At 39.0% G+C, this 72089-nt stretch overlaps 1 protein-coding gene across 1 annotated transcript; it reads left to right on the top strand.

Annotated features, from left to right (window-relative positions):
• Positions 1-38978: 38978 nt before the first annotated feature.
• Positions 38979-72044, top strand: LOC113996700 (cytoplasmic polyadenylation element-binding protein 3-like). Its single transcript, XM_039388489.1, has 7 exons — positions 38979-39026; positions 41509-41630; positions 42443-43502; positions 46189-46467; positions 56425-56515; positions 65306-65356; positions 71882-72044. Exons 1-7 carry the CDS (start codon positions 38979-38981, stop codon positions 71953-71955), a joined length of 1725 nt encoding a protein of 574 aa, XP_039244423.1. The 3' UTR covers positions 71956-72044.
• Positions 72045-72089: the final 45 nt, after the last annotated feature.

Raw genomic sequence — 72089 nt, 5'->3', positions numbered from 1 at the left:
GAGATCAGGTTGGTCCAGCAGGACCTGCCCGTCATAAGTGCATGCTGGCTGGGCCTGATGCCCTGGTTGTCCGGATCTTTGATGCTGGAAAGGCATTGTGCAACCTTAATTTAGCCCTCTTCTAATCTTCAGTTACAAAATCACGTACTGTATTTTCCACAGGACCCTGCCTCATTCAGTTCACGGAATAGCTGGTGTTCACTTAATGAGCAACTATTCAATATTTTATTTTCTTCTCACTCAGTGTGTTGCCCTAGGCATGATTTACTAGATGTAATTCAAACCTAGCTGTGCAGCCAAAGTTATTAATTTCAGCACAGCTTTTTTTCCTTTGGTACTTATCCTCACAGCACTCCCGAGTGCTACACAAACAGTAAATACTGTATTTTCATAATACCACAGTGAGGGTGTTTTCACAGTACCCCAGTGTGATTAAATGGGGAGGAGGGATGGAATTATCCCCTGTGTTTCACAGGTGCATATAAAAGGCATAGAAATGCAGAGGAGATATCGCAGTCCAAATAATCAAAATTTGTGACACTCTCTTGACAGTTTGAGTCCTGACTTTTGAAAATTGTTCTTATAATTCCCATTGAGTCAGCTTGTATCCATCAGTGCTCAGAGACAGAGGGGACCTTCTAAGCCATAGACTAGTTCCCTCCTAACACAGGCAGCTTTTTAATAGTCTTATCATATTGGACTGAATAGGAATTGGGTTTCTTGAGTTCCTATTAAAAAGCTGAGAACTCACTCCTCTGATAGTTAAAAACCATTTTCTAATTTTCAGCCTAAATTTATTCATAGCCAGATTGCACTCATTTGTTCTTAGGCCAACATTGTCCTTCACCTTAAATAGTTCCTCTCCCTCTCTGGCATTTGCTTCTGCTGATAAATTTAGAGTGAGCAATCACATCTTTTTCTCTCTCAGCATTTGTCTTGAGGAGCTAAATGAGCTAACTCTCTAAGCTGTCTCTCTCAAATTAAGCTGCCAGGTCCCCTGCTCATCCAAGGAACCACTTTCCTCACCTGCTCCAGCTTGTGCTTATCTGCTCTAGGAATGGCTGACCAGGCTTGTAGGCAGCACCAGCCTGCCTGTATTCACCCAGAGGAGGGTCAAGAGGCAAAAGGGTAACTGGCAGTAACCACAGGAGTTAAAAATACTTCTCTCTCTGCCCTGGAAATGGTGTGTCTTAGAATCAGCCTGGGATTTCCACAGCTACAGCACATCAGCAGCACCCCGATGACTGCAGTCTACCAGCACATCCCAATTTTGCTCCTTTTCAGTTTCCAACAGAAATTCTCAGCGTCAGTTGAAAACATGCAGTATTTTGTACCACTGAATTTCGCCTTGCTCCTCTCCTCCCAGTCCTCTGGATCATCACTGCATACCTCTGTTTCCAACCCGTGATGGTAATGATGCCCACACAATGTCAGTGTCTGTCTTCACTGACAGACTTGAAAATGTATATATGCACACACGGCGTACATGAAGTTGCTTTTTGAATGTGTCTGCTCCTGAGAACAATTTTAAAGGAGCCACCAGACAAAAAAAAAAATCAGAGCAACTGAAAAGCACACAGGTCAGATACAAAAGCTCAGAACATTAGACACCCTTTTGAAAAATTCCTGTACTCAGTGGCTGTCAAATGTTGGTCCCCTATTTGACATGAAATAAATTATATTTTGATTTCTGAGAAGATTACACTCATCATTAAATGTAAGGCTGCTTCAGTTATGACTTATATATGCACCTTTTGGGGATTCATGTGTTTTTATTTAAGGTGTGATTTGATGTATGCAAGGCCATTTGTAGTCATCTTTTTTCAGTCAAACATCTATCTTACAATCATGTACTAAAATATCTGGTAAATAATGACCAGATAAATTGAATGCAACTGGAGAAACATAATACAAATCTGACAGCAAAAGAGAATGGCTAGGCAAGAAATCCAAGGAGAATAAAAGAAAGGTAGTAAGCGTGTGACACCATGACTTAGCTGAAATAAATCACCTCCGGTTGCACAGACTGCTTGTTTTTCTGGCTAAAAAATCTGCCTATTTCAGTCAGAATACAGCAATGAGGAGGATGCTCCCTGCCCAGTGGTTGATGGCAGAACCACACAAGGGAGACCACAGTTTGGGACCAACCCAACAACCATCACTGCCACCCAGCCACAACCCAAACCTTGGAGAGTGGCCCTAGCAGGTCATGGTGGAACTCAGTGAGCAGCTGATGGCAGTAGACCAACAATCCTCTGACCATGTCAGACTTTTTATCAACATGCTATCTGCAGATAGACCTGGGCAAGCTGAGAAGGCATAGAGGCATATACTGTCAGATTTAAGCCACTTTATGCATGCTCTTGGGTGTGTATTACCTGCAAAATAACCCAGAGACTGTTGTAAGCAAGAAGAACTTTCCAAGCCAACAAATTATGGTGATATCAGTATAATTTAGATAACCTCCAAGGTGTAGGAGGGATCAGATTTGAGCTGGAATGATCCAACAAGGCAGTGAATAAACACTATGTCTCTGACCTCAGGAGGGCTCAACCCAGATACACAGAAAAAGTTGCAAAATACCCTTTGGTAACACATGAAGCTTTCTGTGAAAGGGCTGCACTGTCACATGTACTTGGGAAAAGAGAGAAGGCTCTTTCTAGAATGCAGGGAAGAAAAGCAACACCCTTAAGAGAGGCTTGGGCAGAGCAGCGGGCAGGTACAAGCGTGTAGGAGTTGGTGAGAGAAGAGAGTTTGTGCAGGCACTGCAGGTAGGAGGAGGCAAGACACGCACTGGAGCAGGGTATTGGAGAAGGGGGACCCTCTGCTTATGGCTTCTGCACTGCTCCCTGAGAACAGCCTGGTCCTCAGTTATCCAGTGGAGTTAATTTTGGTACCTGTGCAAACACAAACCGAACAGATCCAACTAGTTCCTTTAAAGGAGACACTTTTGTTTGCACTCTGCACAGAGGCTTGCACCAATTTCACTAGATCGGTTTTCCCATTTTAGTTAAACTGCTGCTGCTTGGCTAACAAGGTCTGGGGAGGTAAGGAGGGAAAACCTTTGGTCCTGTGTTACTCCAGTGTGTCTGACAGAAGCGTATTTAGTCTCTTCCCAGTGAATAACACCTATTTTGGGGGCAGAAAAAAACAACTGTCTGACAAAGTCACACTTCTTGTGCTCCTTATTTTTCCTTGAGAAGTATCTTCAGCTGTGAATATGTATATATACTCTAATGACAGTCAGCTGTCACGTCTGTAAACACACATTTACCTCCCATTAAGGGTTATTTGCCCCTTCTTATGACCTTTCACCAGCTTTCCATACCCTGGCCATGTGGCACAGATGGTATAATCCTGTCAGGCTAAGGCAGGTGACAGTGCTGCTCAGTGTTTAGTAATCAGTGACTGTAATTAGCCAGACTGGACGCAGGCTCAGATAATAGGGCAGTCAAACAGCTGCCAGTCATGAGGCTTTTCCTGTGGACTGCAAGAGATGGAAGAGAGGATGATATAAAGAGGCCATGCATTTTCTAGCACACTTTATACAGAATCAGTGATAATGCTATATATGGTGGTTTTTAATTAAAAAAAAACTCCTCCCAGAGTGACTGATAAAGCGTGTTTCATATCACCAGGGCATACAGGAACTTTTAGTTATTTTTTAAATCTGATGGAGGTGTCTGGAGAGTGTTTAGCAGTACCAGAGCTTTTTTCCTATTTGGAGACTACTTTGTCATGCTTTCCTTTCACAGATATATTCACATACACACACAGTATGGATGGATGGACAAAGCGCTTCAGGTTTGTGATTCCTAAACCAACTCCTTTAACACAGGAAAGTGCTGTCACTAAACTACTCCTTCTTTGCATTCAGAGAGCAGGATTTAGACAAATAAAATTAAACTTACTTGTAGTGAAAGTAAAGAAAAACATAATTTTAATTAGAGATTATTAAAAAATAAGGGAGGTATTGAAAATACAGACTATAGGAAGTTATCAGAAGAAACTTTTACTGATTTTAGTTCTTTTTACTTTTACTGATTTTAGTTCTTTTTAGAGAGTTCATTTCTCATCTTGTGTTACACTACACATTTAGATGATATGTAAGCTGCACGTGCAGTACTTAAGAGAAGTAAGCAGTGTGCTGATCCAACTGTATTTTCGTGTGAGAGATGACTCATGGTCTCCTGGATGGTAGAAAATTCTCCATCCTGAGCAGATGCTAATGCTTACAGTTTGTGAAGGTGAAAGGGGCTTTATTACCAAAGAGGCAACCAGTCTTCTCTTATAGAGGAAAGACTAGCATTCATTGCCAGGAGACCTTTTTTTTCTTACTTCAACATTTCTTTCCTATTTTTAAATATGTGCCTATTATTACAAAAACACTAATAATGAAATGTATTTAATTTTTTTCAAAAATGCACACATCGCAATTAATCAATTCCTTGTTCTTTATTGCATATATTTCAACAGCTTTTCTCCCTCTTCCCCGCCAAAATTACACTATTTATCTGTATGGAACAGATACCTTAATCTTTTGGGGGAAAGGCAGAGAATAATTTCAATTTCCATGCATTTATGGAAAGACATCCTTAAATAGGCCAGTGAAAGAGATATTGCATCTATAAATAAATTATTCCAAGGCGGGCAGTGGGATGGGGTTACACATCGCCATTGTGCTGGGAGGCTGCAAAGCCTGACCTGGGAGTGCAGCTGTTGTCTTTGTGCCGGGCACTCTGCCTCTGCTATTGTTCCCTTGATTACAACAGGCACGTCGGGGGCGCGGGGAGGGCAGGCGGGGGTGAAAGGATGGCTGTGCATTGATAACGCCTGGCACTAGCACGGAGGGCGAGGATGGGCTGCTCAGCTGCGGCGCTATCGGGGTGCGGGGCTTTTAAGCGTGTTCATGGGTGTGTGCCCCCCTCCCGCCTACCCTCCCTGAATCAGCAATTTCAGGAGATGTGAATGTGTTCACATCCTGCGTGTGCCAGCTGGATCTTACCCAGACACATACACGGGATTGTGTCAACAGATGGTGTAAAAGGGGACAAAAAGGACAGTATTTCCAAACTGAATATGTAATATCAAACAGGTGTGGAGGTAAGGAGATGGTAATGAATAAGGAACACCGAGAAGTATGTCTGTGCTGCTCACAGCAGAGCAGTAGGGAGGGAACTCATAGCTCTTACCATGTGCTCTACTCAACAGGAGGGGAAAACAACCATGATCTCTCTGCCACAGCCATTGTCCCCCATAACACAGGAACAGCTCAGCTGCTGGACGGTCTGGCCCCAAGGAGCCAGCAGGGGTGGTGTCCCTGCTGTCCTTTCATCCCTTGCATTGCTGCCTTGTTTCCACCAGCACCTCCCAAAGCCCTACAGAAAGATGCTTGGCCTGTCGGCATCCTAAAAGCCATGCTCACCCACTCCTCCAGCTGGGGCAGAGGCAGGCCAAGAGGGCATCAAGACCAGTGTATTCCCAGCTCCTGTTATCAGCCTGCCTGGGTTGGAGGGGAGAAATACCCCAGGAGAGAAAAAAACCAAACCAACTGTGCTAATCTAGGATTGTGCTGTCATCACAGATGCACTGGGGACATATGAGTTGGGGTTACTGAGCATCAGAATGAAAGGCATCCATGTAACAGGAGGTGTTGTGTGGCCCATACCTTGCTACAACAGTGCGATGGATTTCCCTTTCCCTCTGTGGCCCTGCTGGTATGTGGGACTGTCACTCACACCACCATTAACCTTTAGGGCTGCATAGCACATGTGGTGCCATGAGCCTGACCATGGGGATGGATGCACCTTCCCTGCACCCTCCAGGAGAAGCCTGCCTGGCACACAAACCCAACGGGGCTATTAACCCCCAAAAGATGACAAAGCAGCCATGCCCGACTCCAACCATGGAGTCCATCATGGCCAGGTTGCCTGTCCATTTGTGCCCCAAGATGCACACCCAAGTTCATAAGACAATGAGGGGGGAAAAAAGCCATGCTGTGCTTTCTCTGACACAACGGCTCACCATTGCTTTGTAGATTTCCCTCTTCCTCAAACCCAGAGGAAATCCTCCCATTTCTCAGCAAACTGCTGTCTGGTCACTCTGAGCTCCCTCAAGTGCTGAAAAGAAGTATACATCTTAAACCTACTTTAACTTAATTTTTATATCTCTGTCTGGTTTTTCCATTTATTTCCAATTACTGTAGGTCTCACTGTCAGGGATAGGATCACACATCTATCTCACTGTTAAAACTGCTAACAGAGACCAGGAATAAGGGATTTCTGATGTGAAAGTGATGATCACCCAGCACAAGCAGGAGTAGAAACTAAGATGCCTGTCAGTGTAGGACTGGGTCTGATTCACCTGATTCTGCTTTGATGCTTTTAGTTGCTGTCAGACAGTGTATGGTTACTTTGTAAACTTGTTTTCAGATTGTGTTGTTGTAGATACCTAACTTGTATATTCTAAATTCTTTCTTTGGCTTATCCCAAAGTTTTAGTGCATTGTGTACAAATCCACCTTATAGATATTCATATATTTTACTTGCAATCTGGTACACATCTGTTACGTGTAGATGAGCTTCCTGCTCTCATGCCTTTCAAATTATTCTCTCCAGAACAGTGTTCAGACAAAACTGAGTATTGCTATTTCTCCATCCTCTGTGATCCATTAGCTGCATTCAACACAATTAACTCTCTTGTTCATCATGCAATCCTGCCCTCACTTACCTGGCTTGGTCATTTCCTCCTTCCTCTCCCCTAACCGGGCCAGCAAGAGGATCTTCTTCGTTCCTCCTCCAGTTTTTCATGGAGGTACCAGCAGGGCCTCACCAGGTCCCCATTCTTTTTCCAGATTCATGATACCAGCCTCCATCACAGGCACCTATATTTCAATCAGCTATCTCCCAACAGACTCTTGTTTAACACCTCTCTGTAATTCAGTAATCAAATATAAGTTACTGGAGAACCCACCTTAATCCTCTTTTCTTCTAATGTGGCTCCGAAAGATGTAAGAAGATACTAATATACACAAGCTACCACCCAGTACACTGATCAATACTGTATCAGTTTTAACTTGTATTCTCTCACACATCCCTCTCTTGTCTAACATATGAAAGTCTCTGTTTGTATATCACAGCTGGGGCCTCTGTCCCCCATTGTCTTAATTATGGACTCAATGTGCTGCAGATATATAAATCATGGAAATTTAATCAGGCTTATTGTGTTCTTCATCTGGCAGCACAGACTGAAATGAAAACCATGGTGAAATAAAGGCTATTCCAAATGAGAGGGAGCAGCAATGCTACATTTTGCTTTTGAGCATTTTCTCAAGATATAGAATCTCTGGGGACCCTCTTCCCCAACATACACACAGGTGCAAACCCCAACTCATGCTAAGTCATTTATTTAAAAGTTACAGTCAACATATAAGACACAACAAGTATCCAGCTTGACAAGCACCATGGTTTGTTTCCATGGAAGACAGGAAGAGAGGAAAGCTCATGAGATGGTCCTGGGATGTTCACAGGGTCTTTCAAAGGTGGAAAAAACCCCAACCAAACAAGGTGAGAACATCGGTCAGGTGAGCACAGGATGGTGCATGGAGCAAGCAGGCTGGATTTCTGTCCTGCCCAACTCCCCATGCCCCTTCCTTTCCAGGCTGCTGGGATCCCTGGCTCCTTACCAGTCCCTACATAGTGCTCCTTTTCACATCCTTTGCTCGCCCACTCCTTGCTGGTGGCACAAAGAGAAGAGTGAGTCTCTCTGCATTCAAACCCATCTCAATAAAAGACCAACCAGGAAACAGCAAACTGCCACCTCCACAGCCAGATCTACCAGTCAGGGCACGTTAAATATTACCATGGAGTAAGTGTTTAAGCAGACATGTGGGACAACTTGTCAGGTCATTTCCATTTGCTTAATCAGATCCTGTAATAGGTGTTAAACTGTAACATCTCCTTACAGTGCTGAGAACCTGACTTATCCATAGGCTATTCCCTAGTAGGAAATTGAGGCTGACAAAATGGGACACAGCTATAGGAAAACCAAACACTTATTCAAACTGGAACTGGGGAAAAATCTCATCTTGATAGGAGAATTTGGGTGAAGTGCAATACACATTTGCTGTCAAAGGGGCAGGGCATGCTGAAGTTTTTCATCAATGTGCATTGCCAGAGCCTGCATGATTAGCACCTATCCAAATCAATTAGTTTAATCACAGTAATATCCTCCGGGTCTGGATGGTTTTGTAAGACGAGCCCCAAAACCTTGTCTCTACTGCGAAAATTACCCACTACTGAAATTGGCTACACCCTAACAGATGCAGATGAATAAGTAAACACATTAAGCTGCTGAGGTAGACTGGGACAAACAGCACTTGGCACTGCTTAGTAACCACTCCGTGTTACTCATCTGCCAATGTGTTGACTGCTGTTTAACTTGTTATGTCCTGATTGACACTTGGAGCTAAGCAGGGTTCAGCCTTTGTTCCTTTGTGAGCAAGGTATGAAGCCTGAGTATCTGTGGTTTTCAAAATAGCATTTAAAAACAAAGATGAAAGAGTTATGATAATATTGCAGAGAAAAAAATCGATGCTGGAAAATTATTTTAACTTCAAAATGCTCCTATGAGCATTGCTGTATGGGATGGAATATAACACAGACTCTAGCCAGTATTAATAAGTAAGGATGAAAGCAGATATTGTGCAAAAATTTGAGGGATAAAAAAAAACAGAGTTAAGTACTAAATCAGACCAGCAGAACTGTCAAATGTGTTAGACTATATTCACAAGCACTCATGTGTGACATGCAGGCACAAAACATAAACATTTGTTTAGTTTGAATAATTTTGCTTTTTAGAGTACAAGGGTTTTTTTGGTTTTTTGGGGTTTTTTTTTAGGAGGAGGGCTTTTATCTACAGTCTGGAATTTTAAAAGTCTTATATCTTTGCAAGGACTGTTTGAAGCAGTTCCAGAAGAACTGCTTTTCATTAGCAAATGCTGACTCAACGATCTGTAGAAGTGTATTGAGTTCATCAAAAAAATTAAAGAAAATTATTTGGGTTTACTTCTAAAAGGTTACATAATTTCATTTGGACCTCATCACTTAAATCACTATATACTGTGTTTCAAATGTGTTATCACTTGAAAATTGGAATCATAAAGGCAAAACAAACTGGTTTGATTTCAGTGAAGCCTTTGATAAAGAGTTCTTTTGATGACTTCAAGTAAAGCAACTCCCAAATGTAATTTCTCTGTAAATTTTGAAATTTCAAGGTTTTGTTTAAATTTGAGAAAAAGCAAAAATTAAGTGATAGCATTTCTTAAGGAACGTAAATGTTGAACTTGGGCAAATGCTGATATAATTGTGCTCAGCAGTCCAGGGATTTATTTCAAGTGAGCAAGTGCTTGCATAGTTATACATGATATAAGCTTGGACATATGTGGTCTAAGTTTCGACATGAAGTCTAGAGGGCTGCCAGGGCAGAGCAGCTTTTCAAGCTGCTCTAATGTAAACCAGAATCACAGTTATTACTTTTCTGCGAAATAAGCAAGTCCACACTTACACTCTTTCCCACTCTTGCCAGTTGGGTAAAACACTAAAGAGACACTAAAAAGGCACTCTGGCTATACCTACACTGATAAATAGCAGGCTCAGGCACATTAACTGGCCTCGAGGCTCTCCAGTATGGCTATCTTCCATGCTCTTGGCCTTTCTCACCCATCTAAAGGGGATGGTGTGAGAAACAGGCATTGATTTGTGTCAGATGGCAAGTAAAAGGTAGCATTTTTACATTTCATAGCAAGTCACTGTGGTGTAGACATCAGTTTTTATGCACTCTTTCAAAACACGTGATTATCAAGTTACGAGCAGGGAGTTAAAATCACGTCCATTTACCACAAGCTAAGAGAGAGTTTGAAGCCAGCAGTTATCTCTTTCAGAGAAGTTTATCCACATCATTTTCTTGCCCATGCCCCAGTTCTGTTCAGCGAGCCTGCAGCAATATCCCTCAGAAGCACATTTCATCCCATGTTCATCCTCAGTTCTTTAGATTTAGTTCATATCAAGCATCAACATCTGAAAGTGTAAGCTTATCCTACCCTCACAAACTCTTCTAACTCAAGAAGTGTCATCTGCTCTCAGTAAAACAACCTGAACAGCCCAGCTCCTTCACTGATAAATTCTTCCAGAGCTGCTACACATCATAGGAGTGGTCATACTCAGACCAAAGGCCTACCTGGCCCAGGAGCCTGTCTCCAACAGTGATCAACAGCAGACGCCTAGGGAAGGGTATGAAAACACACAGTGACGGCTTTCTCAGAAGATGTGTTTGCGATCTCCTGTGCCAGCACTGATGTCTTTGTATTCAGTTTTTCACAACGGGATTGATCTTCTTCCATGGATTTTTTTGCATAGTTTAGCTTGTGCTAACTCACAGCATTCATAACACACAACAAGTTCTACACCTAAATACACACTACATAAGGAAAAACATAAGTAGTTCTGAACTGCTTACATGCCGGGCTCATAAACACCTAGATCTTGTTGGAAAGAGGTAAGGAACCAGAAGTCTCTACATTCTTTTTCTTCAAAAGTGAAAAAAACATATAAGTCCCAATTTGGTGAAGCATTCCCATACGTTTCTTATTTCCTTTCTCTGAACTTTCTCCAGTCCTCTACTACAGTTTTTTAAGAAGAGGGGACACGAACTCTCTAGGGATTTATGCAGTATCTTTTGTTCTCTATTTCTTTTCTAATAATTCCTAACATTCAATTTACATTTTTATTGCTACTGAGCATTAAATTGGTGGTTTCGTAAAAACTATTCATTATAATTCCAAGATCTCATTCCTAAGTGGTAACGTTCAATTCAGAGCCCATCACTCGATGGAGAGTTAAGATTGCTTTTTTCTAGGGTATCACTTATATTTATCTACATTGAACTGGTGATACCAAAATTTGCAACCCAGTCAAAACTTCAAGTTCAGCAATAAAATAAATATTTTCAAAAATATTAAAATCAGCTTTTATTATGAATTACTCATTTGAATCTAATTCACTGAAGAATTTTCCAACAATGACATCATGACAGCATAGCATAAAGAGACCTCTATGCTTCATTTGGTACCACTTTCTTTTGAGCAATATCGCTATCTCTCTTGATATTCTAATGAGTCATCATGCTATCTTAGAGCCACAATTCCTAGAGATAAGGGAATAGAAGAAAATCCCACCTTTCATTAACTAAAATCAAGTACATTTCAAGCTATCCTGGGTGTAAAAGTTAAAGCTTTAAAATGTGATACAATTGCACTGTCAAGAACAAGAGTAAACAGACAAAAAGAATTTATCTTTTTTCATTTTTACATCCATTTTAAACCTATTTCACACTTTGTGAAGCACAGTTTTTAACTGGATAACAGAATTACGATGGTGAACAAGAGACATATATATGTACAGTTGATCAAATTTATTTACAATGGCAATGTGTGATATGTTACTGAACTAGCCTAAAGATAATCCAGTTGGTTTGGGGTTTTTTTTTAAGAAATCTGGAAATGTTGTCAAATTAATCATATCATCAAGACCATACTAGTTCTTGAGGACAAAAAGATTTAATGCATTCAGGAAAACACCAAACAGATCACAACAATTTAATAGCAAGGAATGTGATGGTGAAGACTCTGATGTTGGAGGCTTCTATTTAAGACCTGATGGTGATATTATTTTATTATCCAAATGAGTGTTCTGCCCCACAAGCTCTCAACTAGTCTAGGAAGGGTTGCTCACAATCTCTGTTCATGGAGCTGTTCCACAATCAGATACTGAGATTCTGATCTGAAGCACTCTGAGTTAGAAAAATAAAGCATAAAAAATACAAGCATTAGGGGAAAAAAACATTTTCCATGTTTCTATATTATGGTATATATCTACAGATATCCATAATAATTTGTGAATTATTTGTTGTCTTTTGTGGGTTTTGGTTTTAATATAGTCAGAGGTGTGAGCAAATATATACAGATCAGAAATGTAAATACTATGATTTATAGTAGAAAGTAATTACCTGTTAGAAAGTAATTACCTTGCAATATGTATATTAGTATTAACAATTTTTAGGGCAAATCCTAGTCTCATCTAAGTATGCACAACTAGCTAAAAAAGAAACCCCCAAAAAATTGTTTGTTGTTTTAGAAACTCCTAATTTTCTAAGTTAAGTTCTTTGGAAGTACAACTTTATTAAAGAGCATTCAAAACAATTAATATTTTAAAGTCATCTTAAGAATAAACAGTTCATCTTCTACATCCTCATAGGTGGTAAGCATTATAAAATAATATATAGGCAGTGTTGACAATATCCTTTATTTCCATATTTTCCCTGACATGATAAGATCTGTTTTTAAATCACGACAAAGGAAAGATTTCTTAGAGGTCATTACATTATGTGGCATACATTAAATGTAAATCATCTTATATGCCTTCAACATTTACATATGACATCATCAGCATTGGATAGGATCTTATTCAGTACAAACACAAGAATTCATGTTTCAGGTCTTTTATTTCTAGTAAAAGGCAGATTACCTCTTACCATGCTGTACTCTTCATTTTCATTTTATAAAAGCAACCCTTCTTTAATCTTGCTGTCAATTTAATGATGAAGTGTGAATTGTCACATTTCTAGTACATGTTATGGTCCCTGCTCTGATAGCTTCGTGATTTGCACTTTTAATCGTGTATCACTGGAGAGAGGTTGGCATGAAGACCAGTAAACCCTGGCAAAGCATGCATTCACTCCTTAGTTTGGGACCAAGTGCTGGGTAATATCTGAGCTTGATAACCAGACAAATTAGTGAAGGCAAACACTTCCCATCCCTTTCACACAGTGAGATCTGCCTGCTGGACACCTGTCTGTCACCCGAAAGAGGAGACACATGGCTTGCTGCATAGGGGTAAGGAATAAGGACAACAATCCTGTCCATATTGTCAGGCTAAAATCTTATGTTGGTGAAGCTCTTTTCAATTCTCTCTTATAATTGTCCCACCCCATGAGTCCTGTATGCTTCTGTTTGAATACCAGTGTGTGGAGATATATTAAATGACTTCTGCAAATACCTTGTTTGACAGAAGTCTCTTTAGCAAGTCAACCTGAAACTCTCTGTTGTAATATTTTCATTAACTGTTTTGTTTCTAGGAGTTTAGTTAGGTTGGTTAAGTGGGTAAATGTGAGAAACTTCTTGACTTTGATTTGCCCCAGCTACTTCATCTGTTCTTAGGTGGCTCCTGGTTCACCCAGCTGACAACAGCTTCTGTGGTGGGCTCACGAAGCTCTATCACCAGTCAGGCACATATAATGTACATTATTTATACAACTCTTCTCTTATCAGTCGGTACCTCCTGTTCTCCTGTGTTACTTAAGCTATCCTCCAAATTACAGTGCCATCACTAGAGTATATTTAAACTTATAACAAGTTCTCAGCTATTTCCTCTCAGGATGAGAGGATGCTTTGAGATCAGTTGAGGTTGTTTTGAGATTTCTAGTGTTAGGCAGATGATTACTGAAATTTAAATGGCCCCATGGATTTTAGATTTTGGACTTTCTGACCCTTCCAATTACGCTAAGTACCCAAAACTGAGAAACAGGGGAAGCTTGGAAGTGTAAAACCTCAAATATTCATTTCCACTTTGTATTTTGACAGAAGCTTCAGTCATTTTGTATTTCGCCTGAATCACTGTGTGTATACAGTACAGATGGTCAATGAGTAAAATAAAGTTCTTTATTTGAAGTCCCAGCCTTATACTGAAGGCGCAAAAGCAACACTAGCAAGAAAACTGGGATGATAATGCCTCAGATAGAGAGATAACACCCTGCAGTTCTTTAGATGTAAAGAGGATTCTGCTATAACATCATCAATATTTGTCAGTAAATATGAACGCCAGCACTGCTAGCTGGTGAGATGGATGGGAAGGGTCGCCACCATTGCCTATCCCTCCCATTTCAAGAATCCTAAGAATTTTCACAGTGGCACATGCCAAGTGGCAGAAAGAAAAGGCTCCGTTGAAAGTGAATAATCAGCTCCTACAAAATAAAGATATGTTTATCTTCAGATTTTAGAGAGAATCTTCACAGAGTCATACAGCTCTGAGATCTAAGTGATACCAATGCTAGGGTGTTCAAAAAGCAAGCTACCTTCTTTCAGAAGATCCTGACCTTACCTGTGGAGGTGAACCTTGTGTTTCTGTGAAGTGAAAGTTTACTGTATTGTCAGCTTGAAATTACCTGCCATACAGCTGTTGGAGTTTTCCACAAGTGAATTCCACATGTGGCTGTGGGAAGGTTTTACACAGGATAGGAAACAACTTGTAAAGTATTTTGACAGAGATTCCAGATTTGGGAATGTGTCAAGTTCTGCATGACACTATATAGAATAGGCAGAAAAATAAAGTACTTTTTTCTATAATATATGCAAATGTACAATTAAGGAATGACAAAAACTACCTTTGCCTTTTGGGATGAAGTAAGAGAATTAATCTTTTACTTACCACAAGATAGTGTTACAGAGCTGAAAGGCACAGAAGTATTAAATGTGTTAGGCAATAATTACAAGCTAGAAATTGTGTAGAATATGCATCCAGACATGATTGTCTGTTTTAAAACTTACCTTGGTGCAAGCTACACCTTACTAATACAAACGCATAAGATCTTCAAGTCTACACTTAATTAATGGAGTGCTTAGGTTTTACCTGTTTGGATTTATACACAACCGAAGTGCAACAATCTGGTGCTCTTGGCACCTGTGCCATAAACATACAGTTCTTAGAACAAGTTGCCCCCAATTCATTGTTTCCATATTACGTGGCCAAGTTTAAACTAATGAAATAAACCTGCCCCGTTTTCAAATGGAGTACACAAATGGAGCTCATCTCCTAGAATGCATGATAACAGACAGTGATCTAACTTTGTCCTGGCAATCAACTAACTCAAATTGTTTCAGCCTTGGTGAAGGAAATTAAAGCTTCAAAACTGTGGTGCCTCTACATATCAAAGTAAAAGACCTGTGGTTGAACAGACTTCATATAGAGTGGGAAAAACAGCTTCTGCAGCCAGCTGCTAGCAAGCTAGGGTGATAGAGCTCAAAGCAGCTGATGGTCAATGCCAAAACATAGAACCAGTTTCTACTAAACAGCAGTGGGGTAGGAGGTAGCATCTTGAGGAGCAGTGAGGTCAAAAGCAATCCTGCCACAAGCAACATGATGCCCTGAGCTTGCCCTCATTGTTCAGCCACATGAGTCGGAACCAGGGAGCAGAAGGAAGGAGGGCTGCATCTGCACTATGAAATCACTGGGATGTCTGTTTCCTTCCCTGATTTTGACCCCATTTGCAGTTTGATTAGAGAACAGCCAAGTTGCAATCTCATAGCACTGTATCTGTATCAATCAAGAGGAAAAAAATTGCCCAAAACTAATTCCTAAAATAAGTCAGCAGGAAAACAAAGGCCATGTAGAAGCAGCACCTAATGTCACAAGTGTATATTTTTGAAGTCTTTGTTTAGAGTTTGTGACTTTGGTCTTATTAAAACAAAATGCACTCTCCCTTTTTTCCAGTCATTGCAATTTCTAGATGAGATGAAGCATAAGCAAACAAAAAGTCTATGGGGGAGCGATTTGTCAGCTCAGTCTGTGCTCCAGGAGCACTCCTGCATTCCTCAGAGCTAGGAAGCTCTTGCACAGCAACATCCATGGGCAAGGCTCTCTCCTGACTCAGGTGGCACAGAAGACTCCCTGCCAGGCCAATAATCAATGACTGACTGTGGTTATTCATGTCAGCACTATCCTTGACCCCAGCTACAAGACATACCCTGGGCAAGAGACCTTGCTTCCCTTGGCAGGTCCAGTGCAACAGGGGCGCAACAGAGCACTTCCTCTGCATGAGCAGCTATCATAAGCAAATCCTCTGGTTTCTGGATTTCTAGCCCAGCTCCCTACAGAATGATGAATGCTTCAATCTCACTCTGTAAGACATTTCGTGGCCAGGGACCAAGGTTTATAAATTTCCAGAGAAAGCACCATGGTCAACAGTCACATAATGAAGGCTACACAGTAAAATTAAAACTCACTGGGGGGAGAAGAGTTTTGGGGCTTTCCTGAGGACCAGTCCTGATGATCTAATAAAAATTAGGAAAGTGCTTGACCACTTTTTATCTCCAATGCAAAGCATATTTCTTCATTTACATACACATTTGCATATCACAATAGATGTCATCATGGGAAACAAATCAGCAAAACAATCCCACATTATTCTAATATGTACATTTATTTCTCTGCTGAGTGGATAATTAAAAAAATAAAAGACAGATGAGAAGTCACGCTTTGCTTATTACCTTCACGATAAGGTTTTCAGATACTGTGGTAGTAAACCTATTTTGAATAGCGAGCATTTACCAGATCCTATTATTCTACAATTTCTGTGGGAGATTTCTTGTCACCTTGGAAATTATATGTTTGGTTCTAGGAAGAAAAATTAGCTTTACTCAGAGGCCTAAGTAATTCAGATATATGGCACACAGCATGTAAAACAAAAGTCTAATATCAACGTACCCAAAAGTAGATTTTATGACTGTTAAATATACATGTTGCAAAAGATTAGATTTACTGGTTTGCTCATATTGTGTTAGTCATTTATAACATTTGGGCACTGAGCAACATAAACTTATTTTATGGTTCTTTTATCCTTTCAAAAGCATTGCAGGCTCCTAGATAGGCAAATTCCACACAAGGGTTTCTGGGATATAGCACTGCATACAGTGATAAATATACAAAGGTATTATTTCTGATGGATAACGTTCTTCTGAGGTCTTTTCATGATCCATTAATTTATGAATTACACAGCAGAGTAGACATTGCAAAGGGCTTAATTTTAGTTATATGTTGATCTTTGTCCCTTGAAGCAGCTTTTATCCAAAAAGTAAGTAGGACTAAAAATAACATGTTCTCTCGGATTGACTCTGACAGGTTTGATCATAGAATTTCACTATTTTATTCTTTATTTATCAAAAGGTGGGCAGTTGGGCCTATCCTTATTTATAAACAGGAATATGCACCCCCCAAAAAAATCAAAACAGAAAAGAATAATTCTATGGCTCACTTCATTCACAGCACAGTCATAAAAAGCAATGAAATTGCCATGGAATAAAATTTATAGTAAGGAATGAAGTATGCAAATAAATGCTGCACAGAGATTAAGACAAAAAACCAACTCAATAAAACTTTCTGACAATGTACTGGCAAACTGACTTCATGGGAGCCAGATTTCCATCAAAGCATCCTATCTCCACCTTGCCAGACCTAATCCATTTCAGGTAAACCAGAAGTAAGTTACTTCAGACAAGTTATTTATAGGTCAATGAGAAATTAGTCTTAAGATCCCTCTTACTTGAAAAGAACATTTGGGCTTTTGCTCATGGCTCAAAAAAGAGACCAAAAAGTGATGGGCATAATTATGGAAGTATCCTTACCCCCTATATGCTGCTCCCCCCCAGGACTGAAGTACAGGGAAATTTCATAAGCCATCATAAATCAGTTTTATAGATAATACCTCAACATTTAGAGCTGTTACTTATCTCTCTTTTTTCTCTCTTTTTCTTACAGCAATAATAATAATTAAAAAAAAAAAAACCTCAAAACTGACAGGGAGAATCTGTTAGTAAGCTAAAGAAGTGATGATAAAATTCTGATCTCAGGAGTTTTCGATCCAAGCAGCAACCGTGAACATTGCTGCTAAACAGAATTTGGCCATGTGCTTGCAGTACAGTATTTCAAGCAATCCAGATTAGCTGCAGTTAAGAGATCTGTTTATTACTGACAGGGTGTGGCAACATGTAAGAAACTCATGGTATCCTGAGAGGGAGTTTCTTAACTTCCTTTTCATTATATTCAATGGTTTCTGTTTCACAATGAAAAAGTGTGAAAAAATGCTGACAATATTTACATTCAGATTTCTCTTGCAAATAATTATGGTCCTCAGTATCACCTAAAATGAAGTTAACACAAACCTTAATATGAACACAATCTTTTTTAATTTTGAACAAGCAGAACCCTCTTTTTCTTCCATATGCTACCCTAGAGGCATTACCTGATGATGTGTAGTCAGATCTTAGTTTCCTGAAGTTCCCACAACCTTTTCAGGCATTACAATTGATGGTAATGTTCTTACCATAAACTTATTTGCCATCAAGAGATGAGATATCCATTGAACCATTAATTTAAGTATAGTAATTCTTTTATCTCTTTTAATAAAACTTACAAAACAAAGAGTAAGGTTTTGTTCAGAATTAAACCCAAGCATAGTTGTTTTGTTCCATAGTGTTTTGGTTTGGCTCTCCAAAGAAGCTTCTTTACAAGTCAGTAAATCTGTGACAGGCTGAAAAAATAAGAAAGAATATTCATTATGAAGGTAAAATTGTCTGAAGTCCAAAAAATCACGCAATTTTCTTGAAACAAGCACAAACATGAAATTCTAGGGATAAATGGGAAAAGGCTGTCTAAGCACACCTGGAAACATTTCAAATGGAAATCATGGATTCTAAGTTACCTCTAAAAATATCCAGTCACCAGCATACAAGTGCACCAATGCAGTCACTAAAGGTCTTACTTAACAGTATATAGGACAGACTCATTTCTTATATACATTTCCAGTCCCCAATCACCAAATAAAAGCTGATCTAGTTAAATTATTTCAAAATTCTAATTTGTTGATCAGTCACAAGATCAACTTACTGCTGCTTAATATCATCTTGGTCTTCAGCTGAGCATAGTAGTAGACTGTGTGTGTGTTTTTAGGCTACAAGCACACATGAGAAAAAAATAAAATCTTTAGAACCTCTGCAAAATGGAGTTGTTTGATCTAATGATTTGTCTTGTGTTGGTGATGGGCTACTGGCTTGCACACAAATTCGTCTCCACTGACATGTGGTAGCCCATTAAGCCACTGTAACTCAATTTCATGTCTGACTACATAGGAAGAATTGAACTGATAGAGTTGGAGCAAAGTTTCACATTATTAAGGTGACTGCTTCCTAAGGTAATAAATACTTTTTCAAAATGGAGAACAGACCGAGCATTTCTCTGCTTTAAGGCTTTATATACACATAAATGTTAAACTGCCCATTTAACAATACAAAGACAGTTAGAATGGTACATCTGGTACTGTGTGTCGCAGTAATGCTGATATGAGCACAGCCATTCTGGCATAGTTACTTCTATACAGATGAAGAACTACTTCATTATTAGGGATCTTCAGCCCTGTGTAATTATATCCAACTTTACAAGCTATAGCACTTGTCAAATAGTTCGACCAGGACAAAAAAAAAAACCCTATCTGTTAATTTAGGAAGGTCATTTTAAATCAATCAATGATAATTTTCAGGTAGCATGTAATGTAGCTTTCTCAGCCAAAGCCCAAGACACTTAGAAGCCTCTTTATGTAAGGAAGGTGTAGGTGAGAAGCTGTTTCACTTGCAGACAGCAGGCAGAATCATGCTGTTACAAATGCAGGAAAAACATGTGGAAGGTAACAGAGAAAAGTCAGCTAACAGGCTTTGTCTGAACTCCAGAATGCACAGATGAGTCACCTCCACGGAGCACACCATGATGACATGAACTAACACTGCAAGAAAGTGCTGACCTAGCGTGGGAAACAAGAATTGCTTTGTACTTGATTGCTTAAATTCTAGTTGTTTCAAGAATTGCATATTGACAGCTTACTTTTTGCCTGCACTGAAAGAGTCATCATGTTTTTGCTGTTCTCAAATTAAGTCCAAATACTTATTTTGAACAAAGACCTAAAACAGTCAACAATTTGCTGAAAACATGGGAAAAGCACATTGACATTGCTGCTCTTTTCTTCCAGAATAACACCTAGTCTTTGCGTTGTTTGAAGGCATGTATCTATTTGAAGACCTGCATGTTGCTGACGTAACAAGTAGGATTTTTAAAGCAGTGCAGTAGTTATCACCTGGCTCTAGTGCCACTGCTAATTGCTTTTGAAATAATCCAGTGCATCAGACACTGAGGCCATCAATGTTCTTCCCATTACCACAGTGTAGAGGCCATTTGGATAATGACCACTGCCCCAGAAAAGCAATGACAGATTTCTGTGCCATCACACTTTGACTAGAAGCATCATGTGCGTTGTACATCGTTTGGTGCTCTGAACTGCAGCAGGATCAGGACTGCCCTCTGTTCAACTAGCAACCATTGGCAAGCAGTGAGGTTGAAGGACTGGGTATTTTTTAAATGTTAAGCCTTCCTCTTCTGTACAAGGAGCAGAGACAAAATTCAGATGGAGGTAACAACAGAAAATCCAGTAGATGCTTTGGGGAAAAGAGAGGAACTAGCTGAGATTTCAGAATCAAGCAAAGAGAAAGGGTTAGGATGGTCACCACCAGCCATCAACTTCACACGTCAGTGCTAAGCTACATCCAATTTTTCTCTAAATAAAGTGTACTTTTCATTCCCCTCCCAGGATATCTATTAGTCCATGATGTCTAGTGAGGGAAGACTAGCAGAAATTACCTGGTATTACCTACAGGTCTGAAGAATTTCTTGCAGCAAAACAGTGAACAGGCAGCAGAAACACCATAAGAGTCATGATAAGCAAAGGTCAACCTAAATTAACTATATTCTCTTGAGCAGAGGTGTGAAGTTTACATTGGAGGTTGAAGAAGTAGAAGCACCTCTTTGAACATCACGAGGATTTCCACTGAAGTTCTTCACACCTCCAAAGAGGGCAGGAAGGAATTGCCCAAGAGTAATTAAGACACATAACAGACTAAGACACAGTTTCATTCAATTGACACTCAGGAGCTGTCTTCAACAGGGTTTTATACTTCAAATTTCAAATAGGATGCAACATGAGACCTGGACGTATCAGCCACCTACAACTTAATCTTTGTAATTTCTGCTAATGGCACAAAAAGGGACGGCTGGGGGGAGCAGGCCATTCTTCTAGGCTGGGTGGATCATCTAAGAGAATAATTTAGTCTCTGTGATATCTAAATCACGGCCTATTTATTTTAAATTCCAGTAAAGGGCTAATTAGTGTTAATTACAGTAGCAGGGCTAGTGATGTGGCTATTCACACACAAAGAACTTGGCAGAGACTAAACTCCACTTACACATAGGTCAGCAAAAAGAAAAGAGCGCGCTGCACTTTGTCACATCTCATTTGGATTGCCTTCAAAATGCTGAGCTAGAGGCAAAAGATACCACGGTTCATTTCCAATTCCCTGTCTAATCCTCTCACCTTTAATTTATTTTAAAAGTTTAATCAGAAGTTCATAAAGCTCAGATATCAATTTTTTAATTAAAAAAATTAAGCACCTGCAGGTAAGCTTTTTAGGAACTCATGGCTGGCCCAAGTTTCATTATGAATAGGTACTTCCACAGTTCACTTTTCTGAAAACACTACTGTGATAAAATTTAACTTTCATTCCCTCACTATTGCTTCAGGGATGTGTCATTTAGGGAAAATAAATAGAAGACTTCTATCGCAAAGAAACCATGCTCCATTCAGGGTCAGTGAAAAGCTGCACCTTTCTCTGGAATTTCTGGCAGCATAGTAATACCTTTTCTGCAGAAATTGTCACTAACTGCTAGAAACCTTAGTACTAATAGTAAAAGCACTTGAGATATTATTAGTACATAAATAATGTAATATTTGCAAATAGAGAAACCTTACTAAATTTTGGGGGTTAATTTACTGTTAGTTGATGAAAATGATGATATTAATAGTTCTTTAAAGATGTCAGCCAGCTTTGGAATGCCAATTGTTATAGTATTCTTGGATTTTCAGAAGTCAAAGTGTTTTGACAAGATCTTTCTCTAAAGGCTCTTAAAGAAACTAAGTTATCAGAAGGATGAAAATTCTTTAGTAGATTAATGATGTGTTGGAGCATAGTAATAAATTGTTTTCACCACAGGAGAGAAGCAATCAGATATCTGCACTAAAACTTGTCCTCTTCAGTATGTTCATAAATGATCTGGAAAAATGAATTAATAATGAGATGGTAAAGTTTGCTGATGATACAAATTACTCAGAACAGTCAATACCTCAAAAGGTGTCATTATACTGAACACTGAATGATTCAGCAACAAAAAATGTAGACGTTATTTAATATCAATAGATGCAAAGCAATACACATAGGGGGGAAAAGCCCAACTTCACACAGACAGGGGCAAATAATAAATAAATAAATAAATAGATAATTTAGTATCACTTCAACAAGAATCTTGGACTCCTTGTCGAGAACTGTCTGAAAACATTTGTCCAGTGCTCACTGGCAGACAGAAGATGCAAACTGAATGTTACAAATCACTATGTAAGGACGAAAAGTCAAAAGACAAAATATTACACCACTGTATAAACCCAGACTTCATCCACATCCCAAATACTTCACCTAAGTCTGAATGATCCATGTCCAAAGGTTTATTAGAAGTAGGAATGGTGTACTCTAGACAACACAGATGAGTAGCAGTATACTATTGTAACTGTATGAGGATGGATGAAAGTACTTTTCAACTTAGAAAAGAGATAACAAAGAGGAAATAATTGTATATAGAATTGAAACTAACATAGATGATCAGTAAGGAACAATGGTTCACTATCTCTCTTACCATAAGACTTAAAAAGCACCGAGTATCACAGTTTTAATCAAACAGAAATGATTTTCCACACAATTCATAGCTACACTATATAGTTTATTCTTACAAGAATACTAACAAAAATACAAATGGGTATAATAAATAATTAGAACAATCTATAGAGAAAGGATTCAGCAAGGGCTAATAAATATACAATGCATTTAAATCTACAGTTTAAGTAATGTGTACATTGTGCACAATTGGCAACTGGGGAAGGTATCTCTGTGCTTGTCCTATTCTCACGCCTAAGACATAGTTAAGACACCATACCCTGTTCTGATTTAGTGTGGCCATTCTTGTCCTATTATTTAGACCCAAAAGTTTCATGATCTAATTATATTCTGCCTTCAAGAAACAACTAAAATTTGGCTTCTATTTTCAGCACCAGGCAGAAAAGACATTAATTCTCTTTTGCAATAAATAGGGGCTGAGCATTGCTGACACAATTATTAACTCCTTCCTCCAGCAAGCCTATTCTGTACTGCTGCAGCAATCCCTTCTGACTGCAGAACAAACTCCGCTCCTTACTTACTCTACTTCATCTGATTGTGTATCCAATTGATCTCTCATCTTGTTCTTCATTATATTTGTCATATTGTACTTTACTGGTTCTTGCATATAGAGGAAACTTCTGTGTTCTCTTAGACACCTGAAAGAATATTACATGTAATCTTTAGTCACATTGCATCATATTTAAAAGCAACATATCCAATTCTTTTACATTCTGCAGTATAATTTTATTTTCTTCACTGGCTTTTATTCAGTTTTCTCCCTGGAATGTTCAGAGTGTGAAAAAGTACAAATAATTTTAAGGATGTCATATATATATATATATTTTCAACATCATATTCACCAAACTATTTATATTAACAGTTTTATTGATCAGATACTTAGATTCATTTTTACAGTTAGGAAAATGAGGTTTAATCATAAAATCAGTAGCTGGGTGGGTATAGGAAACTGCAGTTAAAAATGGAAGAGCTGAGTGAACTGCAGCATGCTCAAGCTTTAAGGTAGGGCTGTGCCTCAGCACTAACAAGAAGGCAAGGTGAGCAAAACCAGCCCTGTCTACTTCTCTCCCCTAAGCAGGCTTATGCACAAATTAAATTGGAGAAAAAAAACAAGAGCTATAGATAATGACTGAGCTTTTTAATAGAGTTTATATGCTTCACTTCCACAGCATTTAATGAAATTTGAATGCCTAATTCTTCTGGGTTCTTTTAAAAACCCCAGTCCACATCACCAGATGCATAAACTATGACTGAATGCTTTCTTTTAACGTTTCCTAGTCACAGGGCAGATGAACCATTCTGTATGAATTATAAACTGCATTTACAACAACCAAGAAAAGTGCAGGAAGGCCTGGATTAACCCAAAATATAAGGGATGATTTGTAAAAGCTGTAGTTCCCGACTGGCCTTCAGAATGTAGAAGGGAAATGAATAAACACCAGAAGGCTATTCTCAAAATAAATCAAAAATCCATTTCCAGAAACTTTAGAGCCTTTAAAATACTGACCTTACAGCAATAGAAACAGTGATACAAGAAATGCATATTTAACTTCATCCTTTTGCATCAATGAATCCAAAACTGCTCTGCAAAGCGTGTGTAGATATTTTTGTCACAGGACAGAAGCTCTGTGAGCAACAACAGCCAAGAGGAAGAAGGGCTGGTGGGAGAGACCCTGCAGAGTAGCCGTCCTCCAGAGATGCACCAGGAACATAGGCACTCTGAACACCATCACCATAATTCAGGCTGACCTAGTTCAATTTACTCACTCTGAATAAACAACCTTAAAAGACAGAGGTTCTCTGACACCCAAGAAAGAAAATTCTCCTTCTGAGTTCTGTGTATCCTGTGGAGTTTGGGTATAGGAGGGTGATTTTTAGGGTTGGAGGCTGTTACAACAAGGCCAGATGCAGAAACTCAACAGGAACACCATTCAGTGCACAAATCTGATGTGTTTTATGCATTTTTTTCAGCACATCTATTTTTTGAGAAATTGATTCTGATGGTTTGAATCAACACTTTATTAGCACACTCTGCTTCTTCATTTTGATAATTAATGGAAAGCTTCTAAAATGTTGGCTGAAACTTTTCCTAGGCAGATTTTTTTTGTTTAGCTTGGCTTCGTGAGAAAATGAAGCTTGCGTGCATCACAGTGTCTCCCTGTCATGTTTGTTCAGCTTCAACTGAACTGAACAGCATAGTCATTTTTAAAGTAGGAAAATCTTACAACAGACCTGTGCAACATTCAGCACATCATAGAAGGCAGCTCCCAAAGTCATTAATTTTGTTGCCAGTAGAGGAGAAGGGCAGTCGATTAGGTTCAGCTGGTAGCAGCTGCTGACCATGCCAGACACATACAGGTTGGCCACCTTGCATGCATGCATCTCCAGAACAGCATCTGCTGGGTCATTCCCAGTTGTTAGGCCAAGCAACAGTAGGCTAAAAGCCATGGAATAAAGAGGAGCTAAGGGAAAGTGAGGCATCTCACTATGAAGACACAGAGAGATTGGAGGGTACCACAGAAGAGGGCACTTCAGTGGGGTGAACATGAATGTAACACACCCCAAAAGAGACAAAACCAGAGCAAAACTGTTCTCATTAGTTCTGCCATTCAAGGAATGATCTGGATCTCCTGGGTTTTTCCCTTCATCTGTCTCAATCTATCTGTCTCCAGTTCTCCAGCTGGACTTTGCTTGCAGCTCCTATGTACAAACCCCTATACAGGCACAAAGAGTTATAGATAACTATTTAATCACCTGTGAAATGATGGGTACAGGATAAGTCCATGATTAAATATATATGTATCATAAGCCAATGTAATATGTGATGCAAACTGATGACTTATGATAAATCATAGAATAGATGGTTTATCATAGGTAAATATGCAATATGCCAATATGTTTATTTACATCAGCATGTGCCAGTTCCACTTGCACACAAGTAGCAATTGAAAATGCGTCCCTTCGTTGGACCTACAAAAAGAATACATAAGGGCTCACATCAGAAGGAGGCTGCCTTTCCTTCACATGCTTAAGAAGAAAACATTTTGATGTTGATGAAACAGCAGGTCTCTTTTCACAACTTTGCAGGATGACAATAGGTGTTTGCTGACAGTTTCCTGTAGAGAAAGGAGGACCTCTGTGAAGCACATGAGTACTTTCACACATGTGCAACAGATAGTACTGTAAGACCAGACACCTGCCTGCACAGCCACAAGGCAGAACCTGGCAGACCTGTTCGCCTCTTAGGAGATGACAATATGGAGCCTGGTTTCCAGTACTTCCTGACATCCCTCTTTCCACTCAATGCCATTTGCAATTCAAAACAATAAGAAAACCAATTGTATCCTCCCTCTCTGATACTGCAGTGTTAGTAAGGTTTCTTATTTTTCTTTGGAGGAGCAGTTTTTTTAAACAAAAGGTGGGGTTTGCTGCAGAAGGAAAGTCAGGCTCGGAGGCAACGCTGCTGCAAGCACAACAAACCCTTTGTTAGCTGCTGCATGCACCTGGCAAAGCAGCATTTGAGAAGCCTGCGTGGCAGCTCTGCAACTCCATCAAGCATCCCCACTGGCATCAGCCCATTTTAAAAAAAAAGAAACAGTATTTGTCACCTATAACACTTACTGCAGCAAAATTAAGCTACAATTCAGAATTTAAACCAGAACAGACAACCTGCTGTTTTGTATGATGCATAATGGTTCAGCCATTTACCATTGCTTTCCTCCTTGAGTTGGGTTATTCAAAAAAAAAATTTAATGTTGAAGAAATTAAGCTACTAAGAATTCCAAAAATCTCTGATGCCTCTGCCCCAAGCTCCAGTGAGTTGATTGTATCAGATATGCCCAAATGATCATAATTATGATCTCAGATATGCCTAGATGCTGTAATGAACAGGAAAGAAAAAAGAGCTCAAAGTCCTTCCTACCCTAACTTAGGGAGGAAATTACCTGATCCCCCAGTCAGATGGAAGATAGCAGCTACATAAAAGAGAGGACTTCCCAGCAGAGAAGTGGCCCAGTCTCTCCAAGGTTTTATAACTAGCCATGCCTGCCCCTATAGCTTCAGAGAAAAATGAAATTAAAAACCCCAGAAATAACCTAGGGAATAAGCTTCTCTCCTTCTGCAGGCAGCCAGCTGTAGCCCTGAAGCATAAGATTGGGGTTTTTTAGTCACTGTCTTAAAGCAAAGCTGAGCATGTGGAACATGTTGAGGGCAACAAGAGCTCTCTGTTCTGTTCAACAGTTTATAAAAGAAGGGAGTGACAAAGCACAAATACAAATTCACAGATGTAAAGATTGCACAGAACAAATTACCTCTGCTGCCATCCACAGAGATGCTTCCAAGCCTTTTCCCAGAGTCAGATTAAAGTGTATCCAATTGGATTAAATTCCTAGCAATGGAAAATTTACCACCTACCTACACTGGGAAATTATTTCTACGTGTAATCACCCTTACTGCATCTTTATAGTGATTGAATTTTTTGAGCTTTGATTTCCAACCATTGGATCTGTTCTGGGTTTTTTTCTGCAAGACTGAAATCTATACTTGATTTAGTTATTCTTTTGTTCCTAATACATTTGTAATACCTTCTTATTGTCATAAACTCTACTGACCAGTAGTAATTCCTTATTACCTTTATTTTCTTTAAAAGTAATTTACATTGCGTAGATTCAATATTCATTCCCAGTTATGCCCCTCTTTTCCATACTTAACATTGATTTCTTGTTTAATTATCACCTTTGTGCCTTCTTTACTAGGCTAGCTTTCCTCTCCAAGGTAACTTACTTGTCTGCTCATTAAAGCACAGCCTTCCGAATACCCAGCAGGATTTCCTTGAGAAGTCCCACTTTCTATTAAAACTCTCCCTTTTAGCACTCAGTTAGAGAAACAAGTTGTTCTGATGAACCAGTCGGTTTTATGTTTCACATAATTCTGCCTGGTGCAAAAAGTTTGTTTCCACAAAGTAGAGGTACTGCAGTATCCCTGACTTTTTGGCAATCAGCAGCTGACACTGCTTGATGCATCACAAAGTCCAACACCAATTTATTTCATGCTTGATGCAGACATTTCCATATAGTGACAATATCATTGGGATTTTCCTAAGATTATATTTTTAGAAAATTTAAGGGGTTATTTTTCCAAATGTTGTTCAGAAGAAGTCCTCATTTTGGATTTACTGATGGCAATACATCTTTTCCTCACACATTGTGAACAAATCCTAGAAAGAGGTGCTCTCCCATTGCATTAGAATGTGTCCCTGTGTACTTGTTCCAAATGCCCACCAGTCTGCTTTTCTGTTAGTGTAACGGATGCAAAATTTGTCCCATTTTCATTCTAGACCAGATATTCGAAATTAATTACCCTCATTTAAAATTTTGAAATTCTTGGCGTTTTTTTGAAATCATCTTTAAAAGATGATATGGAAATATTATTCCCCTTTAACATATTAATTAAATTAAAGTTATCATTGTTTTTCATCCTTTGAAATCTGCAAGTACAATATACTGATATGAGTTCATATGAGAAATGAACTGCACAATTTGCATTGTGCACGTAAACTGCCAGTTGCCAGTGGTTTTGTGTGGCAGTTTGTTTGGGTTTTTTCATTCTGGTACTTGGATTGCAAATCAAATAAGACTAGCAACGAATATTGATCCACTTTTTATTACCCAGTACATCAAACATTATACCCAAGTTGCTTTTGTTAAAAAAACTGCATTACTTTAAAATATTTTTAGATATTTTCTACATTATACCCAAGTTGCTTTTGTTAAAAAAATGTGGTACTTTAAAATATTTTTAGATATTTCCTGGCTCCTCTAAAAGAAAACAAATAGATTCACTGTCTTACCACAAGTTACTATATTGTATAGATAAAGCTCTATGAAATACAAAAAGAATAAAGAGGCCCATGTGCCTTTTCAATGCAAAAAGTATTACAGTAAGTACCTTTAAAAAAAATTAAATTCAGGTAGCCCCACTTACTCACCAACACTGCCAAGGTGGAGCCATTCAGGCCATGACTAATCACTTAATTCCAGGCAAGTTCATTCACATCAAAGGAAAGTACCCAAATATAAAGACCTTGTATGTCATAAGAATCACACTGGAGTTGGACAAACAGTTTTTTCTTAAAGGTTTTGGGCAATGTTTGTGGACTTTTGCATTTCTGTATGGAGGGGAGGGTAGAGAAAGGAAGGGGAGGAGAGAGGAGAGGAGAGGACGGGACAGATGAACCCCAAGGAGGTATGACACCTGTAGTCCCTAGTGCAAGAAACATCAGAAGTATATTAAACAAAAATATCACTGTGGCAAGACGGGAATTTGAAGGAACCCTAGAATATGTTGTAGCTTGTTACAGCCTCCTCCTGAGTGCACAGCTCAGGGTTGTGAGCAACACAGGTCCAACTCTTCAAAAGACAGAAAAAACTGAAACCAGGTCTCCCATAGTGAGGGTGAAGGCTAAAGTCATTGAGCTTTAGGGTAAAACCCTTTTCTTCCAGAAGCTTTTTGAACTTCTGTGCCTTGCTTTCATTATATGTAGTCAAAAATGAAATTGTATTATTGGGGGTAAAAGGATCACAAGCTGAATACAAGCCAGCCTAATGCTCTGTAGCAATGAAGGCAGAATATTATATCCCATCTTAGTCCCCTTACCAAAAAGGAGATATTAAAAAATTGGAGATATTCCAGCAGAGGGCCATCAAGTTGATTAGAGGACTGGCATATAAGAACTCCATCACGAGAGCAACCAAACCTTGAACAGGATGCCCAGAGCAGTGGGGAAACTCCCTGGAAATCACCAGGCTTGATGGGCCCCTGATCAGCTCATCTAAAGTCCTGCTTTCAACAGCAGCCTGGGGCAGATCACCTCCAGAACTCCCTTCCAACTCAGGATTTTCTATGATTCCATAACTATCAAAGTTTTGTTCTGACTAAAAAACTCAAACCAAACAAGAAATACTCAGTGCTACTAGAAATACGTAATTTTCAGTTAGGACTTCAGACTGAAAATCAGACTCGCTGTATAGTTTTACTTTAGTTTCATTAATGTGTTCTGTCTCCTCTAAGGGCTTTCTAAGGTACTGATATAAACTTTGTCAGTAAACATAAATATAAACAACTCACTGATTTTTGATGTCTTGTATGTTATGCCTTGAATTGTTGATAGGCGTTTATTCAATGCAATCCTATTTACATATGAGCACTATATATTATATGCTGTTTCCTTGAACACAGTAGGAAGCAAACAGCAGGAGACAGTTTCCTTACTCACAGCTTCAAGCACCTCTTTCTCAGCGTCACATTACAAGCAGACCTCAGGCTGACGAGCTTCCTTGCTCCCTTTTCTGTGCATGTCTACAGTGCTCTGCCCCTTGCACACATCCACACAACCACAATAAAATTGATCTTACTATTTTCAAGACATCAAAAAAGTTCCTCAGATAGCCTAATTAAGGCTTTACCATGACTAGTGCCTGCTCTGGAGAGAACATCCGAGGACTGGAAAACTATTTCTAACTAAAAGGAAATTTCAATATTTTGTTTTAGTGTGCTTGCACAGCAGGCCTGAAACAGTTTCAGAGTGATGGAGTACAACTGCAAAACCACGCGCTTGTACTCTTCTAAAACACTTACCTAACCATTGCATGACACTCTGCGAGCATGACACCCTGCGAAGACCTCTGTGTTCTGCAGTAATTACAAAACAGATAACTTACAGAGTTCTACTGGTAGCCAAAACCAGACTCATTCTTCCACTTACAATGTTTCAACAGTGAGCTCACATGAAAGAGTTTTTGGACTAATTCTACTCATTACCTTGGGTTGATATATTGGGTGAACATAGAGGGCCACGCTTTGATGAAAACAAAGAATCGGTACCAGGATATTTTACAGGTGAAAAGTAGGAAATTAAGAAAATGGTACAGCCATGCTTCCTCATAACCTGCTTTACTTTAATTCATGCCCACATAACTGATGTATGCCTCACTAATGATAAAAAAATTGGTTAGACATGTTGAAACAAAAAGTAAACAATATTTTCAAGAATGGAGACTGTATTTTAAACTCTAAAAGAAATCTTCACAGATAGAAAGAATATGAAGCAGGAGAGTAGCACTACCATTGCATGTAACACTACTCAGGGCAAACCCAAATATTCTGGTTATCACAGCAATGTATCATCTTGCTGCATCTCTCTAGTAAGCCTGCCTTGAAAAAGCATAAAATTCAATGAAGGCCCTGGCCCTTATAAGGTATTTCTCATAAAGGGCTTGTGACAAGAAATATGAAAACCAAAATTTCTCCATGCTTCAAAAGCAGCAAGGGGAGATCATGCTTTTGTTCAGCTCGTGCTGTAATTGCTGACAGCCCTAATGTCCTTACTCATGAAGGATGTTTGAAAACTTGAAAGAAATTACAGGAAAAACTGGTGATACAGAAATCCTGCCTTACGGTTAGAAACTAAAGCACTTCAATGAGATTTGCTTCACAACTAAAGAGGGCTGAGGTGCCTTGATCCCAGCCTTTAAGTATTTTCATTGAATACTGTCCAGTGCTAAAGGCTTTTTTAATTCAGCAAAGATTGAACAAGTTAAGTCAAAGCTAAATTCAGACCACAAATAAAACACTTCACCTGAACAGTGATGTTGATACAGATGTGGTGGACTCTTTGTTCTCTGAACTCTTTAAATATAAATGAGACATCTTTCTAATGAAGTTCACCTTAGTCTTCAAGCAAGACACACAGAGCGATGCTCTGTGGTCAGTGCTATGGCTGGACTGGATTATATCACCAAAATGATTGAGCTCTTTTTGTCTTAAAGTCTATGCAGCAATTACATTGAGACATGCTTGTAATTCACTCGAAGCACATTTAGAAAATAATTATTAGTGTTACTACATCCTTATTGACATACTGAAAGTTATTTTCATGTAAATGAGCTGCTTTTGTAGACAACATTTTGACTACTGTCCTAGGACTCACATATTTAAGGAACTACAGTTTAACTGGGATATAGGAAAATTCACATATAGAAAATTTAATGGCTTATCTGCTTGGTGCTAGCTGCAGAAGTCACACCAAGACTAAAAAGTATTCAACTAATTCTCCAGTGTCCTATTTGCCTGAAACCCCATCTACTTTTATGGGAGCTAAGAATCTCTAATATTCTACCAGTGTTTAGCTATTAGGCATATTAGTTTATGAGGCTCAGAAAAGAACAAAGCTTGTTTCTTAACCTTTCACTAAACTCCTCACAAACTCAACACTGGCGAGAGAATAAGAACAAAAATGCATATGAGTGTTATCAGGAAATGTATATATTTATTACTTTCCAATTTCCCCAACTCTTGGCAACCATTGAATTTTCATTATTTTCATTGATTTGATCAACTTCTTTTTAGTTCAGAACATGAATAAGCTGAAAAGTGAAGAGCCAAAATAAAGTGCCCTTTCATAAAGCATTTGTCTCCATACAGAATTCACCAGCATAATTACACTCCTATAGTCTGATGGGATAACTCCTCATGTGGACGCTTAAATTCTACAGGCATTCACAAAAGATTAAAAAGCATCCAAAAGGTATAATTATACCACTATAGTCTCTGGTAAATTTCCTCATATAAAGAAGACCTTTCAATGTTGAAAAAAAAAATTATTTGGGAGGAAAAAAAGAAAGGAAAAGTCCCTCGATTTCCTAATGTAGAAATATTATGAGGTTTTCTGCTCTTCAGTTACAACATATTATATAAGCATGCACAAAAAAAAAAAAAGATTACAACTATGAAAACAAAGGTTCCTTGGATGATTCACTTTGACTGACCAGTGGTCAAAGAACATTGACCTGAAATGATATCACAATTATTCAAGGTTATTTACCAAGGTTTGGGAATTTTTAAAGATCTGGGTAATTTTCCCTTTTAATATCATGGGTACAATTGATTTGTGGCATATGTGTTCATCAGTTCTGCAAAGCAGCTTCTGTAAGCTATACTTAAGCAGCAAACTGGTTTGTGCCACTGCATAAAAATGGATCTGAGCTCTCGATGCCATAATGAGAGATGAAATGACAGAATTACAGCAGGTTTTGTACTCAGTGTATAACAGATGAACATAATAGATCTGCTTTTACTCTAGTTCCTTCACCTCATAGCTATATGGTTAGAAAGCACAACTTCCAGTGCTCAGATCTAGAATCCAGTTAGATTTTGTAAGTTTCATCTAACTTACAAAAAAATTAAACATATGAAGATAGAGGAGCTAATGGTTAAGGCATCCAAACAACCACAATTCTTTTAAGTAAAACTGTGCATAAAGGGTTAAAAAACTTAGAGTCTGCTGAAATAAACTAAATTTAACTCCACAGTTCCCTCAGGTTCTCATTATAGAAGTAAATTAAGGTTGTCTGGGTGGCTTTTAATGTGTGTTTTCTTTTTTAATGTACTTCATTTTATTGAAGTGCAATATTTTCACTACATTTTCTCGGTTTCAATTTATTATTTTTTTATAGCTAATGCACTTCTAAAATATTTTAACATTAATATTCTAATACATTTAGCTTTTACATGGTTTCTTGGCAGGGATTTTTCTTGGATTTCTTTACAATTATTAAACATGTTATACATGTACATTAAGAAAGAACTACATGGTCTAGTAACCAAAATATACAGGGTGAAATCAGCGTATTGCTTTTCAGTGTCTTTGTATCATCATAATAGCATGCACGGTCAAAAGTCATGAAGCTTAACATTGATTTACAACTGATCATTAGATCAGAGATGTAAATTATTATAAGAGGACTCAAGACTTCTTGTTTCTGAGTCCCAGCTATAGCTAAGAATATTTAGGAGGAGGGAGACCAGCAGGAAAATAAGTGAAAGTTTTGGTACAGTCACTCTGCACTGATCAGAAGTGTAAATTAGTAGATTAAAAAAATCCAAAACAAACAAAAAGTCAGGGGTGGGAGGTAGCTGGAACATTACTAAAACCAGCTAAGTATTGAGAGAGCCTTAATTTGCTGTATGGCAGAGCCGAGTTCAACTCCCGGCCTGCCCCTTCTCCCCTCCAGAGGCAGAGCCTTATTGCTGGGACAGTCTCATCATTCCAGCTGTGGACGCTGAAGCATTTCTTAAAAGATGCCACACACTCCCAGCAAAGGGGAAGGAGAGCATCCTACCCTCAAGCAAGCTGGCTGCTCCCTGACCAGCTGACATCTGATATCTCAAATGGCCAGCCCAGAGTTGTTGACTCCACCTTAGTTACTAGACATATCATCATAATTAGTCACAATGATATAGTTAATGGATTTTTAAATTTTAATCTGCATTTCTTCAACTCTAGACCGATTAATTTTAGTTCTATGCTGAATCTGAAGTCTGTACTGCTAATTTCTGAGATAATTCCATATTAATTAAAGCAGCAAATTTCTTACAGAATCTGTTTAAAATAATTTTATTGAAACAGTGGGTGGTGGTGTAAAATTAGTGAGCATCCATCTTACAGTCAAAGAGAAAATAAGGTCAAGTACCAGAGACTACATTTTCACATATAAATCAGATAAGTTGCCTTTTCTTCTCATATAACACAGATGCTATGGCTCAGAAGGGGAACATCTTCCCCTATCACCTTTTAAAATTTAAAAAGAATACTTTAATAAACCTTCTTGTAGCAATTTAAAGCACTATTTTTAATAGACTACTAGGGTACAAACATATACTCCTCTGTACAGTCCTGCAGAGGGGCAGACACATTTGCTTCCTCCTGCTGCATCTGCGATAAGGGCTACCTACAGGATTCAATGAACACTACTTCAAAGCCTCCTTGCTCAAAAATTTCCAGAGTCTCTCTGGGTCTCCTACCTTGTCTCCTACATACTCTAGTCAGACTAGAGTATGCAACCCTTCAGAACAGATTATTCCATCACTGGAAGCACCATACAGTTATTCTTAGCACAAGTCAGTTACACGAGTTTCTGGGGACCTACCCAATGATCACTGAGATCATTCCTTAAAATTTCAATGTGCCTCCTACACCACAATATTCAGGTACATAAATATACACTGAACATTCATGCAATTAGTAGAGATGTCTCATGCATTCTTTAAAGAAGAACCCAAACTTACTCCCAGAGCTGTGAACAACACCTTCATGTTTGGTAAAAAGCAGCAGCTGCACCTGCACAGTGCACAGAAAAGGAGTTGAGAAAATACCAGGTTCTGGTTATAGCTGCACAAACTGCTGTACAAACTCTTCTGCTCACAAAACATAGGAAAAACAGCAGTAAAACCTTAGCATCCTCTATCCTTAGAATATTAGTTATATTCTAGTACTGTAATCAAATTAACCAGCCACATTATAAGGCCTGATAAAGACACTATCTGATATGCAAGTACACCAGAAACAATGCAAGCTTTGAAACCTTAAAAGTCATTTTGGAATCAAACAGAGATTGACAGTATCTCTATTTTGTAGTGCCAACTTTTTGACTTTGCATTTGTCATGAAACATATGATGGTGTTGGCAGCAGTTCCCAGTTAGCACTGGTCCCCTTTGTGAAAACCACTGCCTAAACAAAGAACTAGATATGGTCTCATCCTCAGCAAATTTGAAGTGTCTCTGTTCCACTGGAATTACTGCTAGTAGGTGGAAAGTGTACAGGATTCTGAGGCACACAGAAAATAAGCTCTTCACAGTTTTTTAGGTTGTACACATGAGCCATTCTATCACTTTTCAGCAACTCCAGCTTATATTATATCTACAGACTTACAGTAAGATGAGATAGTCACAGTATTTAAACCTTCAAACAATCTACGCTGCAAATCTGCCAGCCTCCTGTTCCTCAGAACGTTTCATCTCAGCTAAAAATTATCAGTTCAGAGGGATAAGAGCATAGAGGTATACAGCTGACTGTAATGCATTCCACCAGACAGCCTTTATGAATTTTTTAGCTGAACTTTCTTCTGTCCTTGTTGTTCTTGCCAACCACATGCAGAACATTTTAGAGACAACAGCAATTCCTCGGAGGTTTACATGCACTATTCAATTCCCGACAATAAAAAATAAAAGAAAACCCTTTTTCTCAACTCAGTTTCATCCATATTTTCCTTCATCCTAAATTACAACTAACATTCAGCACTTGCACTGCATAGCTGAGAAGCTAGCAGAAATTGCCACATTCAATTAGCACAGCAGAAGCAGCAAACTAGAAATAGGATTTCATTCACTTTAATTCACTAGTTGGTTGCCATAAATACTCGTCTGTAAAACATGGAATTCTGAATACTCCACAGACATTATTTTCCTTTCATGAAGATGTTTGTTTACTTTGGCAGTGATTCTCTTGGGAGAAACTCTAATGACTTCCACTACCAAAAAAACCCCAAAACAAAAAGAAACAGAAACTGCCACTAGCAAGCAAGAAAATATTAGTCTAATGTGCTGGTTAAACTCCAGGGCACAAAGGAGAAAAAACAGAGTAAATCACTGCTTTGCATTCTTGTGACCAGAACCCATATCCTTCAAGTCCAGCAGGCAGCACAGCTCTCATGATGGAAGCCAGGCTTTGAATTAAGGAAGAAAGCTGCCCATCTCCTGTGAATTTTAAGATTTTTAGCCTTAAAAATAAACAAACAAAAACATAATGTAGGAGTGAGAATAAGAGAACAAAGCAAACCATCTCAATCCCTGGTGTTAATTTTCTCCCCTGCTTTTAATTTCATTTCAACACACAGTAATCTAACAGAAGTTTTTTTTTACCCAGTTTTGCTATATTTGGATGATTCATATTTTTTCTTTTAATGAGAAAAAACACTAGGAGAAAAGATAAGCTACTGTGATTCAATGGACTGCTCACTGCTGAGAAAGACTTACCTACCTCCTTCCTAAGGATGCATGATTATTATTTTCAGAGTTTAAAAAAATCAAGAAAAAAAAACAGTGAATGAAGCACATTGATATAAATCTACAGACCTCTTTTTCCTGTGAAATGTCAAACCTCATAATCTGTGTTTCTATATGAATAACCTGTAGTCTCAGATTATTTACCATGTTTCCATGGGAGGAAGAAGTCATTAACAAAAATCAACTTTAAGGTTAAGAGGAAGCAGCTCTAGCAAAAGTAGGAGAATCATGTATTTTAGTTACCAATTAGAACAATGTGCTGTTCCTGGAATGCATATGCAAGCCCATTTCAAAGTTTAAACTAAGGAACAAAGTAGATACATGTCAAAAAACACAGGACAGCAGACTGTGTACTTCCCTAAACAGCCTGATCATAAGGAAGACTGAGCAGATCTCTTAGCAGAGTCCTTGCAAGCAGTGCAGGACAGACACAGCTACCTAAACACAGATGGCTGACAGAGCCCAGGAAAAAGGAGAAGATATGGAAAGGGAGAAGGAGAGGTAAAACAGCAAAGAGAAAACAAGAAACTGATTTTTAAAACGCTGATTTCATTTTTATTTGGGGGGGTTTGTTTGTTTGTTTGTTTGTTTGCTTGTTGGGGTTTTGGTGGTGGTGGTGGTTGTTGTTGGGTTTGGGGTTTTTTTGTTTTGTAGCTGTAGAGCTTTAGAAAAGGTCAAACAGAGTAGTAAATCACTGTAAATGGTGAAAGGCCTATAAATATTGTGGGCTGTGGAAAGAGCAATTTGTTGCATTACAAGCAGCCAATGAGTCTCTGTGCTGAGCCTCTCCACAAAAGGTTTTTTGAAGTTAGTACTATCTGTAACCACACTTATTTTTAACTGTAACGTGAAAAAAAAATCATCAAAAAAGCTGTTTTTAGTATTGGAATGAAAGTAAAGATACTTTTCATGTGTACATCTAATTGCAGCCCATATCAAAATCACAGCCACTGTGATTTTCCAACTAGCTAATAGGAGGGAAACAGCAGATTCTAGCAGTAGTCAGAGCTATTTTCTTTTGTATATGTTAGGCTCCTGATATTCTGATGTTCACAAAATTCAGCACTCAGTGGATGATGCAGAACACCAGACAAATCAGATGATCATTGTCTTTCAGGCACCAACAAAGCCAGGAAACCTGTCAGCCCCAGCTCTGCCACAGGTGGAGGCCTCCCAGGTGAAGTTGATGTCTGGCACGTTTGTTGGAACGTATACACAGAAGCAGGTTGATTAATGGCTGCAAAACCCATAACTTATGTATATTTGGTTCTACTTTACTGACAGCAACATCTGTTTTTTTCAATTTACATATTATGTACAGTGATATTGCATATGGCTTGGCATTTGTCATGTTTGTTGTCTAGGCTTAGGAACTCATCACAGCTCCACAACTCTCTGGCTTCTTCAAGTCATTCAGATGAGGTAGGGCTCTGCCAGTATACAATCTTCCTTAAGCAGTTTCTCTTCAGTGACTTTTAGGGAACATGAAGTCCAGTCATCCGAGGATACCCTAAGGTCTGGAAAGGCATATCGAGGAAGTTCTTGTGTTGTAAATGGTTGAGGTACCTGAAAGAAGCATTATACATGCTTAGCTTGTTCTTACATATTCATTTAGGCATCTGGTTTTAGATGCTATTAGCTTACAACTAGCCTAATCCAAAAAAGCTCTCAAGCTTTCCTTAGAAAGGGGCAGCTAAGATAAATGAAAGCAGGAAGGAATCAAAGGATTACAGGAGAGAATAAAACATTAAAGCAAGAGGGTGTGAAGGCAAAATGGTCAAAAATCAAGAAACTTGGGAGTGGAGAGAGAAAGCAAACTGCCAAGGACAGGCCTCAGCACTTCTTGATGGCACCAAGGTGCCAGTCAAGAGACTTCATTTGGTGGAGGAGAAGCCAGAAGCTGTGGCCTGGCTTCTCCTACACCAAGGGGTCTCATATCTGAGGCAGAAGAGCCTGAAGGATTCTCAGTTTGACTCATTCTTGCTTGTATCCAAAGTCAAGAAGTGTATGCCACAAGACCAAGAAGCACCAAAAACCTAGTGGATTTTGCACCAATATAGCCAGAACCTTTCCTCATAATTAGCAGATAGAGAGAGATCAGGTTTCTCTCTCTAAAAGTACCTGCATCAGGATAGGCTGAATCATCCTTTGGTAGCACCTGTCCTGTGTTTGAAGAAGATTAGGTAGCTAATGCAGAGCGGACACTTCCTTTTCACATGGTTAAAAATAGATGAGATTCACCCCATGAAAATTGTTTTAACAAACACACCGATTGGGGTAGGTGGCTACCATGGTAGAGATAAGCTGGCATGAAGGATGTGAGTGCTCCTGTCTTTCAGTCAATTTAAAAAGACTACTTATATATGCCAAGATGGCTGTTTTGAAGGAAGAATTGCTAGAATTTGGGCTTGATTTAAACGTGAGGGATGAAAAAGCTGACTACTCACAAAAAAACCCTCAAATGAATGATTTCCTATGCACTTTGTAGAAACAGGCAGCTGGTTATAGAAGAGACACAGAGAAGCATTGCTTCCACCCTTCCTAGATGCCTGAGAACGGCCCAAGTAGAGGACAGCTTCTGTTCAGGCTTGCACACAACCGAATGTCAGGTGTATGACATGGACACAAAGGGAAGCCAGATGCTACCAGTTCTGCAGCTCACCAAACTAATGTTTATGAGGACTGTGCTGTGAAGCAACTCACTACCCAGAGAGGAACCATTAACTTGGCCGGCAACATTTAATCAGCATGTGATCATCTGCAGGGCCTTGGTCTGCACTCTGGATTTTTTTTAACCCTTGTAAAACAGACGGCTGCAGAGTTCCTGAAACAGATGCCAACATGTGCTGGTTTAAGAGTTAACCAGCAGGGGAAATGAACTCAACTCAAAGGAGAGATTATAAGTCAGAATAACAATTTATTAAAATAATACAGTAAGTACAATCATACAAACAAACAATTGGTCTTAACCCACAAAACCCAAATGTATAACCCAGTACCCTGGGGCATGAACAAAGTGGTGTTCCTTGGGCCCCGCTTGAGTCCAAAGTAAAGGGAGAGGGGAAGAACCTGCTGGTGGGAGAGCTGTTGCAGTCTGGTCAAAAGTGGTGATTGCAGTGAGATGCTGGGGGAAGAGCTGTTGCAGTCTGGCCAAAAGTGGCGATTGCAGTCCAGTGGTGGTCTAAGTCTGGTTGAGAGCGATGAGCTGCAGCCTTCCTCTGGATCCCACGAGTGGTGGTTAAAAAATGTTCCGAGACTCCAAGATTACATATCCTCCAGTTCAGGCAGGAATGTTCAGTACTTCCCTCAGGCCGGGGAGTTCCACAAAGGGTGTGAGGACAGGAGCATCCTCCTATCTCACAGGCCTCTGAACACCTAGTTTATAGCCTGAGGAGTCAGGCTCTATGGGCAGAGGGTGCGAATAGTCTAATGACAACAGTTTCTGGGAAATGGCATGGAAGGCTATAGAATACACAGTTTTGGGTTACACCCATACCATGATGAACTGATCTCAGCTGTCCTAACTAGGACACAACATCATGAATAATTCTGGAGTGTTAAGTCATAATACAGCAAAGATAAACATATATCAATTATTTTTCTATGCTGCAAATGTATTTTCATCCTAACTCTGAAAGATGGCTTGGATACCCCGATACATATACCCACACAGGTTCACAATCACATCACAGATGACTGCAAATGCCGAACCGATTCTTTTCCCCCTCTACATTTTTTATGTATATAGCAAACACACACAGATTTAACAAATACGAACTGTTACATTGAGTGAGAGCAAAGGTCCATGGGGCAGGCAAGAACGCAGCCATCCAGTCACTGACATTGGGCATGGATGGATGCCTAGAGAAAAGTACAACAGGTCAAGCACATAATGCCACTTCCCTTGTGTACTCACACATTCAACAGCTGTTTACAAATTCTTTCACTACTGAGCTACAGCTTCTCCAGAGCATAAAGGGAGCTTGCTTGTTTCAGTCTTTTCAGGGGTATATTCATCTGTATCAACAATATATTTGCATGTGCCAAATTATTTATTCGTTTGTGCTTCCAATGGATGGAAAGGGTAAACCCCCACCTTTGACACTGGAATACCTCAGAAGGCACCACGTTGTGCCACCACACCCCAATACGGGCTGTGTCCCAGCTCGCGTGGGTGTCTGACGAGCCCAAGAAACAAGGCTTGCTGGCAGACCCTGGGCAGGTGGGGACGAAGGGGTGACCAACCCAGGTGCCCGGGAGCTCTGACACCCCTCACTGCCCCACGGGTAGTGACCCGCCCGCACGCCCGACGGCGGGGCAACATTGGCAACACGGGCACACGGCGGGGCCGGGCCGGGGGGGCGGGGCCTCGACACCCGGCCCGTCTCGTGCCGCCGCGCTCGCGCTCCACTCGCCCCGCCCCGCCCCGCCCCGCCCGCCTGCCCGCCCGTGGCGCGCGGCCGTGCGTCAATGCAAATAAGCGGTGCGCGAGGTGAAGGGGCGGGCGCTCCCCCCCGGCCCGAACGAGCGCCTGATGGGATCGCAGGCGGCGGGAGAAACCAGCGTCCCGGCTTCCCCCCCCCACTATCTGTAGGGATGAAAGCCAGAGGCACCCGCCGGCGCAAAACGAAATAAAATCGTTTTGTTTCAGGTGCGTCTCGCTTAACGATACAAAGGTCACCGAAGCCCAGTGATTGCCTTGCTCGCCCATAAGGTTCGCAGAGCTGCCACCTCCCTTTCGCTTGCAGTGGTAGCGCCCACACGCCTCGTCGTCGCCGGGGGTGAACGAGGGGAGGGGCGAGTTCCGAAGCTGATGCATTATTCATGAGGAGGTGGGGCCACAGGGCTCATTACCAAGGTCGGGCGGACAGGGGCCGGGCCTGTGACGTCACTGTGACGAGTGTTCCGGCGCTCTTAAGGGCGCCGCGGCGGCCCCCGGCCGGCAGCGGGGCGGGGGCGGTGGCCGTGGCCGGGCTGGGGGCAGCAGCCTCGCTGAGGAGAACGGGTCGCCTGCCCTGCGGAGGTACCGGCGGCCTCCCCGCCTTCCCTCCCTCCCTCCCCGCCAGTGCCAGGCCCGGGAACGCCCCGCTCTCCCCCTGCGTCGCGGTGTGGCGGCTGGGGGATCGGACGGAGGAGTTGGTGTCCGGGGACAGTGACCTGTCCGGGCGGATTCCTGACCTAAGCGGATTCCCTGTGGGTGCGACTGTAAGCGGGAAGGGCCGCCCTACCGGGGGTCCCGATAAATGAAAACGAAAAAGAAAATATCTGATAAAAATGGGCTCGTTATCGAAAAGCTGCGGTATTTTTAAAGCAGTACAGTGGCGCTGATGGCAAAGAAGAGGGCTTTATTCCATAAATTAGCTATTTTTGGACTTACATAGTGGCTTGCGATAGGCGGGTATTTAAACACCCCACCCCCCCCGTCCCATTTCTCCACAAAGATTATTAATTATCTTTGTCTCTTTGGTGTGCCGGTGTGGGGGCTCACCCCTGCGCCGAGCCGGTGTCAGGGGAGCTCCTGCAGGCGGCCGCCCCCAGCCCCTGCCCCCTGTCCTGCCCTCCCCGGAGCGGCCGCAGCCGCCTCGTTCCTCCTTCTCGTCCTGCCCCTCGCCGCCCGCTGTAGCCGGTTCCCCTGGCAGCGTGTCCGCCGGGTCGCCCCTGCCCTCTCTGTTTTCCCTCAGCGGCCGCTGCTGCGCATCATCAAAACATGCAGGATGAGCTGCTCCTAGGGGTGACACAGCAGCAGCAGCCAGGCAGCGAGAGGCTGAGCAGCAGCCCCGCGTCGGGACACCCCCCTTTCGGCCACCCCTCCTCTGACTTTAAACCCTGTCTCAGCCCCCACCAGGATTTAAACAAGCAGCAAGCGCAGCAGCCACAGCCGCCGCCTCCTCAGCTGAGCCAGAAGAGGAAAGAGTTTAAGCAGCAGCAGCAGCTCAGCAGCCCAGCCCAGCTCGGCAGCAGCCACCCCCTGAATAACCACCACCCCCCAGACTATCATCACCACCCCCCTCAGCAGCAGCAGCAGTTCAGCCACCCCACTGACAAGTACCAGCAGCAGGAGCACAGGCAACAGCAGCAGCTCCAGCTCCTCAGCGCTCACCCCCTGGAGCCGCCGCGGACGGGGGATCACCGGCACCACCGGCCCCTCGGCCCCGCCGAGCACCAGGGCGGTGCGGACAGGGGGGGTTCGGAGCGCCTCGCCCCTTCCTGCCCGGGGGGATCGGCGTCCGCGGACCCCAATGTGGGGGTGGCCGCCGCCTCCTGCGTGAATCCGCCTCCGTCTCCTCATCTGCAGGCGAGAGCCAAGCTGCCCCCCATGGAGTCCCCCCCGAACAGCCACTTACTGGGCAGCCCCGGGAACCTCCTGCCCGGCGGGCTCGGCTCTGGCTTCAGCAGCCTGCAGAGCCCGGAGATCCCCAGCCCCCATCACCAGAGCGGGGGCGGCTCCTCCTCGGCGGCTTCCCCTCCTCCTCCGCCGCTGCCCGGCTTCGGCACCCCCTGGTCGGTGCAGACCTCGTCGCCGCCTCCGCAGCAGACGCAGCAGCCTCCGGTCTCCAGCGGCGGCGGCGGCGGCGGCGGGCAGATCAGCGCGATGCCGCCCCCGAGCCCGGAGTCTGAGACCAGCTTCTATCCGGGGATCCCGTCATCGATCAACCCCGCTTTCTTCCAGAGCTTCTCGCCGGTGTCTCCTCACAACCCCTGCGCCGGGCCCTTCAGCAGCCCCTTCTCGGCCGCCGCCCCCCCGCCGCCGCCGCAGATGAATTTACCTCAGCAGCAGCAACAGCAGCAGCAGAACCGGAGATCCCCTGTGAGCCCCCAGCTCCAGCACCAACACCAGGCGGCGGCGGCCGCCGCCGCCTTCTTACAGCAGAGAAACTCCTACAACCATCACCAGGTATCGGGCGGGGAGCGCAGGGCGATTGGGAGCCCCGGGGCGGGGAGGGGGACGCGAGGACAGGACGGGGGCGCCGCTGCCCTCGTTTCGCTGGTCGCGGGAGCCGGGCGACTTCGCCGCCGGCGCCGGGCGAGGCTGCGCGGCGGTGACAGCCCGGCGGGACCGCGGTGGCGGCGGCAGGGCGGGGCCGGCCCAGCGGGAGGGAGGGGGGGAGGGCACCTGCGCCCCCCGCCCGGTGCGGGCCCGGGCGGCCGGAGGGGTCGAGCCGGAGAAGTCTGCGGGCAGCGTCCGCTCCGCGCCCGGCCGCGCTCCCCGGCCGCTCCGGGTGGCAGGTGCCGGAACGGCCCTTCGGCCCCGTCCCCTGCGCTACTGCCGGCACTCCTCGGTGCGCCGTCGGCTGTCCAGGGACGCCGGTTTTTAAGGGACGAGGGAAGAATGATCTTTTAAAAGAGCGCAAACGCTCCTGTTGGTGTCAGGGAGTCTCGCCGTGAAAACGCCCCCTCGTCCCCCGCGGCGGGCGGGCTGTCCCCGAACAATGAGCCTGACAGCTCCGGCCGGCGCCGCCCCCGCGCAGCCCCTTCCCCGGCCTCGCACCGGCCCTCGGCCGGACGGGCGCAGGTCGCCAGGAAGAGGTTTAGGTGCGAAAGCTGTCGCCGTGCTGCCCTTTCAGCGGTTTTGGCTGACGTTGCTTGAATGTGTGTCCGAGGACAGCGCTGTTTCAGGTTCCCATACTTCTGTGACCGATTTTTATCGAGTTGTGTCGCGATCCCGTGTTAAAAATGGAAGTTTATGTTTCTTTCTGGAACAAAATACTGTAAGAAATCAGAGAGAAGCAAATCTATGTTAATATCACCAGCAATTGCATTATAAGCCCATCTTGCTGTGATTATTTGCTCAATTATGAAAGGCTGGAGTTGTATAGGCCTCTTCTTAATTTTTTTTTTTGTTCTAGTATTAAATCCTGTCAGTTTTAATCGGTAGAGATCAATTTGTATTAGAACTGGAATAGCACATTAAGTATGCCTATCCGACTACTGATTGCAGTGCATCACCATTTGAAGCTAGTTGTCCTTAACGTCTATAATAACCTTCTTCAAACAAATTCCAAAGCAATTCTCCAGCAGTGAGGTGTACAGGAATTTTCTCTCACTTATAAGTTGTAGGTATACTTAAACAGTGCCATGACAGCATAGCTAGCAATATTAGAGGCTTGTTAACATTTGGCATTATCTCTTAAGGTTTGTTTCACAATAGAGTGCCTGCCTCTCCCAAAATTCCAACCGAAGTATTCAAGTTTTACAACATAATTATCTATAATTATATAGAATGGGATGTTTTCCTGATTACTTGACCAAGAATGGCTTTAGTAGTTTTTTAGTTTCTTTTTTGGGGTTGGGGGTAAGGGAGATGTTGTTATAACTTTAGCTTTCTGTCTTCATAAAGTTCTGTTTTATCTAATGCATAATGTATTGACATGCTTTAAATTTTTAAGTTATTAGAATTGCAAGCTGAGGGTTGCTTACTGCTAAGCTTAGAGATAAAAGTACTGTATTTTCACTTAACAGAACTGAATTTAGATTTATCACACGCCCCCATTCCATTTCTATGTTTGAGAAAAAGCCTTTCCAAGAACAGTCAGATTTGAGAATGCTAAAGATAAATACAGTTCTTCACTGTCAGTCAGGCTCAGTGGGTCCACCTCTTGGTAGTATGACAACCACTATAGGTCACTTTCTAGCACAAGTTGTGGCTTAGGAATAACAAGTTATTATCTTGTAAAAACCTTCATCTAAAAACTGCTTCTGTTTTTATGTTGGAGAATATAGGGTGCTTGTTAGATACATGTGCATCTAGGTAAGATAGACCACCTGTAGACAAAAAAAAAAAAATTCTCCAAAAAAAATTGCAGAGTACATCCCGCAGAATACCAGGTTCATTATTCCAGAAATTACTCCATTTATTACTCCAGAAATATTAGACCAGGGGCTTCAGAATAATGTGTTTTAATTTGGAAATGTTATGATAGCCTTTCAGGCTGATTCTCTGTACAATAGTCAGTGCTCTTTTTGCTCTTATATGGTAATACTGAGACAATGATATTCAAAATACGGGAGGGGGGATTAAATCTGTCATTTGAATTCTAATTTTTAAATTTCTACTAACTAGTGCAGTACTATTCACTGAGTAGAAATAATTCTTATTAGTAGAAATATAAATCGTGCTTTAATAATAATTTTTAAGTTAATCTCTTTGAATTTATTGTGTTATTTTAATGTATGATAAATTGGTCTCAGGGTTTTTTGTAAGTTGGTTTTACACCCTGGAATTGTTCTTTTACATATTTTTAAGGAATGCTGCCAGTTACTAAAATGATAATCTAAATTGCTTGCACAAGTACTGTGGGGTTTACTGGGGGGATATATGAAGAAGTAGAAATTACTTCTTTTTTTTTTTTGTTAATGAAGCTGTGTTTTCTTCCTTGCCTCAGGAATTAATTTACATGTTGTCAGGAAAGAGTGGTTAATAGAAATCTCTGCACGTTGCTTGCATGGTGGTTGGTTGTTTTAGAGTTTGATGGGGGTTTTTGGTTGTTTGTTGTTTTTTTTTTTCTGTTTTTTCGTGGAAAAACATGTATTTTCAAAATAATGTAAATAATCTTTTTTTGGTTTTTTTGGGTTTTTTTTAGCCTCTTCTGAAGCAGTCACCTTGGAGCAATCAGAGCAGCGGCTGGAGCACAGGAAATATATCTTGGGGAGGAATGCATGGCAGAGACCATCGTAGAACTGGAAACATAGGAATTCCAGGAACTATGAACCAAATCTCTCCTTTGAAGAAGCCCTTTTCTGGTAATGTCATAGCTCCTCCTAAATTTACTCGCTCCACTCCATCACTGACACCAAAATCGTGGATTGAAGATAATGTTTTCCGAACTGACACCAACAGTAATACTCTCCTTCCTTTGCAGGTAAGGATGGTATGTAGCCGGTGTGTTCGTGGTCTTGCATAGCATTTTGACTTGATTCATTTTTAATGAGAATTAAACAGTAGTTGCAGCTCTGGTACTTGGTTTGAAAATTGTATGTTTCTAGATTATTTTTAGTCTTAAATTTTAACTAATCCCCATGTTTTCAGTGTATTCAGCAGTATATGATTCTCACCTTTAAATAAGAATATTGACTGTCAAGAAAGATAGAAACTGTAGGCAGTGATGAAGCAATAAAACAAAATATGTTTAATCCAGCAAGTATTTTCTGACTATGGTAATGCTCACATTCTTATAAATCCCTTTAGACCTCGGTATTTTTTTTTGTTTACTTGTCCTTGTACATAGATTTTCTTACTTCCATAGATGACTCTTGAGTCTTCGACATGTTCGTCCTTTGCTGGTGTTCTGGGCTGACATTTGCATATTAGTGAGATCTTTTTCCTCCACACTTTAGCACCTTTTATGTTTTCTTTTATCTGGAAGCCCTGTGACTTAGAAGTGTTAAACAGGAGGATGTGTCTTAGAACTAAAGATCTGGGTTCACCTCCTGAATTTTTCCAGTGACATCTTATGTGACTTTAGGTAAGTCACTTAGCTCCAGCCTCAGTAACCTCCTGGTAAAACGTAAGAATGGGAAAAATATCCTATATTGATTTAGTTATTCCTTGTTAGCAGAGGCCTTTCATTCGTGACCACATTTGAATTGATAAAGCTGTATTTGCATGAATTAGCAATCTAATCCTTATGTAGCTGTAGTGGCAAAAGGATGCTCCTTGGGACCAGATGTCCCACTAGAGTTCCTGTTTCTCTTGACGTTTTGCTGGCACAGGTCCATATGGGACAGAAGGCCATGTCCCAGCTCTGTCCAGGTGAGCTCAGTTACTGGCAGTATTCTTGAAGTTACATGACTTTTGAACGTGCCAAAGTCCTGCTCCAAGTGTATGTGTTTGGACCTGAAACTCAAGAGGATTTGCTCGTACTGTGAATACTGGTTCCATTAAGTAGCCTTGCTAGCTGGAATATCATAGTTGAATAATCTTTTGTGTGGGTAGAAAGATGGGGGCAAAATGTGGCATTCTTCAGGTATTATGTTCTGTTAAGGAAAACAGATTACAGACAGGTAATGCTTTGCAGTGCAGGGCTTTGAGAATAGTAGAAAGTAAACCCTGAAATGTGTCCCAAAGATGTTAGCCTAAAGAACAGGTTTAAAAATATTAATGCTATCGTATGTTGAAGCTGCAGCAACGTATACATTGTAATTCATATGCAGCTAAGCACAGATTGTGAATATATTTGCTCATTCAATAGACCTTAGAAGTCCATATGACCATTACTTTCAACTTCCAGAAGCTTCTATAGTGGTTGTTTTCTATAGATTAACTCATTTTATGTCTAAACAAATGTCTTGTGCATTCAGACTATAACTTCTATGTAGTAGGGTAGGAAAGAAATCCTTGTAGTTTAACTTTATAATACATTAATGTTTCTACTTAGGGAATAGGGGATTTTTTTAAGAGATAGTGTCAAAGTGACACTTTGGAAACTTAGTTGTTGATCATACCTGTGAGCACCAGAATCACCAATTAAATGGCTATATTTACACTGTAGATCTGTCTATGCTTAAATCTCCCTGACGTGTATAAAGTCATGGTTGAAGAACACAGTAAAAATAATCCTCTTTGAAGGGTTGCAGTGTTATCTACTGCTATTGTGGAAACACTAGGTGTTTCCATAAATTGTTTTGCTACACTAAAATTGTGTTCTTATTTTTCAGTTAGTACACTATTGTTATATGATTAATTCCTTGTGATGACTATTACATTTTGGAAGTCATAATGAAAAAGTTAAATAGAGCTTGGAGCTCGTGCTTCTTTTCATCAGGACTTGTGTTGGCAATTGTGATGCTGTCAAACACCCATCTTGCTAATTTGTACTGTGCTTGTTTCCTTCCATAAAAGGTTGTGGTATTTAGATTGAAGAATCTTAAAGATACAGTAGCAATATCCGAAGGTACAAAAAATAGTACTAATTAAATTTTGTGATGTCTGGAAAGTCAACACAAAAGTGTTGGTGTGTGTAGAAGTTACCTATCTCTTCCAAGCTTCCACGGAGCCAATACACCTTAGCATGCATGTTGGATACCCACGCTGCATCACTCACACTTTTGCAGAATAATTTTTTTCTTTGTTTTAACTGCAGTAATCATTTTGTGTGGGAGGGGACAAAGCACCTTTCCTCTGAACTTTAGCTAGTTCAAAATTAGCAAATAAACACAGGTTAGAAATGCCAGTGCCCTCAGTGACGGACTTTGTGTAGATTGTTAATGTTGATACCATTTTTTTAAAATGCTTTATATTTTTTCTAAGTCCAGATAGCCTTCAGCAGTGTCAGCTGCTCATCCATTTTCTGAAGAACATGTATCTCATGCAAACAAGATAAGCCACAGAGGAATTATATGCAAATTCAAAGCTCTGCCCTTCCGTCAAGCTTCTTTATTCTTTGGTCTTTGCATTGATGGTGGTCCCCAGTATAGAACTGACATCAGTTCTGGTGAAAATAATGTTTGCTGACATTAAACTAACATACCAGTGACAATGAATGTCATTGCTGATAACTGAATAAATAATCATATGTATTACAGGGATGAAAGCAGATTTTTCTGTACTTCCTAGTTAAAACTGAAATATGTCCCATGTGAAGTTGAACTCACAGTGGCCACATTAGTTGCAGCAAAGTTGCTTTTGCTTACAGAAATTATGAAGGATATCTCTTGGGATTTTTGAAAAGTTCAACAGGTTTTGAAGGAAGAATTGCTAGAATTTGGGCTTGATTTAAAGGTCAGGCAATGCTGATTTAAACGTGAGCAACTTAAGCCTATAGCCAAGTTTTCTTATGGGACTCACTGTAAGAAGCTATTTTTGCCTTCCTCAGGTTTTTAAGTTAATATAAACTGCATCAAATAAAGTTCTTTCATAGACAAAATCATGCCTACAAGTTTTAAGTTCTGCCATACTGCTTACACCATTATAGGTACTTCATATAGGGAAGGGATTGTTGCTTTGTACCAGAATCATTAAAGGAACAGTCAGAAACCTTGTCAGATATTGACACCATACAACTTAAGCATTTAATTGAGCAGTCTATTTCTCTCTCCTTAGAGAGAATCTAGGCTCCTTATTTAGATAATCTAATTCTCTAGAAGAACATACCTGGCACCGCTGACCTTACACAGCCCCTGGGATTCCAGTGTAGGCACTTACATTGCGTTTCGAGAAGTCAGATAATATGACTATTCCCTCTTATTCCCTGACCCGAAGTAAAAAAAAAATATAGGATACAAAACTAAAATTTTTTTTTTTTTAACACCTGATACTGTTGTTTTTCCTGAAAAAACATGCTTCAGGCATTTATGTGGCCAGCATGCAAGCACAGAAATCAATGTTTTGTGTATCCATTTTTCTTGATTTACGTTCCTTGGATGAGGACAGTAATTAACCGTTTCTAAATTTACTTTTTTTTTTTTTTTTTTTTTAGAATTGCAGTGCCTGCTAACCCTATTTTGATTACAAGCTTAGTTTTTCTTACTGTCTTGCAAATGAGCTTACTAAAACCTGTTAAAACAGTTTAATAATACACTGCAGTGTTCAGCTATTTTCATTGTAGTAAAAACACTGCATTCTATGAATATGAATTTAGTTTCTGTGTTTCTTTCGAATTACGGAAATACACTGTGTGTCTGGGTGTTTTTCACCTTGATTTGTCCTTCCTGTTTGTTCAAACAAACAGTATGTGTAATGTTCGTGGTCCTAAAAGCTGAGCTTTATTATTCTGTGTTGGAATTTAGATCTCCAGCTGGGGATTTGTGTTGTAAGGTAGCATCTTGTACAAATGCATATTTTTCTTTTGCTATTTATTTTTTAAATACGCTCAAGTTTTCAAAGATAGTCTTATTTCAAGTGATTTGCTGTATGTCACAACAGATGTTAGTTTTAGATATTTAATTTAAGCTGCTGTCACGTTGCTTGTGCCTTACAATCACTTCCATTCAGAGAATTTCAGATTTTCAATATGATAGTTTTAGTACAATTTAATATAGCATAACAGTTTAAATGGCTAATCTAGATGATACAGATAGCAGTGAATATTAGGTGAAGAGCAAGTTGCTAAAGTTGGATTCTTAATGCCATGTTTAGACTCCAAAATATGTGGCCTGTTTCTTCAGAAGTGCTGAGTGTTTGTCAGCTGATGTTAAACTTGAAGGCACTGGGAGTACAGCTGCGAAGTTCTCTTAGTCTTTAGACTAGTGTAATTGTCCAAACAGTAATTTGTAAGCCAGGCTTTACCACTTTATTTTTACTAAGGCAGTGCTGCCACAGAACAGTTTCGGGATTTTTAATGCAGTGGATTGATTACCTGGGACTGATTAAATAACACACAAAACCAGATATCTGTGTTTGAGGACCATACAGGGGATATCTCTGACTGGGGAAAGCAGTCTGCTGCCATGCTTTTAACGTCACCTCGTTCTGCCAAAGCACAGTTCTTCTGAGGTAAAATGAATACGTTCTCACCTAAGATCTATCCAAAGTACATTTACCATATGTGCTGATGTATTTACTTGAGTACCGAAGGCAGTATAGATATTTCTCGGGGCGGGGGGGCGGGGTGTGAGGAACCCAAACCTTGAATAACAACTTCCCATTCAAATGTCTTAATTGTCCCTTTAGTTATTTAATTGAAAATATCGGTACAGAAATTTTCTAGATTTTCCTCGTAAGTCAAGATTGCCCAGTCTTTAATGATCTCCATGATGTGTCTGGTTGTTTCCAGTTTATGAATATATATTCTTGAGCTGAAGTATTCCAGTATAGATACAGTACATGCTGTTGGTATTTTTTTGTTTGTTTTTAAATGCTTATGTAGTTGGAAAGTAGGTGTGTCTACCACAGGACCTGTTCTGGTGCATTTTAGGCTCAGTTGAGCTAGCTTACATAGCTGATTGTGTCATTTTAACTTCAAAACACTTTGTTGTCAGGTTGACCGTTCAGAGATGTCTACCAGACATCTTTAGTTCAACTCTACCACTAATGACACCATGAAAAGTAACCAAACAATTTCTTGTGTCTACTTTAAGCCTTCCTTCTTGCCTTTTTTATAGAGCTAAAATTGTAATTGTCATAGGTTTTCATATTAAGTTTTTCATTTACACTAGCTATGGTTTCAACAAGGGGATTATGATTATAGTATGTTCTCACTAAAATGAGAATGACTTGAAGTTCAGATTTTAGCAGGTAGTTTAGAATACGTAATGTACTTAATTGTTAGGTTATTACTGGTAAGGTTAATACTGAATACTATATTCGGGTGCTTTTTAAAGTCTGGATACTTTATTACTAAATCAGTTGTTGCTGTCTAGTCTTAGAGCACATTTTTATTCAGGGGTCAGTTTTAATTTAATTTTTCTTTATTTTAGCTTCTAACAAACTCAGTTAATTCATCAAGGTCAAAGCTACAGAGTCTTTTTTGCAGCCAACTAGGACCATACTTGAAACTGACTACAAGCTTTGTGACTTTTGTCTTCAGCCCCCGTCGCATGCTATAATCCTACAGAATATGAAGGGACGTGTAAATGGTCATCTTAAAAGATACTACCACTTAATGATTTTAATACCTGTGTTAGAAGGCTAATTCTTTACTTGAACTAGTTCTGCAGATCAGTAGTTTAGAGCATATGTTCAAAATCAAAAGTTGTCAAACCTATTAACTATGAGCATCTATTTTTAATGTTCGTAATTAAAGAGTAGCAAAACTGTTCACCATAATGGCTTCTGATGTTGCATTTGCTTTATGTATAAATGACAATATATGAGCTTTGAAATGTGACTGCACTGAGTTTCTGCAAATGCTCAAACAGGATAATCTTCGCATAAATTGCATGGGTATATTTAGAAGTCCTAAATAGTCTGCCAAGAAAAATTATTTGTTCAGTAGTTTAGCGTTGAAACTTGTTCTTCAGAGAAAGCTGCCGTCCTCCCATCCCTGCGCATTCAGATGCACAGCTTGGGGACTTCTGAAATGTGCACTCTGTAGATGTGTTTTACATGACATTGTCAAAAGGTCCTTCTAACAGTCCTCCGTGGGAAGGATACTTTGTGCTTCTCCTATATTGTTTAAATTTGTAAAAATTCAGAAAATAATTATCACTTTTCCGTAAAATTTCTTACACAGTCTTAACTTTAAGTGGAGATGACAATTTATCGCTTAGCCATATAGGTCTGGATCTGTAGGCGGTTACACCAAAACCACATTTTCAATTCTGTTGTGTATGAACACAGTTATGATTCTGGTATTGGAAAGGTGGGTCAAGCAGCATTCAAATGCTTATACAATTAAAAGGAAGTAAAAAGCTATTTTGAGTATTTGTAGTGCTTGGGAGAAGTTAACTGTCAGCTCTCAGGGGGGGGAAGAAAAGCTGGCATTATGTTGTGACATTCCACTGAGATACAGACCTCCTGTATCTCACAGCAAGAGTCACTTGCTTCTTAGCATAGAACTGATGAGCCAGAGCTGAGGGAAATGCAAAATATTTTACAGGAATTCAGCCTTCACAAAAGGTGCTCTTGGAGTCAGGATAATAGAAAGCATGTATTAACATACACACTCATGTATCAATGCCTTTGTACTACTGATTATCTTTAGTTTCATTATTTCAACACGGTTGAGAAGCAGTTATCTTCTAAAACAACCTGGAACTACTTTTAAAACAACATGGAAAAAGTCCCAAGAATTAGAACTATTTCCATGTTGTTTTAAAGGTAGTTCCAGATTGTTTTAGAAGATAACTGCTTATCAGCTGTGTTGAAATAATGGAACTAAAGGTAGTCCCAATTCTTGGGACTATTTCCACATGCATGGAGAACTATGTAGAACAGTCATGTTCAGAGGTGGTACTTTTTGTGCTTGTCCCAAAAGTTGACCAAAATCATAATGGAAGTTTTCTGATGTAGTAGAGCATGCTGTAGTAGAATCATCCCCTTTCAACAGAGCTTTCCAGAAAATGTTTGCTGATGTGTGACCTACATTATTGAAATACTTTTAAGTTTAGCTTTGAAATGAAAGCTCCGTATTTGCATAGATGATAACTGTTCTCTTTAAAGATATGATGTACGTATTTAGGGAGCTCAAAGCAGTGTTTTAGCATTATAAAGCCTAGTTGCACAAAGATCTAAAATGACCCTTGTACCCAAAGAATGACTTACTGCTTTTGAGATAGTTAAATTTCAAGTAATGCAGTGTGAATTGAAATAGAGATTAAAATTTTGAAGCACTGATTGCCAAGATATTATCAAAACTCACAAGTGAATAGTGTGATGTGTGAGTAGTGGGATAGTAGAATGCAATTCCTGTACTTAAATCCTGCTTTAGTGTGTTCCCAACATTTTTATAGTGTGAGGTGCCTACCTATTATATGTTTCCACTGCCAGAAAATACGTAATACAATTCAAGGAAACAGACCTCTTTATTTTTTTAGCTTTGTAGACATGAACTTTTTAAGGTGTAAAGAGGATGGGAAAAGTTTATTATTTCTCTGCTTCTAGCAGCACAAGACCTTTCACTTGAGATACACAGAACTTGCAAAATAGCATGATGCAAGGGTGAAGTTAGACTCATTTCACCATGTCACCCAGTGGAGCAGTTTACAAATTAATTGCAAACACATGTTCTGTGTTTTATTTTTCCATTCCTTTGTAAGATCTAGGACCAAGTGGGCCAGTTTTAGGAACTAAGCGTGGTGGAGCTTTTTCTTACTGGCTTCTGCTCTCCAGAGCGTTGTTAAGTCTGTAATAGTGATAATCGTACATTTTCCAGATAGTCATACATTATCTCAACATATATGTATGTAATAATGATCAAAAAAAAAAATCTGTAGTGAGCCTGTAACAAAGATAAAATGTCACACATACAGTTTAGTCAAGTTTTTATCAATACTAGTTCTTTTCCCCTCTCAGCTACAGAGGTAGCAAAACATGTTTTCTGTTTACTTAGCATTGTATTTTGCAAGAGCACTTACTACTTACCAAGTACTGCCTTAAGCTGAATGTAAGACTTCATTGAAAATCCTGATGAGATACCTTTTGAACGTTAGGGGACAGTAGGGAACAGATCCAGCTCTGCCACTGCTCACACCTTCTATAGAAAGGAGGTTTGCGGTGGTAAGCAGGTTCTTTTCATTGTCCTATCGAGAAACAAACCTGTAAGGGCATGGAAGCAGATTAGTCACTTCAGTTTCATTCTAATGCTTCTCAGGACAGCTAGAGAACTGAATGAAAGCCAAACAGTCCCAAAGTAGAGGCTGTTGTGAACTAAAATAGTGCTGGTGACTTGTTGGCACTCAAAACAGGTTGAAGATCACCTAACAAAGTGTCACTGGCATTTGATCTGGGATGTGGCAGGAGACAACAGAAACCTACTTTTTTAATTTATTGTTAAAATTGTCTAAGGGCTTCCAGAAAGAAAGTAAAGAGTCTGATCAAATGACTGTAACAGATTGCTTACCCAACAGGAAGCCATTACTCTTTATAGTTGTTTGAGGAAGAGAGAGCTGGAAAAAAAGGCTTCTCCCTCTTCATGCCAACATTGAACTCTCTAAGAAAGATGAAAGTAAAATCTAAATTTCGTCAGGGCTTGTCTTGCAAAGCTGATCATAAGTCACAGTTTCTGACTCATAGAAGACCTCTATTTCAAAGCTTGAGTTTTTACTCCTCCAATGTAAAGAATACCTGCTTTCTGAGGGATGTAGTTTGAAATGAGTCTATGCTCTGCTGAACTGTCATGGAATGTCAGTGAATGTGGATCAGATACCTTCTGTGTCCATTATATACGTACTAAGTGGATGGCTGCATCTTTAGGGAGTTTTAACAGTCATGCGATGTGTGTGGTGTAGTTCATACTACTCTTTGGAATTATTACAGTGCAGACAGAAGACAACAGTAAAACTAAGGCATGATTATAGTCCTTAAGTTCATTAAGTGCAGTACAGTCTAGCCAGAAGCCTTGCAAGTAGGAAGAGATTATGGTTTTACACACGAAGTTTTTCAGTTTCTGAAGGTATCCCTGAAAGACTAAAGGACTTAGTCCTCTTTCTTCTGTTTCTGTTTATTGGAAAACATGGGAGAAAGTGTCATAGGTAAACAAAATCATGGAAAACGTTTATGGTTCATTTTATTGGTAATAAATTTTATTACCTTCAGTGAAAATATTTGTAAGATAGTATGGTAACTTCTTCATGTTAATGTGCAAAAAAAATTGTCCTCTGTAAAACTGAATATCTGTTAGTAGGCTTTGTGACATTTCTTCTTTGTAGTTTAGCTTTAATTTTCCATCCTTTAGCCATTTAGTGCTGACCATTTGTAACTCAAGTCTTTGTATGCAAAGCATCTCAACTAAATCGCCCTGAAGCTCAGTCTCAGCAGGGGCTGTGGGCCCATGCCAGGCACTTAACCAAGCACCAGGAAGGTGCTTTCTTTTATGTGAGGTGACTGTCCTTCTTGTCTCGTAGTTCCCTACCTTACTTACTATTTAACGTGTGCATGAAATGAAATTGAGCTCTTAAAGGCATTAGTCCCCTTCATTAATCAGCCTAATGCATAACTGCTGTGGATCACTAGAACTGATTCAAGCAGTTCTGAAGGAAACAGGCAATCACAGGCTGTCAAAGTGCATACGCAGCAGAGTTCTGCACGCTGCATCTCTAGTTTTATATTTGGATGCTGTCAAACTTACTGTTAATAGTGTCAGATCTTACTTGGTGTCATTGTCCATATCCAGAGTGTCTGAGTGTACAGCCTTTGGAAGGAACCTTTGTTTTCCTTTCAAGTTTCTTATTAAAAACTACAGAATTTGTATTCCAATATTAACAATTCTGTTTTCTTTTAGGATCGAAATAGAATGTATGATAGTCTGAATATGCACTCTTTGGAAAACTCCCTTATTGACATTATGAGAGCAGAGCATGATCCACTTAAAGGTATGTTATTATGCTAAATAAAGAAAAAAGGGTCATCTATTCTGCATATTTGAATTAATATTGATTGCTAATTTCGATTCTACGTTCATATTAAAATAGCAAATGCATTATTTTCTCACACATGAAAAGCTAATCTTAAGCTGTATTTTAATGAAGACATTGGTTTATAGTTGTTTAAAACAAGTTTTACTGTCTTCATAGTTTTTTTCTCGATTTCCCCCTCCATCCTTCCGTCCTTTCCCCAAGAAATTTCTAGTTTGTTCTATTTGAAATTTTCTTGATTGCTGTAGAAAATTCTACCTCAATTTATGAAGACGCAGTATTCTGTTAGAGGTAACCAAGAGAGTGTGGGAGGGGAATCAAACCACTACCAGTGTTAGCCAGTTAATTTTCCATTTCTCTGCAGTGGAATCTGGAAAGAAAATTAAGTCCATTGATGAAATCAGGTTTTGTCCTTTCAAATATTTTTTTCAAAGCTCCTGAAGGATAATGCATCCAATCTGAAGAAGTCTAGCAATACACTTGGCTTTAGATTGCTGGTTCTTCTTGCTGCTTTGGGCTCTGTTAAGTCACTTGGCCACAGCAGTAAGCATGCAGCTAGCATATGTGGGCTTCAATTTTAACTCCTCTGTTCCCTGTACATTTATTCACTTGTGTGAATTCTGTTTTTCCCCACTTTCTCAGGTGCTGTTTACTGTTGAATTGCGGGGCAGGGAACCCAAGCCATTTTATTTGGCCTGATCAAATGTTACTTCATTTGTGGTGTTCTAATTAGACTTAGCATAATCTAACTTCAGAATTATCCAGGACTTCAGGCTTGCTTTGTAGAAATTAAATATCCAGATTGAAGCAACTGAAAAAATAATCAAAAATTATTTATTTATTTTTTGCATGATTATTTACTCCCATCCATTCTCTATTCACTAGAGGCTTCTAGACTTAATATATGTTGCATTAGTACATAAGGGCCTGTGTTCTCTAATTTGAAGGACACCTTGCCAGAATCTGCTCATAGTTCTATTAAGATCTATGTAATCAATTGTATGGCCTGTAGTATTCAGGTAGCATGTAATAGTATCTAAAGATTTACAATATTCAGCCAAAAGTTTAGAGTTTTTTCCCAAGCTGAAATTCTCTAGAAAGCATCTGTAAGTATGTAGCATATACTTGGGCAGTTAAATTTCTTCCACCTTAAAGTGGAAGCTGAAATTAAATTTTCGTAAGTGTTCTTAAATCCGATGTCCTGTTTCTTACTGCCTACAGAGATTTAATTCCAGTTTTAGCAAATTTGTCATTTAAGTCCATTATTAAATTCAGTTTGTCTGTTCTACATGTTAGCTAAACATTATTAACACAAGGGGTTTCAAACAGTGAACAGCTGGCCCCAGTGGTAATTGCTGTGGACTAAAAGCATGTGTATCTCATCAAAGATGAGGTGGCTACATGTACCATCCCTGTTCCAAAGCATTGTTGCTTCTGTTTGTCGCACTCAGGTGGTGACTAATATTTCTTTGGTTGTCTGAAAGCTACTGTTAGGAATAAAGTTAGAGAATGGAGATCTGTTGCAGTGAACTGTCATTGGCACCTCTCACAGGCCTGAAAACCAGTCTGTTATTTCTTCTTTCTGTGCATGCTGACATGACAAATGGAAATGGTTGCTCTGTTCCCCCTGTCATCTTGCTTTTTTCATTTTGGCTTTATAATGCAGAAGGGCTTTCAGAGGCACAGTGAGCGCAGAAAAAAAGAACTTTTAATTTTATTCATCTCTTCATATTTTGTTATGATGCAGTGGATGAAAATGATGTATTTCCAATAATAGTTTTCTGTGGAGAATAAGATAAGACAAAGCTTTAAGATTTTTAAAGTGAATTTTGTTCATACATAGGCACTTTGAAACACTCAGTAGTTTCCGTCTGTGCTTTCTAGGGACATGAGTATAGGGTGTCAGTCTACAGTTAAGAGGTTTGGGTTTTTTACCAGTTTCACCATCATCCTCTTGCAGTGAAAATTCTGCTAAGTTTTATGTTTGAGCTAGAACAGATGGAAGCCATAGATAGTGATGAATTCAAAGGAAACCCCTTTTTCTGTTTGAGTGCCGTAGAACAATGCACACGCCAACTGAATTTAAATAGAGTAATTGTGTGCTGTTATTTAAATTGATTGAATAAGATATTTTTTCTCGGTGGAAGTAATTTCAGCTGAAACAGCTATGTTATTAACACTAAGGCATGAGAAATGTTCGTTATGGACTGAAAATGGGAAGAAGAGATCTCATGCTAGAAGAGCCTTTTAGTTCTTTTCTACTCTCTGTTTAATCACCATTAGTTGGCATTTCTGTAATTTCTGAGCAACTTTAATTTTTTTTTCTGTCAACCATAAAACACTGATTTGGTTCTATCAGTCTCTGTGGTTTTTCTTTTCACCACAGAAAATCTAACGTTTACTTAAGAACCCAGCATATTTGCTTGCATAATGCACAGGATTAATAAGATTATTACTTATTTGTTGTTCTTATTAATATATAACATACTTTGTTGTCACTGGAGAGTATTTTGTAAGTAGAGAATATTTTTATGACAAGTTTTCAAGTAAATAGGAGCACACTAAAACAATGCATCTTTTATATCTGATCACAGCAGTAAAGTGAAAGTCCCTGGAATTTTAAGCACGTGTTTCAGATTTAGCTGCTTACAATATCTGGAGTATGACTAAGCATCTTGTCTCAGATTTTGCACAATGCAGAACAGACACCCCATGTATTAGCTACAGTTTTGCATGTCAAGATCCATTTTAGAAGGAAGTCAAATTTCACCACTTTTGCTTTCATGAACTTGGAAAAACTTTGTCTCAAATATGATTCACTGAAAACTAAGTTTATGCCTGCCAAAAAATTGTTTATAGATGCATAGTTTTGGCTTCACTTAGACAAAGTTTAGTCATTACAACAGACATGATCAAAAGAAAAGTAATTTTTAGCTTTCAGTAAGATATTTTCAAGGTAGGGTAATAGGGAGTAGATGTTTGATTTAACTAATCATTGCAGCAGCTTTCTTGAAACACTTTTCATAACTAGATCTTAACCATTCCAAAGGAATATAAACTGAAGTTAAATTAATTCATTTTTATAGTGTTGTTCTTAAATACCCTTTTTATTCTTCTAATAGCCCTTAAAACAATTTTGAGTAGTGATAGCCTGAAATACAATATTGCTAGTATAATTCTTCAGACATACCACTTGTGTACTTGCATTTTTTTCCCCTACTCCTCCCCCAAATACCAATGCACCTTCATGTGAAGAAACAGGAAAGACAATGCATTTGGGCTAAAACAGATTATGGAGAAAGCTTAGAAGTGGTGGTTATATTTTGTATGCAGTATCTAACAGTATTGAGTTGATTTAGTGGAATTTTTTATTTACTGTTTTAAACGTCTTTCTAGTAAGGACTATGGCATTTTCAATGTAATTTAAGGGCTTATCTTTTGGTATGCAAGAGCATCCATACTGTACTTCACTTACAATTAATTTCTGTGTCCTGACCGACTGACCCTGGGATTAGCTCAGTTGGTCAGAGCACAGTGCTATGAAAGCCAGGGTTGTGGCTTCAATCCCGTATGGGCCGTTCACTTATGAGTTGGGCTTGATCCTTGTGGGTCCCTTCCAGTTCAGAAGAGTCTGCGATTCTTACATTTTTGCAAACTAGATGTAAGATAATACTGAATTTGAATTAACCATAGCTATACTAGCTATACTATACTAGTACCAAGAAGGAATATTATTTTTGTTGAATTTTTTTTGTTTTTTCATGAGGGTCAAAAAAAAATTTTAACAGAGTTACACAAACATATTTTTTGTATAATAGAACGGTATTATTTTTCATATCTGTGGGAAAAATAATCTGCTGCACTTAGAAGTCTGGGTTTATTTTCCCTTTAAACTTGTTTAGTTGAGTTTTTCAGCTGTTAGACATCGTTCTTTCAAAAGCAATCTGCTGGTGCATGCTCAGTGAAGTAAAAAAAAAAGCATTAGTGACTCAGCAACACAGTAGAGAGCGTTCTCTTTTTTTGCATATGGAAACCTTTTTACAAAGACATTTGTTTTATATTTTACGTTATGGAGCTCTAAGGTTTCAAGCTGCACAGTTTATTCCTAGAGTAATTCAAATTGTCCTCAGAAAATAGTTTCCGAGGATAAAAAAAAAAATGAAGGAAAAAATTCACTCTTAGTCATATAAAAGGCTTTTGAAATTGTACATAGAGATTGTTTCTTCTTTCTGCCATAGAAACCTTTTCTGATAAAAGAATATATTTAAGAATGACAGACTGAATTGTCTAAATAGATGGACTATCAAAGACAACCCATTTGGCCTCATTATGACTTGCATAATTCATACACAGTCGTTGGAAAATGTAGCAGCTAGACTTTCTGTAACTAGGTGTTGTCCAAACACGGCTTTGTGCTGTTGTCTTTACTACGCTGATGCCAAAAACTGTGCTTTCTGAAACTGCTGTGATCCTCAGCCATTCACTGTTACTTGGAAAAGCTTAACTTGGAAGCTTTTTCTCTTCTAGTCAGGGGATCTCTGGAAAAAAAGGAAATCAGGAAAGGAATTTGTGATTCCCAGTCTCTTCATACAACCAGTTAAGACTTTTTTTTTTTTTTTTAAAAAGGAGGGGAGTAGACATGGCACTTGTGAATCTGTGAGTCAGCAATGTTCAAAGCAGTCGTCATACTTAAATCTGTCCCAAATGTTTTAATATATAGGGGATTCCTCCAACAATTTAGTTAAATAGGAGTAGAAAATATGCATTTTTAAAATATGTGAATTTACCTTAGAATGAGAATTAAGCACAACTACATCTGTATGCTGAGAAGTTTACAAAAATTTAAATTTCCATTGCCTGTATTAGTGAAGTGAGATGACAGAAATGGAGCTAAAACTAAGTTTGTTACTCTTTCCTCATGGTTTGGATTAGCAAGACTTTTAATTGGATTTAGTGGATAAACTGTCCCACCAAAATTTATTTGCAAGCATCTTATTTTTTATTGTCCTTACAGAAGAATGCCTTGTGAGAAATACACACCTGGCAGTTCTGTTAACATTAATTACATTTAGATAAGGAAGAGGGGGCTAAATTTAGAAGAACTCTAGTTGCATAAGAATGTCAAACCTGCCTCCTTCTCCTTAGCAATACTAGTTTGAATTTAGACATTATATATGAGAATTGTTAATTGGCAGTAACATGATGAAGTTGCAAATTCAGGTTTTCACAAAGAAAATTTTAGTAATATGATGATCTTTATGGTACCAAATGGTAATATCAGGCATTGTATTTGTTCTAGATAGCACATTACAAATTTTGGATGCTGTAGACAGAATCTGCAGACAGATAGTGAATTGATTACTTTTCATTTCTCAGAAATGGAATAAGTTGAATAAGTCTTATTTAAATATTAGATATTTTCTAATTAGTAGTTAATTTTAAACAAGGAAAATGTCTTTATTATTAAAACTTTTTTAAAGCAAGTGGAGGCCACTGGAACTTCTGGAATATCATTGAATGGTTTTTACGATTCTAGATTACTGACATTGAAGTAGAATGGGATTAGATAGGATTTGTGCCTTGTTCTTAAAATGGTATCTTTTTTTTAATGCATCAAATGACATACAATAAAAATAGCCAACTAGAAATATATACGAGATAGAAGCAAAGTAAATTGTTGTAAGATGGTGCTCCCATCTTCTATATTTCATATACTGATATTTTAAGTGAGATTGAATATAGTAAATGTCCATTTAACTAGAATAATCTGTTAAAAATAGTGTGATTGAGCTCTGTGAAACTGACCCTGAACCCAGTTCCATGTGTGAAGTGTTCTGAATTTATGTACATCTTGAAATTCAGATGGACACTCCAGAAAACACTGTGTTTTGCTTCAGCAGAATAATCTGAGGGATAAGAACCTAAATTAACGTGCCAAACAGCAGTGATTATATTTTGAAAAAGGAAACATTCTATGTTAAAAATGTTTTTAAAATTGTAAGTTGAAGACCAGATGTTAAGTTCATCAGAATGCAATAATATAAAGTGTGATTTCATTGAAATAACCACATAAATACAACTTAGAGGTGTCAGTACAACAGTACGTATACTGAATACTATGTTACTCATTTTCCTTTCTAACCTTCCAGTCATTCCTTATCTGAGTTAGCAATTCATCTCCCTCACAGCAAGAATGGGTTTTATGCTGCAGTGGTAGGCCCAGCTCCCTGGTGCACTCTCTCCCTGCCACTTACAGAGAAGTGCTTCATTATTTCAGCTTGGCATCTGTGTTTCAGATGCAGTTTATTTGTGAAGCTATAAGGGGGGAAAAAAACCAGCAGAATGCAAAACCAGAGTTGTAAACCTAGATTTTTCTATCTTTTTAGAAGTTTTCCTCTCCAGGTATTGACACTAGTGGGCTTCTCTCTCCTGCTAGGCCTTAAATCTGACCTCCCTTTATGTAGTAATTACAGAAGAAAAAAATTTATATTTTGTCTCTTGCTGAATACGAAAAGAAGATGATTGTGTACAGACAGGGAGAAAGGCTGTCACCACAGACTCGAGAAGATTTAAGATAATGTCTCACAATTTCTTTTGTTATTTTTGATGCAGCATTCTGATTTGCAAGAAAGAACTCTTAGTGTTGCAGGTATTTCTGCAACACCAAATAGGAACATGACAGTGTGATTTGGTGAAATCCTTGCTGTTAGACAAATGAGTATTAGCCTTTATAGACCAAAGAACTAAGGAGTATAGCCAAGTGACTTGTTATATACCAGACTGAGCAAACCAGTGGCAGCTCCTAGATTGCAATTTAAGGATGCCTTTTTCCCAGTTCTTTCCCATTTTAACAACATACGTTGCTAGAAGGGCAGAATTTTTATAGTTCCAAGAAGCATTAGATGTAGCTGTAAATGTACAATATGACAGAAAAAATGGCTTGTGTATTAAAACTAGACATCCTGAAGACAAGGAATGTGAAAACAGAGGTTCCTACAAAGATTTTTGTTTACTGTCTTGCTTGAGCCTACTCAAAGATTCTGTAGAAGTTAAAAAAGACAGCAGAGTCCTTTTAGGTGGCATGCATCTGCCCTTTGCCAGGAGCATGCCCTAGCATTTCAGTGCTTTCTCTGCACTTCCAAATTCCACAGCAAATAGTTTGTACCTAATCTTCAAGTGTTCTGATACCGTCCAGTCTTACAGTAATGAAATTTAGGAAGAGAAATAGTACATAGCTGTATAAAGGTTTTTTTGCCACAATGCCTGTAAATAACAAGGCTGGCCAAAATTTCTCAAAATCATATTAGTCTTATTACTTTGAAGTTTTAAGTTTAAGAGCTCACAATGTGTATTTTTTCGAATTGATTTTTTTTTTTTTGACAAAAAAATTACCATGTTGGTTTTTTAAAGGAGAATAGCAAAACTTAAACCCTATTATTTACAAATTTTCAACAAAAATGGTTTTTATTTAACCTCAAAGTTGTCCCCTGGGACTTTGAACTGCTATTTCAAGAAATTTCTAGTTTGCTGCTAAGCTCATGGGTTTACCAACAGTAGAGGAAAAACAGTGTATGATAGGAATTGCTAGACAGCCTTAATATATACATTGTTGATTTGATTTTCTTTTCTTTCCACTCTGGGTTCTTTTTCTTGCAAACCATCTGCATATATATTACCTTTGAAACCTGTGTGAGTTCTGAACGCCCATTGCTTCCCGACTGGATTCTTCTTTATGCCTCCACAAGCATTCTCGTTTCCTCCAAAATACTTAAATGTTTAAGTCACAGTATTTTTATATATATGCTTCAGATTATAAGCAAGCAAGTATGTTTGAATAGCGAGATAGATGGCAATGTAGTTTTTTGCACATTAAAACACAGTTCTTCCAAACACAGCAGCTATTGTAAATGTCTCTCTAGGTCAGTGTGCACTACTGGTATGTTCGCTACTTCCTGTAAACAGAAAGTCTCCTTTAATAAAAAGGAATTTGTAGTGAACAGACATCTCAGCTGTGCATTTTAAACCATTCATTTAACTACTGAGGTACAGCATGCCACCAATGTAGTAAAATGCAGTTGTTGAAAAATTCTGATGTCAGGATATAAGATTTTCATGTAATTTTTATTCAGTTTAAAATGCTGGAAATGTTATCTATCATATTCTTTAATTTTTTTTTTTGACTCTGTAGATAAACAAGGTTTTTTAAATCTAATTTTGCTAGATTTACTGAAAAATATTACACATGAGAGTTATACAAAATACACCAAGATGCAGTCATAAAACAGTTAATAAAATTTTAAGGCCTTAATTGCTATTAACATGATTTTTCTGAAATTGATTCAGTGGAGAACCACTAAAGTGTAGAAATGCTACTCTGTTAAGCAATGTGCATAGTACAGTTATTCACAGTCACTGTGAAAGAGGAGACTAAAGCAGTCAACACTATTTCTGGGTGTCATGAAACAAAAAGTGGCTTTATCCTATTGGAGCTGATCCCAAAGCACACTGCAGATCTTATGACCAGAGAATTAAGGTTAAGAAGTCTGTTCTTGTCAGCTTTAACTTGGGTCAAGGGTATTGTTGGTTAATGTGCTTGGAGTTAAATATTAGCTCTTTATTTCCCTTAGGCAAACTGGAAATAGTGTTTAGATCTCAATTCTAAGCTGTGATTTTTTTCATTATTTTTTCTAGCATAATAGTGAAAACCTCTGTATTTGTTGTGTCCTTTGATTTTTGTTTTCTTTTAAGGTCGCTTGAGTTATCCGCATCCGGGGACTGACAATCTTCTGATGTTAAATGGTAAGTGCTAATCTTATAACAGTTTCTAATTATCTGTAGCTTAGCTTAAATCTGACATGTTGGTATAAAATTATACTATTATATTCTGTTATTGAATTACTTGCCTCTAGTCTTCAACACTGGTGGGACTGTTGCCGTTTTTCAGAGTTGAATGGCAAGAGCTAATCTTGCAGCAACCTTTCATTATATCTAGCTTATTGGAAATCTGAAATGCTCGTAATGATGCACTATTCTTTTTTTGTTGTCAAGCAAACCAGTGATACATTCCCTGAAGAGCTGTTAGAAATCTATTTTTCTGAAACGGGAATTAGAAAAATAAGAAGACCAGAAACGTGTGGTTTTTTTCTGTCTTGGGTAAATAAAGAGTGAACAAGACACTTTGTATTAGACTCCTGTGAAATAACATTTTATTTTTGTTGGGGTTTTTGGAAGTGGCTTCGTCAAGCACGTGTCTAACTGTGAAATATGCTGAAGTTAGAGTTCACGTTCACGTTCTTCTCACAGTAGGTCAAACTTCATGAACATCTGCTACTCAGTGAAGGCATGAACTTTAGCCTTTGTTCAAGCCTAAAGAAGGAAGCAGAGCTTGGTAATCCATCTAAGTCAATAATAAATCAGGGGTTTTGCACACAAATGTTTTCTGCACTGGGAAAAATTAGAGCTGTAGTGCCACAGCTTCTCTAGCTTAGAAAACATGGAAACTGTTGTACACAAAGGAAGTACACTTTTGTCATTGACTTCATGGGTCTAGACAATAGTGAGGTAAAGATCTCAGTATTAAAAAATGCAGTCAGAATACTTCTTTAGGTTTGAGATTAAAACAAAGAAAAAAAACCCCTCTATGTAAATTGCCTTAACCCTTCTGCATAGTCATTTACACTTGTTCAAATGGATATAAAATGTAAAAAAAAAAAAAAAAAAGAAAAATCTATTTTCCCTTGTGTAACACCAAGTAAATGTTTTAAATTTTAAGGAAATTCAGGTTTAACTTTATACCCACTAAAGAAAAATAGTGCACAATTGACATTTGAAGTAAGTCCTTTGCTATTGAATAGTTAACTTAAGATAATGGAATATCCTGAAAAGAAAAAATAGCTACTTCACTACTGAAATAAGATCAGTGTTTAGCCCACATAGGCCATAATCCTGATTCATCTACCCTGAATATCAATGTGCTTTATATTACAACATTTACAAAATTTAACTTTCTGTATTTAACTGCAGCTTTAAGACTTTTTCTGCAAACTGGCTTGTTCAGGCAATATGTGTGCAACTGTCATTATCTGCTGGTTTATAATGAAGTGTTAGATGGGAAGGTATTAAGGGAAACTGAAATATTTCAGTACAATGGATGTAAGAAACTAATATAATTTTAATTCATTTTATTAATACTTAGAATGATGAGCTTCTCTTTTTAGAGTTTTGCAAGCTGAAAAAGCACATTGTTACCCTGTGGAATATCTAGGAAAAAAGGGGGTTGTTATTATCATGAACAGTGGAAAAATGCATCTCAGTGGTACCAGTCTACCCTAAAATCTTACCACAGAGCTAGAATATGCACTGAAGAATATCTTGCTTTTAATACTGGTGTGGTTTCTATTGTACTTTGAAAGGTAGGACTCAGGGTGACTGCTGCTCTCTTTAAAAGCTGTAGTATTATTTTCAGCCTTCAGCAGATGAGATAAAAATAGCAATTTGGGTATCTAAAAGGTACTGTCATACCTAATTTTTATATGTGCCATTTGGAATTTAATTCAGAACCTTGGTTTAGACACCTAAACTCTCTACCATGTAGCTGGAGTCTGATGTAGCCATCAATGCAGGCCAGTGCAATCACGTACGTGGTTCAGAGCTCCTTCAGGTTGAAGTGTCTGAACTGCAGCTCCTTTACAGCTCGAGAACAGCAGCACTGAGAACAGCTTCTGGGAAGCCCCAGCTGCTCAGACTCTGCACAACCATTCTGTCTTAGCAGGAATTGAGGGACTTCCTCCAAATGTGCAGTAATGAGAATTACAGCTTGAACACTTGTCAATGAACTTGTAGTCTTTGGCTTCCTTCTCTTCTGAAGTGGGTTCAAATTGACATTTCCCTCTATCCCTGTACCTGGTGCCTTGGAGGGAGAACAGGGAAAAGGAGATTTGGTAATCCAAAGACTCACATTTGTCCTTTACTTTTTCAGTAAGTACTGTAATAGCTACAAGGAGGACAGGAATACCAGACCTTCATGAAAGCAAAGCACAGATATATTTAAGGATCATGGGCCCATCTCTGTGTGCACTAACACATAACACTAGATCATGACTCTCACTGGATTTTGGTTGAATTGATTTTAGTGAACTGGTATCTCTGGATCCCAGTAAGGTTCTGACATGAGCCAGGCTGAAATTCCTTAGCCCTTTTAAGACTAAGCACTTCTAGATAAAATTTATTTTTAGGTAGTTTTTCCTCTTCTTAAATGATGGATCTTTTCCAACTCATTTGAAGTGTACTTACTGAACTGTTGCTAATATTAATATTTAGAGTTTTCATTATTTAAATTAATGAAATGAACCAAAGAAAATCTGATTTATGTGTTTTAATAAATTATATATATTATAATTATATCTCTCTTTCGGCTTAAGCTGTAAAAAAAGGAATGCATTTTTAATGACTATCTCTCAAAAATCAAAAAAAGATACTTAAGAATGGGTTTACCTGAGTACATCTTGTCAGCTTAGAGAGAACCTTTCTGAAGAAATAATAATGCAAGAGTCCAATTTACTGGGGTGTAGGGTGTTTTCTCCCATTACAGGTTTTACAGTTTTAATGCATTGAATTTTTTTCATGGCTATGGAAACATAATTCACCATTTGCTTAGTTTAGACCTCTTAGAGATACTGTAGATGGTTGTGCTTCTAAGAAAAAAAGCTGTTTTACTTCAAACAGAAATTAATAAACTTGTTATACAGGAATTGCTAAATGAGTTGCTGTAGTCTTTTAGGCATACCAGACCTGAATGGCCATAATGATGTCTTTCAGACTTAAAATATGAAGGTGTTACTTCTAAAGAAATCTAGATAGAACTTAAATCCAAAATAATGAAATGGGAATTAGGCACCTACCTCCTTTAGTCTAGACTCTTGGGAAATTATTGCTATAATTGTTTATGGATTTCTTTAAATGACAAGTATTAATGAAAAGGCTTCATTACATCCCTGTCACCAATTGAACACTGTCAGGACTGTTAGCAATAAATAGCATTTTATCTTTCTATCATAAATTTCAGAGTTATCTTTATAGGAAGTTTGCTAGTAGTTTTTCCTGTTATACAACATATTTTTAATTCAGCTCAGTCGTTCACTTGAGTTATTTAAATATGTGTATATTTGAGCTGTGGTGTATATTTGAAATATGTGTCTGAGTAAAATAAAACGATACATTTGCTATCTTTGTGATAGCATTGCTCACATAATGTTCATTTATATTGTCTCAATGTTAGATAAGTGCACAAAAAACTTATTTACTTTTGTATCATATTACTGTCTCTGAGCTGATTTACATTGCAGAAAGGGGGGATATTAATTTTTCTGACAGGTTTAGGCTGCACTGGTATGCAACTTCAGGGATATACAAACAAAAGGTTTTAGCTACCAGGGAATGTTGTTGTACATACAGCACTCTTCATTTTGAAAGGTTCTGGTGTTACTGGATTTCATTTTGTATTGGACATCATTATACTTCTTGCAGGTCTTGCCTAATTTATATTTTCTAGAATAAAACTGTCTCTTGTGCTTTCTCACTTCTTTGAAATTTTTCCAGGTTATTCACTAATTAAAATATCCAACTTTTTATGCTAAAAGATAAATAAGTTCCGTATGACTTATTCTTTGGACAAGTTAAGGAAAGAAGTTTAATCTCTCCTTTTCTGTTGTTGTAAATCAGTTATTTGCCTGCAGTGTCTGGCCTTCTCCAAAAGGGCTGTCTTCCTGGCAATTATTTTATCTGTAAACATATGCACCGGTTGTGCATATGTTAAATACATATTTATAAACTATTTCTATAGCTAAACTGATAATTTAATTTATATCATATGTATATTTTGCAGACCCCATGCTCTGTAAGAGTGCATGCTCTGTAAGGTGTAAAACGTTGTTCAAGTTATTTAAATACAGAAATACTGTATTTTTCTAGATGTGAAGTTGCAGAAAATCCCTGTCCAGACTAGCTTGCAATCTAAATGGGCAAGACAGATAAATTTTATAGAAGGTTTGCCATGCAAGTAAAGTAAATGATGTGGCAACATCAAGTACAGTTTTTCTCCCGTTTTCTCTGATTTCATTGTTTTGCAGGGAATACACAGATAACTTTGGTACACTGTTGCAATTTCCATGTATATAAAACACTGCAGCATCTACTCTTTTAAGTTGAATTGCGTTGTTTGGAGTTTTCTTATCGTTTTAATAACCCTTTTGTGTTTCTCCTCAAAATTACCATTGCTTCTTTTTGAATGAACAAAGAAAAACACTTCAGGTGTTCTGTAACAAAATACTTCTCTACATATCAGCTTATCTTAACTATAAAAATGTAAGAAAACAGCTGAGCTGGTTTGGTGGGCAGAAAGGGGCAGAAGAGAAGAAAAACAGTATGATGAGTCTTGTGCCAAAAGGTGTAGATTAGTATGCATTTTGAGAAAAGAACATGGCACTGCAGACATTGCTGTGGATGTGATGCACATGAATTTTCCCTGGTTACTCTCGTTTTATTTGTGGATGGAATTAAAAAAAAAAGGCATATGGGAGTAAGACAAAGGCTTAGTGACGCTACTGCTAATGCTATGTGGGAGTCACTTTGGCCGGGAGTCAGAGAAGATTTGTACATGCTGCAACACTAACATAGAACTGTGTGTCTTGAGTGCCTGGCTTCAGAGGGGAAACAAGTTTGAAGCTCAGCATTAGTCTCCCCATGCAGCAGCACCTCGTGAGAGAACTGATGACACAGAGGAATACACTATGTTGTGTGGATTTAGATCTACGGATTCAGATGGGCGTCAGAAATCCGAATTAAGATATTCCTACTTGGTTAGATACCCAGGCCTCTTTCAGAAAGTTTTTTCTATTTTAGCTTACTGGTAGAAAGTTGGAGGATCTGAAAAACTGTTCTCATCAATAATAATTATTTCAAGTGAGAGAGAATAAATCTCAGAGTTCAGTGCAAGCTGGATGGAAAGATGATGACTGTTGTGTGAAAATAACTGTTCTAAGGGAGGAAAAACAAGAAAGATTTTCAGAATTCCATAAGCAGTCTACTGAATTTCTAGAAGGAAGGGATCAAGATAATAAAGGAAAAAAATCATTATACCTACTAAAATTTTTGAAGACCTTTGATCAAGTAGGAGGTACTAGGATATAAGTACTTCATAATGTTAGAATGGAACAATGAATGACAGTTATGAATCACTGATTTCGAGACTGTGTATATTTCAGTGGCCCAGAACAACGGTTGCTTTTTAGGAGAGATGTATGTATAGATGCCTAGTAAAATCAAAACAGTAATGCCAAGACACAGCAGTCTGTTTACAAATGTTGCTGTAACACTGTGGTTTATAGTAACATTATCCATTTGGATACTTAACTACAATGCATAATGATTAAAGTAATTTTTCTCAGATACTAAGGCTGTGAAATAGGAATAGAAAATACTTTGTGGAAATTTAACTAAGAAGTTATACACAGCTTAATAGTTTCTATATTAGTAATCTGTCTGTTTTTAATTTCCTAGCCTTCAGGCAAAGAAGCAGTCAGTATGGTCTTCTGAACTGTAGCTATAAGTATGATCTCTTTAAGAATCTTGCAAAACTCAAAAGTTAGGAAAATCTTGGATTTACTTGCAGTCTGTCAGAAATTGTTGCTTTGCCTTTGTACAGTGTTTTTGATACAATGCTATTTCTTGTGACTTGTGCCCTGATTTCATTTGCTACCACAAGGCGTCTTTTGTTTCAAACAAAACCTTGCGGTTAATTTTCTGCTAGGTCTTTTCATGAAAAAGGAAGGTCACGGCTTACAGCATTTGCATTGTCACTGCAAAGGACTGTACAAACTGTTCCATGGACCAGGATGTTTCTGTGATTAATTTAACACTTGCTACATGCTTTTTAAAGTAATATTTTCCTTTCTACAATTTCAGTACTCTGTGTGTTATTTAGACACTTATGTAAGATACAAGTCACTTTGAGGATGAATTGCAAAGTTCTCATTCATTATTCATCCCTAATTAACATGAAGTTAAGATCAAGTTTAAAGACAGGTTGAAATACTTGAAAGAGTGTTTTTTACAATTGGTACTAACATAAATTTTGTAGTAAAATGGTATGGTATTTAAGTGAGACTTCGGTTTAATGCATACTCATCTACAATTATCAGTACCAAGTATCAATGCAGATTTTTGCTTACTGCTTACCCACATAGTTCTTTGTATCTTAAATATTTTAGTATGTGGGCATGATACAGTTATTTGACATTTTACAATTTGTCCTTTGTTTGCATGCAGCGAGGAGTTATGGGCGAAGACGAGGTAATTCACTTCTGTTTGTTACAGTACAATTAATTCTGATCTGTTACTGATCATTATGATTAATTAATCCAGAATGTTGATTTTTAAATGTTTATCTTCATGTTGTCTCAGTTCGGGGAAGATGGAGAGTGTGAGGAAAGGAGTGCAGTCTGGATTGTTATGATCATTGATCTCTTAGAGTTTG

This window comes from Pipra filicauda, unplaced genomic scaffold, assembly GCF_003945595.2.
Source record: "Pipra filicauda isolate LSUMZ 115617 unplaced genomic scaffold, ASM394559v2 scaffold658_size180054_pilon, whole genome shotgun sequence".
NCBI lineage: Eukaryota > Metazoa > Chordata > Aves > Passeriformes > Pipridae > Pipra > Pipra filicauda.
This window is presented reverse-complemented; position numbering and strand designations above follow the sequence as displayed.

What these genes read in the sequence shown, in the direction of transcription:
- LOC113996700 (XM_039388489.1), top strand. Translation starts at nt 38,979, where the DNA reads ATGGCTGTTTTGAAGGAAGAATTGCTAGAATTTGGGCTTGATTTAAAC. An exon ending in AGAGCATGATCCACTTAAAG is followed by an intron (nt 56,516 to 65,305) that starts GTATGTTATTAT and finishes TTTTCTTTTAAG; the next exon opens with GTCGCTTGAGTTATCCGCAT. An exon ending in CAATCTTCTGATGTTAAATG is followed by an intron (nt 65,357 to 71,881) that starts GTAAGTGCTAAT and finishes GTTTGCATGCAG; the next exon opens with CGAGGAGTTATGGGCGAAGA.